Here is a 65,156-nt window from a genome sequence, read left to right on the forward strand (position 1 = left end):
GAAGGGGCTAATACCATTACTCAGTTCTGTCCTAACTATTGTCCCGGTGAGTATTCATGGCCTCGACTACTCTTTAGAGAAAAACGGAACGAGAGATTACATCACGTTGCTTCATCAATGTTACCTTGATAACATAGTATCACCAGATAACAGCAGAAAAAGCGTTGGGTGTGAATGGGGGAAAAGAAAACATTTCTATGCACAACCATGAGCATGGGACGAACAAGAATTTAATTCACTTCTCGAGGATTCGAACCCAACTCCCAATTCTTTGGAGCTCAAGATTTCTTTCTTAAATATGAAACTAACCCACGATGTTTTCTTCATAGTTGATGGTCAGTGGTCCGCATGGGGTGCGTGGTATCCCTGCTCTAAAACATGTGGTCAAGGAACGAAATTCAGAGCACGTGATTGCGTTAACCCACCTCCATCCAATGGTGGAGCATTCTGTGTTGGTCAAGGATATCAATCTTACCCCTGCAATAACGGCCCATGTCCAGGTAGGCTTGTATCATGTAAGATCATGGACTATTTTTCGATTGATGCTCTGAAAACCACACCCAAAGTTCTTACACTGGCCATTCAAAACAAACTTAGATACGAGGAGGAGCCCATGAAAACTATAAATAAGAAAAAATAAATAAAAACAAACATCTGATTGATTGAGATGGTAGCTTAAGTTTTAGCAAGCTAATCACAGAGTGAAATGAAGAAAACTCAATCAGATCCTCGATTACTTTTGACACTCAATTAAAACTTGCCAACTCCAACCATTGATTGTGCATTCTTAAAGACTCTAAATTAAAGTTATCTTGCTTTTTTTTCAGATCCTACAACAGTCCCACCACCAACAACTCAGCCAGGTAACCTGCTTAAGTTTCTTCCCTGCACGATATTTCCTCATCGGTTTCATATCATAGTTAATTAGAACACGCTGTGATTGAAGGGTTTGACTGCGATGGTAGCTTATTGGTTAACATATTTACTACTATATCTACAGCTACCACCACAGAGGCTACCACTACTACTGCAGCAACGACAACAGAAGCAACTACAACTGCAGCTACGACTACAGAAGCTACCACTACCGAAGCAACTACAACTAAGGCTGCTACCACCACTGCAGCTACCACAACGGAGACTGTCACCACAACTGAGGCTTCTACTACGACTAAGGCTGCCACCACAACTGAGGCTGCTACTACAACTGAGGTTGCTACTACAACTGAGGCTGCTACCACAACTGAGGCTACTACCACAACTGAGGCTGCTACCACAACCGAGGCTGCTACCACAACAGAAGCTGCTACCACAACTGAGGCTGCTACCACAACTGAGGCTGCAACCACAACTAAGGCTACTACCACAACGGAGGCTGCTACCACAACTGAGACTGCTACCACAACTGAAGCTACTACCACAACTGAAGCTACTACCACAACTGAAGCTACTACCACTGAAGCAACTACCACAGAGGCTCCAACCACCACGGCTGCCCCTACCACAGCTACACCTACAGGTTTGTAAACATGTGTTGCAGAGGTATTTATCCTTGTACCGAAATATTGTATACCATTTTGAATCCATGAACGCGGAGAAGATTAGTTGACAAAATTTGAACAAACATTTCATCCGTGCACCTTTAGGTTATTAATACAACGATTTATAATCTCCAGAGTTTGTTTGTGTAGTTCATATTTGTATCATCTTGGAATCCTGTCACCGATGCGAATAATGAAAATAGGTCAACAGATTTTCCATCTATTAATAGTTGTTTCCTTTAATTTTCGGCTACCATTTCGTTCTCTTTCACGTAGAGTGCTTCGCTCTCTCTTCTTTCCGACATCACCCTTTTTTCACATCTTTTTAGTCGTATCTTGTCCTGAAATTTTTTTTTGCTTCTCAAACTAAAGGAATACCTGGCCTCTCGGATATCGATATCACATTTGCCTTGAGTGCGACATCAGCCAACTCCAACGCCACTTACACATTCATGCAGAACACACTTAAAACATTCATCGACAAGTACGGTGCCAACCAAATCCAATACAGTATCATTGTATATGGCGACCGCGTCGAACGTGTGGTGACCTTCAATAGCTCCTTTCCCCCAACTGACAATCAACTGAAATCAGCCATCGACGCGCAGTCAGCATTGGCGGGAGGTCCTGTCCTAGAAGATGCATTGCAGGAAACTTTTAAAATCTTCAACGAGTCAAAAGGAAGACCTGCTGCCAAGAAGGCTCTGGTAGTTGTCACAGATAACAACTCTGGAACAGATAAGGGAAAGCTCTCAGCTGCTGTCAAAACGGTAGAAGAACAAGAAGTTTTAGTTATTTCTGTGGCTGTTGGAGGCGTCGTGGATACAAATGAGTTGGCGATCATCTCACCCAATCCCCTAGATGTTATATCGACAAATGTGAATGAAATTCCGGAGAAAGTGGGTGACCGCGTCATCGACAGAATATTGAGACGTAAGGAACTATTTTGCCTATTATCCACTGAACATAACTGGTAGTCCAGTCTCCGTAGCTTATTTTTTTATGAACGTAAATCGTTGAAAATCATACCACTCATTGGTGGAAGGCACCAGTAATAAACTTGGATTACCTTGAAAATGCATTTGAGTGAAAGGGTAGGGGCTTGAAACCAGGACCTTGCGACTAGGGCCATATAGTCTCAAAAATAATTTGAGAATTAAAAGTAACGACTGTTTTTTCCTGTTAACCAGGTACTATCCCAGATATAAACGTGGGTTTTGCCATCCGAGACGAAGAAGTAGAATCTCTAGGTCTCTTCACGTTGATGCAAGACACTATTAATACAATTAACCATCGGTATGGAACAGAAAGAGTCAAATACACAGTCATTTTATACGGCAACATCAATTCTACGAGTGTGGACTTCTCCAACCGGAATGTCAATCACAGGGAGCTCATATCGATTGTGACGAGTTTAGAGAGAGTTCCTGGGGCTATTGATCTTCAAGCAAAGCTAACAGACGCAGAAGCTTTATTCCGATCTTTACCAAGTATACAAGGGAGTAAGAAAGTGTTCATTGTACTCACAGATGTGACTGCGGGTGGAAATGAAAGTGCAATTACTTCAGCGGGTGCTTCATTGGTAAGGGAAGGAATCCTTGTCTTCTCAGTGAATCGTAGTGAAGATGGAACTAACGTGGTGACGGTAACACAAATTGACTACCTTGATATTCCAACCTTCACTACGGATCGGTCAGTTGTCATTGCAGAGACCATCATAAGGAAAGCATCGTCAGGTAAAATAGCAGCTTTTTCTGTTAGGACACGATTCATGATGCCCCTAACACCAGCTAAAATATGTCTCATTCATCAACCGTTTCTCGGTAGGAAGTCCCTTTTCCCATACATGGCATCCTCCACAAGCTTTGCCTCTAATCCTTAGGCAGGTTAGATGTTTTCCTGCAAAGTTCGCCACCGTTTTCGCCAGTCGTCTATTCCATTCGCCCTTCGACTTAATCATCTCTTAAGCTTGATGAAAAAATCATCTCTTCATTTCTCAGGCACCATATGCATGGCTGCCTCACGCATGACTTTTTTTAAAAACATTGGCGTTTTTTGTATAATTTATTTCTTGGCGTACATTTTCTTTATTTCAGCGAATATCCCTCTGATCGATCTGACCTTCGCACTCAGCGCGACCTCAGCCTCGTCTGACTTGACTTTCTTCCTGATGCGAAATGCAGTCACTGCGATCATAGACAAATACGGTATTGACAGAATCCACTACAGCGTGATCATCTTCGGCTCTACTGTCATCAAACGCGTGACCTTCGACGATCAATTTCCGGAAAAGAATGCATTAAATAGGATTGTGGGCAGATCTCAAAAAGTTGTCGGCGAGCCAAACCTATTGGCAGCTCTGGAAGAGGCGAAGAGCCTTTACGAACTACAATCGGTCAGGTCAAATGCCAGGAAAGTTCTCGTCGTCATTCTGGACGCCCCATCAGCCAGTAATGCTACGGTAGTGAGGCAAGCTGTCACTGACCTTGATAACAAAGATGTTCTCGTCATCGGGGTTGGAATGGGAAGTTCGGCGAATGAAAATGATTTGATTGGAATTACGAAGGACGATCGACACCTGATCAATGCACCTCTAAACAAGTCACCCCGAGAAGTAGCCCAAGAAATTATCGAGGCCATATTTTATGGCATTAATAGTACGTATCTATGCTTCATTATTTTCCTCTGTTTTCCCCTACTTTTTTTGTCTTTTGTCTTTTACTATTTGAGCCGGGGTAAAAACGTTATCTCGATTGGCATCTCTGACTTTTTTTATCACTTTTCATCAAAAGCTACTAAAAAATTGGCATGCAAGGTTTGTTCTATGGGAGAAACTCAGTTCACAGTTAATTCTTTTTCGCTGGTTCACATTTTGATTAGCAAGATAATCTGGGACTAGTTGCTTCATGAGCGGATAGAGCTATTTAACGAATTGATGGTTACCACTGTATACAGATTCGCTCAGTGAAGGGTGATTTCCACTCTTCCAAAACCCGTGCTTATATCCACTTCCTTTCGAATATCTATCGCTTTGATGATCTTGTCCTTCTCTATTGATCTTCCTTTGAGAAGTTCTTTCGTTGCTGAGGATGTATGAAAAACACCGCAAAGAAAACAGCTGATGAATCGAACGATTCTGCTGTGAGAATACGTGTATGCATGTTGATAAACCTTTCAACAAAGCTGAAATTTGTATTTCAGCTGCCGGATTCAGTCAATGGGGAGATTGGAGCACATGCTCAGAGCCGTGTCGTTCTGGTGGTGTTGCTGGCACTCAACAGCGCAGGCGTATTTGCGAAATTCCCAGACGAGGATGCTTCGGTCCCACGGTGGAAACAAGAGAATGCAACACTCAAAACTGTCAAGGTTAGGAGACTGTTTTCAAAATAAGGTTTTCTGTGTGTTGTTTCGATACAATTCATTGTTCGAGAACATTCATAGAATATGTTAAAACTTTTTTGCAGTTTGCGGGGAAATAGGTCCATTGGAAGATAGTTCTTATCAAGCTTCGAGTTCTGTACAGTTACCACGATTCGCTAAACTAAACACGACTGATCCTGGTGTTAACAGGCGAGGCTGGTGCCCATCTCCCGATGATAGTGACCCGTATCTCCAGATTGATTTAGGTAAAAAAAAAATTAAAAAAGGAAATGATGAATCTGTCTTAAAATTTTTAATTTAACAGTGATGTAGTTTTAAATGATACAAATAAACTGCACCGATTTGAAGCAGAAGTCAACTAAATCTGCCTATGGTCTGCGCCGTAGGTCGTCCCAATGGCAGGTGAATCTGAGATCTCAGGATTTCATGTTGGAATTCATTTTACATTCTCTTTTTTTATGTTTACACCTTACCTTTACGGTTAAAACAGAAAAACGATATTCCAGACGGATAAATCTAACTGTTTCCAACAGCAGGCATTTGAATGGTTGTTCCTATCTTCCTCTGAGTCGCCATGGTTTCTTCCCATAATAGTATAAGCCACTTTTTGGCATTTGAAAGCTCTTTCTTAATTTATCTGTCCCTTTTTGTGATCAATCATTTATCAGCTCATCTTCCTCTTACAGTTGATAGTGTCGATATCAGTGGTCTTGCCACAAAGGGGCAAGATTTTTCTGGACTTGAACGCTGGGTAACAAGTTACTATATCTCATACAGTGAGGATGGATTCAAATACATTGAGTATGAAGAAGGAGGCCAGAGGAAGGTAAGCTGAATGCAGATATGAATGCAGATATGATTTATTTTGACACTGAGTTGTAAAGGGAGAAGCATATCACACTGATCATAGACATCCAGGTGGTTTATTTAACGACGAAAGGACCAGAACTATCTTTAATAATTCATTGTTTACTTGAACTCTCACAGGAGAGCGTTTTGGAGCATTATGATTAACGAAAGAATATACTTTTCTGGGTTGTCAGTCAGTGGAGAGGAGCACGATAAATTGCGGACGACGTTCTGCGGATTTTAGGACAACCAGCAATTTTCCTCTCCAACCCTCTAACTCTCTCTTTTCGCTCTTCGCTTATTCACTTGCCTTTTCTAACCAAAAACCTATACCTATATCACATAACTGAATTTTTTCCCACACGCTGAAGTTGTTACAAAAAGCTTTTCAGGATCGTAAAAGCAAGTACTTTAAATCAAAAGTTTTCCCTGACGGTGAAATGATTATATTTTAGGGTTTCCTTATCCTGTTTGATTTCTATGTGAACAAAGAAACAGAACGCGACAAAAATCGAGAACACACGCTATTTCTAGAAGGCAGAAATCTAAGGGTCGGTTTCTTCTATATCATTTACCTTTTCAGAATTTCACTGGCAACACAGATCCAACGAATATTGTCATTAACGAGATCAATATAACGACAGCAGCCAAAAAAATCCGATTCCATCCTTTGACGTTCGTTGAGCAGGCGTGCATGCGAGCCTCAGTGTTTGGGTGCCCTCCGCCAGGTAAATACAGTTGGAATACGGTGAAAATCATTCCTTTGAAAGAACATGAGACACACGATGCCCTGGGTACCTGTGGACTACGGATCGTTAGATCTGTTTACGAGCCGTAGCTGGCTTATTTTGTTGTGTTTTTGAACAAGACAATATACTCAACGAGTACCCCTACCCTTTCCACCCAAGAATATAAATAATGTGTAACGGCTACCCGTCGGGTGACCAGAAAAAATATGGGGTGGGGGGCAAAACATTGCAATCCGGGGGAAGTAGCAACACTATGCTCCTTTTTTATTCCGCCTATGAAGACAATTACCATTGCGGTCACGTAATATGACTTGTAGACTTTGAAGAAAGACTAAACTAAACCGTGTAGATCATGCTAAGCAAGCAACAAATAATGCACCTCTATACTGGAATCCTTAAACGATAAACTTGATGGAATTCTCCTTTTCTTGTAGAGGTCGGAAGTATCGGTAGCCCAATAGCACAAACTGGAATCTGTAAGTAACTGGTTTTTGTTTCCACTTTTGGAGTTATTGGTCTGAAATTCATTTTGAAAAAATTTTTTCCTACTTTTTCAGCTGTAGTTACAACTCCAACAAGATATAAATGCTGGAGTTAAATGCCATAGAGTGAAAGTAGAGATTACTTGATTAAATTCCTTGTTTCGTCTTACAGTGATCGCGTTATGGATCTTGGCCGGAATTCTGTCATTCCTCCTACTCATGGCCTGTTGTTATTATTGTTGTTGGCATGTCTGCTGCGGAAGGTAAAAATGAATTGATTATAAAACATGACTTCTCTTTGCTATATCAATACGTAATCAAGCAAAGCAGGTGTCGAGAATAGACACATCAGTTAGCTGGAGAGTTTTGTCTTGCTATGGTTCCATTTAAAACGAAACATAGAACAGTTAAAAACTAAAATATGGATTAGATACTGTGAGTTTAAGGGGAATTGACCACCTTTTACAACGCTGTCAGAATATTGAATCTGTGAGATGACAAAACTGAAAAAGTCAAGTGTTTTTTCAGCCGCGAAAATATGTTTGAATTTAAAAGAATTCAAACCGTTTTTAAATGATGCAAAGCTTGAAGAGCTTTTGGAGCTTTTCTCGGGTGAATGTCAACAAGTAACCGGTATCAAATTGTTTGGATCAATATCAGTATCTGAGCCAACTGCCCACTTACCCCTCCCCTAACCCAACAACAGTCTATTGATAACAAGTTAGGGTTAATGTTGGGTTAGGGGAGGGATAGGTGGGCAGTTGCCTAGATACTGATATTGATCCAATTGTTTTCGTTCAAACGGCTTTAGAGATCGGTCCAGAAAATTCATGCTATCACAACCAATCAAATACAAAATTAAAACCGAATTGGCTTCTTGCCTTTTCCCGCCTATAGTTTTTCCTTCAAGTTCTGATTTGCTCTGATCGTATTCGGAAAGCGCCCGAAGCATTAACGCTTTATCTTATTTGCTTTGCAGAGGTAAAAAGAGGCGGGGTTTGACGGCCTTTAGACACACATGGATGGACGACCCAGATGGATATCTTATCGAAAGTTTAGAGAAGAGATGGAGGCTTCCGTCAGCGGATATAATGACTGCAGCTAAATCTGTTCCTCAAGATGAAATTCAAGAAGTCATTGTGGATATGCAGGACGAGAATTTTAAGCCATCAGGTAAATTGGTTCATTTCTGAAATTTCTTACAACTGAGTGGCACAAATCACTCACAAAAGAATTAGAATAATCTGACCTTAAATTTATCATTCGCGAGCTTTAAATGAAATTTAGTCTTGCTAAACTGTAATTTGTCATGCATCGTTTGCCAGGAAAGGTAAATTTTATACTCTATGTCTGTTTGCTGGGCGTTTTCGTTTGCAATTCTGTGTCCCTCAAACGTATACGCACCTGACGGAGCTCTTTAGTTTTACATCAATGGTGCAAAGGTGGAATATATTTGAATTCAGTCTTACTTTTGTCATTTTGTCGCTGACACTAGGGTTGCTTAAAAGAAGCATTCACCAGCGTTCGATTTTATCCAAGTTATTGACTGTACAGGGAATTATTACATTTATCTGTGTCGTCCAACGCTGCAAACTCGTGGAATTCTCTCACTCTTTCTTCTTGCCTTAATTCTTCTATTTCAATTTTTACGTTATTCATTTTGATTCCTCTCTCTTGGACTTTTAGGAGTAATACAGTTCGGTATTGAGGCCGAAGCAAGCAAAGAAGCTCCCGTCACTGCCGACACCGTACACTCGGAGACACCAACGTACTCGGAAGATGCCGTCGATGATGTGAAAAATGGCGCCAGTATGATAAGTCTAAGTTCGGATACTGCACGGTACGCCTCCATTAACAGAAGAAAGCGAATCAAAAGTGACCCATCTGCAGTTGGGCCGAATCTTGGGGCAGCTTCTTTGGAACGAAACAGCACAAAAGGGCAGAGACGAGGCTCTGGTGTCACAAATGAAGGATTTACCAGGTTAGCTAATGCATATTTGGGTCAAACAAATGAGTAATTTGTTCTTGGCCTCAAGGCAAGGGAATCGAAAGTAAACCGTAATTGCATTGGTTTTGGTTTAAGCTGTGTGACTGTACAAGAAAACGTACGAGTTATGATTGGCTTCTTATTACATTTTCCTTTGATCTTATAAAGCATTATAATAACTAAACTCTTTATTTAGATCCAAGGAGTGGTTACTTGACGATTCGCCCCAGGCCCGTCCTTTGGCACCAGAAATGAGGCGTGCCGTAAGTGCAGACGAACTCGCTGTGGTTGACTATGACATGTTCGCTCCACCAAGTGGTCAGCCTGCTTTCAGAGGGGAGCTGGGTCGGGATGGTTACATGAGAATGAAGCAAACTAACCCGGATCATACATATGAAGCACTTCCAATCGGAAACGCTGACGTTACCATGGGAGCCGAACAAGTGAGGGAGGCAGTTGTTATGGAAAACGAAGACCCGTTATACGCTGAAATACGTTTCAATGATGAGGTTGGTGAGACCTTGGTTAAATTTTATTTTAAGTATAAAAAAACACCATAGAGCTTGCACCTTAAAAACTAGAATAAGCGTCAGTTTATAGAAGGGTGTAACTTCTACCCCTTCTCTACCTTAGTGCCCTTGATTCAACTTTGGCCTTTGAACTTTATCTGTCTAATAACCGAAATACTACGAGCGCCCTGATTGGTCAAAAAATTGCACCGGTAAACGCTCAGAAAAAAAAGTCTCTTTTATGAAAAAGAACTTTTCTCGCGTCCTCCCAACATCGCAAGTGAGTTACTACGCTGGTAAACCAATATAACGTGCTGTCTATTGCTTAAATATTCTAACAGTCTTTGACTCATTTCGGGGGGGCTGAATCTTATTGTCAATTACTTTTTTTTCAACGGTATCTCGATTAGAGGCTTAATTCTAAATCCCTCATTGTTAAGGATAACTGAAAGCCTGAAGTCATTATTGTTTCCTTTTCTATGGCTACAGGGAGAAATGGTGGAGATCAAGTGAGACTATAGCGTTTAAGGACGGCATACAGCAAACCATGAACAAGGAAGGAACCCAATTTAGTGAAGTTGGAAAATCGTGAAAATATCCAAGATCTTTCCATAACGTTCGAGTTTAAAAGAGATGTCCAGCTTTTATTTTGTTTACAGTGTCTTTTAGGAAAATGCACCGTAAGTGTTTGAGAATGTGTACTTCGTGCAGTCGTAGGGAATACTTAGATTCGTTTAGAATGGCAATTATTATGAAGATGTTATGTGTTAAAGGAGATTTAATTAGTTATAAAAGCAGTTTTAAGTCACATAAGTTACCAACTCGATCGAGTTTCATGGCCGAGAGGGCCTTGGAACAGTTTGACCAGCGAGCTACCAGAAGCAAGCGGATAGTTCTGTATTCAAATATCAAAAATGTAATAATATAATGAGGAAAAAAACAATGCTTATTGTAGCTTTGATCTGTTTGATTTGTGGGTAGATAGTTATTGCTGCACAATAATTATGACCGTACAGCATCCAAATTTGTATTTATCAAGTGTAATTCCCATTTTCTCAGTCGATGCTTTACGGAATATCTAAAACTTCAAGGTGGAAAGAATGCAGCTTTCTTATATTCTGATAACTTTATTTTTAATATTCTCTAATTACGCATAAAAGGTTAAGTATTCTTTGGGTGTTGTTTCTACTTGTGACTCAATAAATAAAAGGTTAAAATTAAAAGAAGTACAATTTTAGTAGATGTGTATTGTGTATAAAGAAGAGTTGATGTTTGAGGCAGGAATATGAGGTCATATGTATGAATACGGCAGAATCCGAAGGTCAGAGTTTTGATTGGTCGCGAAGATTTTGTCCCCGCTCGTGACAAGACGAAAAAACATATTTTCATTCAGCCAAGTTGTGGGCAAACCCACCTTCATCACGGTGGGCTCGCTTTGGTTATCCGTCTGTTCACCCAAGTTGAAAGCAAACTCATTTAAGTTGCCATCCTACTTAGTTATTTTGAAAGTTGTTCAGGATCATATTGAACAGTTTTATCTGCTGTGGATCGTAGGGTCAGATACCGGTATATTTTTGGACATACTGCTATGATCAAAGCATAGAGCATAATTCCAGCATAATGACAAATTCCAGAAAAAAAAACTCTGTAGCCTGAGTGCTTCCAACAGCAAGCCTGTTTTTCTTGCTCGTGCTTCAGAAATTTGAGTCGATAAAATGTTGCGCTCTGAACCCCGGTAAAGGCTCTCAAATTCTATTACTTTGAATTATTTCATTATGTGAGCATAATGAAAAAAATAGCATTATGAAAAAAGTTCCATAGTTTGCGCCTGATACTACAGTCACAGGGGTGACGCTCAAGAGCATAATGCTTAAATTTTCGAGCATGGTTTACCCTTTGTCTTTCTCGATTTCCATAGTAAAACGAGTGTAAAAAGCCATTGACATGGTCTCGGTCTATGACTGGGAAGTGTCATCTACATATCGCTTCCAGATTTTAGGTTTGCAAGTCGCACTTGCTATTGCCTGTTCCTCAGATTCTTCTATGTAGATGTTAGCTATGACCGCGGATACAGGGCTTCCCATAGCTGCTCCGTCTTGTTGTTCATAAATCGACCCGTTGTATTGGAAATATATTGATCTTAGGACGCAATTCGAGAGGTCGGAAAATCGAGAAAGTTAACACCATTTCTTTTCTCGACACATCTGTCACAAGGGACTCAGACCGTCTTGTCACTACCACTTTCTGCAGAAAGCCCACACGCACTGACCAGTTCCTAGCCCATGATTCACACCATCCTATGTCAGTGAAGTGTGGTATTGTTAAGTGTCCATACGACCGAGCCCAACATCTCACAACAAAACCATCAGTTATCTCTGAGGAAAAGAAACACCTGTCATCAGTACTTGTTTCTAATGGTTATCATTCTTCGTTCGTACAAAAACTCGCAAAGACAACAAGTGTAACTGCCAACAAAGAAGGAATTTAAATCTACTGCCGTTCTCTCTTACATACAGGGTGTATCAGAGGTTCTTCGCCCCTGCCTACAACATCAAGGCATACGGACTGTTTTCAAGGATGACACAGCGCTTAGATCTCACTTGGTAAGACCTAAAGATGCCCTACAACCAACAAAACAAAACGGTGTCGTTTTCAAGATCCCATGTGAATGCAGCAAAGTGTATATCGGTGAAACAGGGATATCAGTGCGAGAAAGTATAAAAAAAAAAATATGACAGAGACATACGGTTTGCTCGTACTCAGACCTCTGCGGTTTCGGAGCACACTAACGTAACGAAACGGGGTCTATTCCTATTTGGAACAAGGTTAAGTTTATTGATCGTGACCCTCACTGGTACACACGTAAGGTCACCTAGCTAGGCTATTCATGTGAGACTTCATCTCAACGACATCAATAGGGATAGCGGAATCGAAATTCCGAGGCTTGGATACCCACGATCAAACAACTGACAGCAGCAGATCAATACAGATCTATAAAGGAACAACATCTAACAACCGGAATAATAATGAGAATCGAAATGCACCAACTGCAGCGAAACAACGTGCTACAAATAGCGACACGTAACCAATCGACCTCATCGCCTGATGAAGATTTACAGTATTGCAGTCGAAACGTCGCGATCAACATCGCAAGTGACTTCATCGTGAGACAAACGAATAAAGTTTATCTCTAAATCTTTACTTGTAACAATTCTTATCCCAATCCTAGGTTATATTGTAAGAAAAATATCACTGTTTTCCGAATCACTTATTCTCTCGGTCAAAAGGTTGGAATTTGAACCCTGTTTTTTGTTCCTTAAAATATATTTGACTCCCATAATGCCTCGCTCGGATCAAGAGTGAGAATGAGTACCAGCCAACTGACAGGATAATCTGATGAGATATAACCCTTTGATGTACCAGCTACTGTCCCATCTAATGTAACTGTTACAACACCACAACATTTCTTGCTACTAAAGCCACAATTAATCTCTGTAAGATGGGTCCTCTAAATCAAGAGATAACTTTACCTTTACCCTTCTTAGTATCACGAGGATCCAGTGTGAAATTAATGTTATGACATGGTGAATATTCTACTTTAAATAACCGAGGGAAAGAGGAATGTTTGAGAGTCTGGAAGAAGAGAGGGAAAGAAAAAGGGAGAGGGAGAAATGGGAAGGAAAAATAGGGAGGGAGGCTGAAGAGGAGAATGAAGGATAAGGAAGGGGATGGGAGATAGAAAGTGGGGAGGGGGGGAGGGGAGAGATGAAGAGAAATTTAAGGGAGGAGGTAAAATGGAAGAAAGAAGTGAAAAATAAACGAAAGAATGGGAACCTCCTAGTTTTCAAACACACATTAACACTTTATTAAAACACCATATTTTTATTTCAAGGAATGCCTCCAGCTAATACAATTAAAATAAGAATTTAATCGATTAAATTCAATAATTTAAACTACAGCAAGATAGCAATGTACTGTAACTCCTGTACTGTAACTCGACAAACAAAGTAAACATTTTTCAACTGTACAAAAATGCTTGTAAATTTCCTAATAAGATTCTCTAGAAAAGAACTGCCCACTATGTTTTTATCTTATAGTTACAAAGTAGAGCAAATGGGCTAGTAAATTATTTCACCTATACAGAGATACCCAAGCAAAATGTTTCTCAACTGCAGGTTTAGGTGACAAGGCCTTCTCTCTTGAATGGAAAAACTTTATAATAGCCTGCGCGCAAACGTGCGAATTTCTTTAATTCTACGGGCAAAAAGGAATTGGAAATATACAGAGAGATAATTTCTAATATAAAAAAATAATAATACACACTAATAATCACACATTTGTTATTATTTTTTATTATTTTTTTTTTCTTTTTTGGTAGGAAGAAATATTATCGCCGTCAATATTGTCCCTAAGTAATAAATTTGCTCCAATTTCTTATTTATTCATTAATGCATTTTAATTCATTGAACGCCTTTCGGTCAAAAGAAGAAGAGAGAATTTTCTATTTCCTTCGCCTCTGACCTGGAGAAGAGCAAAACGAGAGATCTGCACCTTAATTCATACCTACAGCTGTATCTCCACGCACAATGAGAATTTTCTAATGTTATCTTATTAAATCTATCCCACCTACACCGCCAGTGAGTGGGTTTCACAGAAAAACCTGACTGCAATCAATTTAACTAAAATTTTTTGGACTTCAGAAAAAGTGGTCCACCTCTAAAGTTAGACCTTTAAACCCATCGAGTTAGACTAATCGGTTTTCGAAGAATTTCACTAAATTTTCGTTGAAAAGATTGTAATCCTCCTTCGTCTTCTTTGTATGGAAGGACTTAGTTTCGACTTCGCAGTTGTTCCTATTAGACAAGTCGGCTGTGCCTGAAGCCCTAAGAAATAAAAAAAAACATAAATTTAATTGGAATGATTAGATAAAACAATGAAAGTTTGATACAATTTGTCATAACGATGATGACAGCACCAAAAGTAAGCAAAAACAACATCCAAACAGGAGTTTAACAAACTGAACGATAAAAACAGGGCTATATTTCTTAATTTCAGGTTTAAAAATAGTAGGTAGATAGATAGATAGATAGATAGATAGATAGATAGATAGATAGATAGCTAGCTAGATAGATAGATAGATAGTTTATTAAAACTACATCGCAGCCGAAGGCTGAATTACGCAATTATTACAAAAACTTTACAATACTTGAAAATTACAAATGAATCCTAGAAAATAAATCGAAAACTGTTTTTTAAGATAATATTAAAAAATTCAATATAACAAATTCATATTGAAATATGTTAAAATATAAAGCATGGATATAAGTGGGATAAAAATACGGCCCGGACTGTTTCGACATCGCATATGTAACCGTATATTACTTCTTCTATTCGTGCAAAGCTTTGGTTATACCTTAAACTCAGACTAAAAGTGGTAAACACACTTAGATCCGATTTTCTCCATGATACTGATATCAGTTAGAATTCTCCAACAAATTTATCATATTTCACGTATGAATAACAAACACGTTCCTCACTAACCTTGTTATCATGTTCTATTTCGTGGTAGATAGGTTGATGTTCCACATGGATCTCCCTAAATCCTTCATCCCTCAACCGACCGGGTTCATGTCCCCCACGAGCATACCACTCTTCCGTACGGTATCCCCCGTCTTCCAATTCATAATAATGACGTCCACCATTATCTGCCGAGAATGTCATCTCCTGTTCCTCCATTCCATAGAACTGGCTCGATCCCCGTTGGACATTCGGTGCCTCGATACCTCCGATGGCCAAATCTACAGTCCCCATTTGGAAGCCCCGGTCCGTTTCATCGACTGAAGAACCTCGGCTGCTTTGTTTCATCCTCATGTAACCATCACGACTCATTTCTCCTTTCAAGGCGCTCTGAGCCGACTCGCGTCGTTGTTCGAACATGTCGTAGTCGATGGCGGACAGTTCATCTGCGCTTTGAGCGCGTCTTAATTCCTGAGTTCGGGTACGAACTTGAGTAGGTGCGATTGACTCTTGAGATCTAAATAAGAGGATGGGATAAGGGTAAGTAGGATCAGTTTTGATCGAGACTCTGTTCCGTGAAACAGAGGCGTTTACTGGACTGTCTTCTTTTCCATGAAGCGGATAAACTTCATTTTCTTGTTGCTTACTAAAGATGTTCGGTGGAATTGTCTTGAACGAGTGCGTGACCCTCTTGACCAATTAAAATATAAAACTGAAATTATTCTCTGATTATTCTTTCGCAAATTTGCCCTGTTTTCTTTGAATTTGAATGGGCTCCTTCTGATACTAACTTTTATTTTAATTGGAAGTTGTGATTACTTTACTTTTGCTTGCCTGACACTTAATCTGAATACTCCGTGATACTGAGAAAGAAATATACCTCATGTAACCTTCATTAGCAAAAGCAGAGCTCTGCCTCTGTTCTGTCTGGTACGACCATTGTTTGGAAGTAGCCTCGGCCTCCTCAAGAGTTGCAGCAGCAGATTCGCTCTGAGCGCGTTTCCTTTTCTGGGTGTCAGTGGAACTCATGGTCATCTTTGTAGCGCCTTTTTTTACTGTTCCAGTGTTGACCTCTTGGGAATACAATGGAGTCTGTGAGTGGACAGTTTCAGCCGTTACGTGTTGGTCTTTTGTGTTATCGGCTTCGATGCCGAATTGGATGACACCTGGAAAACAATTAGTAGGAGGTTTAGTTATTCCATGGGTAATTGAGTTGTTATAGCTCGATCGTACATGCATTGTGCATGCAGAAGATTGATGAATTAATTTCGAGTTTATAAGAATACACGAAGGTCTTCTTATCCAAAAAAAAGGAAGCGAAGTACTCACCAAGTTGGGGACTGTCTTCTTTCATCTCAATGCTAACCTCTTGCACCTCGTCTTCGGGAACCTTGTCGACCTTTGGTGCTCTTGCCACCATGGGAACCGCACGAGGATTCCATCTCTTGCTTTCACCGTCTTCTATAAGATACCCGCCATCTTCTTCCGTGTATGTTTCGCTAAAAGTTGTCAGACCTTTACTTTTCTTCCCTCTAAGAGCCAACGAAAGAAATTAAGGGAGTTAGTAAGCCCTCAGGAATACTTCAACCCTTTCACTCCCAAGATCTCATGAGTAATTCTCCTCACTATTGCGCATACCTTTCTTATGATGTTATTTAAGGAAATTTAGTCTTAGATCAACCAATAATCCCCTAGCTGATATTTTTCTTTATTCTCGTCACTAGTCTGCTTGATATTGTATTGATAACGTAAGGAGGAATTCTGTCTTGATCACTCACGGGAGTGAAAGGGTTACATAGTGATTACAAGTTAAAAGCAAGCCATCCATTGTTCTCGAGAATTTCTCCAACACTTCGCCTGAAATGATGGGTACTTTCTCAAGGAGAGTGGAAAAAGTCCTTCTTGTTCAAAATTACGTAGAATCTTCTCCTACAACGCTGATCCCTTAAAGAAAAGACAAGCATATAAGTTTCGCCTCTATTTTTCTTCCCAATACGGCACATGCAACATCGCCTGGTTGTGGCGAAGATACCCACGAATTTTCGTTGCAGGCATAATTTCTAAAAGTACAGCTGAGTATGTTGGATGCACAAACTCCAGGTTCACATATATGTAAGACATGCTCAATGGTAAAATAGAAATGACTTATTATGTGCTCTTTACCTCTTGCAGCAAACATGCCAGCAACAATAGTACAAACAGGCCAGGAGAAGAAGGAAAGTTAAGATGCCAGCCAATATCCACAACGCGATCACTAAAAATATGAAAAAGTTGCAGGATTAGTTTGTTTAACCCTTTACACCCCAACATCAGTATTCCTACTCTCCATCCTGTTCTCTGTACATTTACTAAGGTGCTGACAAGGAGAATTCGTCCAACAATCAAGAGTTTCTTCAGTTGGTGATCATTTCCTTTATTCTCATGACACTGATGTGTGATTCAGTGGTGATATTGTGAGGAGAAATTAGATGCTAGTCACTGTTAGGGGTTAAAGGGTTAATGGAAATGAGATTGAACTATACTCGCGATAAGGTCACTTTCCTTTTCCCGCGCATCGCAAAGACTGCCGGGTGGTTATTGTGTCTTCTCATATGATTGCTCGTCGTAGTTGCTTTGGGTTTGGCTTTACTTAGCTCAAACAAATGCACTTACATTGACAATTCCAAAGTGGTAAGGATCACAATGTAAAGAAAAATCCCACAAAAAAAAGACAAGAAATGTTACAACAACTTACAAATTCCATTTCCTGCATCCTCTGAAATTCGAGCTGGATTTGCTGTTGGGTCTATTATTTCTAGACACAGAAAATAAAAGAAACATATTATATATCTGATTGGACTGCAGGAGTTAAGATAACCATGAAACTGAGAAAAAGTAAATAATCGACCTGTTTCCGTGGAATTCACCTCAGTTACCCTCAACTCTAGTAACTTTAACCTGATATTACATTGCTGCAGTTAAATAACATTAAGTTGATAACAAACTTAGAAAAGTGAAAATCATTGTTAAATGAATCGAATTCTGTTTAATAGGAATTCTTTGAAGTATAAAATAGCAGATGTGACTCACCAGTGCAGGCAAACACCGACGCCTGCATACATGGTTGCTGGTTAAATGTGATTGGATAAAAACGGACATATCGAACGGCTTGTGTGGCGTTGAGGTTGTTAAAAACAACGGATCTTGAATCCCGATTGCCAGAGAATACCTACAGTTATTTGCGAGATAATAGACAAAATTTAAGATCTTATAATGAATTACTTTTTATTAAGATTTCCATCATTAACCCAGTTAAAGGTCTTACAATTTGAGCTACTTAGCACTACTCTCTTGATCAATTGTTAACTATTCCTGTGCGAGCGGGTTCTGTTCATCGTGCTGTTGATGGTTGTTCATTTGTAAGCCTCTGAGCAGTACTTTCGTGTCGTTCGGTTTGCTATGTTATACAAGTTTATTGAGTCTATAATGAAGCCCTTGTCTGTCATTTGCGAACTTCCGAATACAAACTGTCCACAGGTAAGAACATTTTCAAATGCTTTAAACTAAAGAATAAAGAGAAGACCAACCTTAGTTCTTCCGCCTTGGGTATAGTTAAAGAAGGAGTTGCCATCTGAGCTCAGCGTTATGTAATAACTTCTAACCCATCGATCGTTTTGTTCCTGACCTTTTGTGGCCACCTGGTAAACATCAGCAGTTTCCCCTGAGGTGATAAAGAACAAGAATTGTTTTGTTTTCTTCAAATTGATGAAGTCTTAAGATTCCGTGAACCAGGATCAGCATTGAAAGGTCACGCAGTAACAGAATGGCTTTTATTATCTAAAGGGAACTTATGGTTTTCTCAAGAAATCAATTGCCTTTAAGGAATGTCGTATCCTTGTTACGCAATTTTGATATTTTGCAAACCCTGGTATGAAAAATATACCGTGCGGTCCTTGTATAAATGGAGATAAAGAATAAATTAACGCAAATTGGACCATTAAGCAAAACCCATGACTTAGCTCCTTTAAACCTTAATATTATCTTTAAAAGGTTTTTTACCTAAGTCTATCTGCAAATAGCCACCAACGTCGTTGATGTCTCTGCACCAGGCTCTTTGCGATGCACTCGGGTCAGAAGTGTCCAGCTTGGCAAACTGAGCCGGTTGTTCAACAGTCGAGGCACTGTAATTTGTGTCATTGAGTGAGGTCCTTTCCGCACAGCCTAACAAATATAATTAATATGGGTTTTTTCAGTGTTTGCAAACCCAGGACTACATTAAATTTACGTACGTATTTAATTTACTGAGAGTAGGTGTGTCATATGTTAATTTTTTATTCTGCTTTATGCTGCCTCGCCACTTATCGTGTTTCCTCTGCATTTCTTACTTTGTCTATGTATGAAGAGTTTTCTTTCCTTAGGATTTAGATGGTTTCCTACAGTTTTCGTTTTTTATCGGAGTTTTAGTCCGCGATAATTCCTTAGGTACTTTGAACAATATTTATCAGTTACCAACAAGATTCAAGAGTTGTTGAACTAAAAATCAAGTGTAATGACCTTCACAGTCTATTTTGTTGCATTCTTCAAATTGCTCACTAGGGCCATCACATCCTAGCTCACGAATATCACAATTGCGCGTGCGTTGTCTGGTCCCGGCAACGCCCCTCTGGCGACAGGTTCTTGAGCATGCGCTCCATTCCGACCACTGTGAATAACCGGAAGCTGCAATTGATTAAAATTTTCGTTAAAATTTGCGAACATTTATGCGGACAGCAATGACATAGGAAAAAATGGATGATGTGCAGAATTGTTCGATAACTTGACCAAGTGTCCAGAGTTGATAGTTATCAATTTTCTGCTAGTTTTCTTTTTTTTCCTTTTTTTCTTTCATAGGCTATAGCAACCTTGTGCAAAGGATCGGAAGTCAGCAGCAGTCAAAAGCACAAAGGATCTCCCTATGCCTGAATATCTGGATGATCAATAAAACTAGGAAACAATACGAAGTAGTTCAATAAATCTCACTTCTTAAAATGATCTTCATAATTTCCCTTGCCACTTCCTCTGGCCTCTCTGTTGGTTCTACTTCAATGATATTTCGGTTTTCTTCGGTAATGTAAATAAGCTCATTTCGATCCACTGATCTTCCAATACCGACTCCGATGATTAGAATACTCTTCTGGACCAAATCGGTTACAATCGTCTCTAACTGAACTTTGCTATTGTCCGTTTTTTTGTCCAAAATGACCACAAGCACTTTTTTCGCGTTAGGCCGGACCTCCCTCAACTCGTACGCTCTCTTGACCTCTTGGAGGGCCTTCGCCAGGTCTGGAGTGCCAGTCTCTCTCTGAAGACTCGTCACCAAACGAGTCAATGTTTCTTTGTCTGGCACGTTAGTAGAGAAGTCAACACTTGTTGTGAAGCCAGAGCCAAAAACAATTACGGTGTAATGGATTCGGCTGATTCCATATTTGTCAATTATGTTATTGATTGTGGACTTCATCAATGTGAATGTTCTATCGGTTGAAGCGGAAGTAGCACTGATGACAAAAGTCAGGTCGATCTCTGGAATATTAGCTGAATTTAGAAGGAAGGAAGAAATAAGTTATTATGATTACTGTACCAAATCAAGTTCTCAAAATTTAAAGGTTCGAACAAACCTCATCCCTTCTTTGAAACGCACTAACTCGCCGTTGCAAAAAAATCATTTCCAACAAATATCGCCATCTACTCAGTCCTAATACAAGTGTCAGTGCTTAATCTCTAGGCATAAGCGGCACACACTTAAAGTTATACTTACCTTGCAGTGCTTTAAACATGATGGTCTCTGCTATCACAACTGGTCTCTGTGTAGTAAAATCCGGCACACTAATGTAATCACTTTGAGCTATAACCACCTTTGTCATCTGGTTACTAATTGCGTTCACCTGTTGTCCAAATCCTACTGATAGAATAAGCACACCTCCCTTTCGTAATCTGGCAGAAGTGGCTATAAGCGAGTTATCATCTCCACTTCCGACGATATCCGAGAGCACAACAAACACTCTGGTAGCGTTAGGCCTGGATGTCTTTGTGAACAGCTTTTCTGCTTCCTCTAGAGCTTTTTCGAGGTCAGGGTCTCCAGTAACCTTCTCAGTTCCATTCACTGCCTTGATGAGTTCCTCCTGAGTTATTGGTGCATTGTCAAAGGTGAATCTAGTGGTTACCCTGCTTCCGTAAACAATGAAGCTAAACCGGACTTTATTAACTCCATAACGATCAACAATTGTGTTGATTATTTGTTTCATCAGACTGAAGATTTTATCTGAATCAGCTGACGCAGCACTGATGGCAAAACCAACGTCAACGTCTGGGAAATTAACTGGAAATTTGAATGAATGAAAAGATTCTATTAGAGACAGACTGACTGATCGGCCGACCGGTGGACTGAATGACTGACTGACAGACTGTAGACTTACTGACTCACACACTAACTGGTAAATAAATTGACTGACTGACTGACTGACGGACAAAATGATAGACTGACAGACTGGCAAAGTGACAAATTGACAGACTAACTGATTGAGACTGACAAACTGACTGACTGACTGACAGACTGACTATCAGACTAACTGGGTGACTGATAGAATGACTGGAATTCACAACAGAACACTTAGAGAACACATTAGATTCAAAGTGACTGGATACAGGGAAGACATCTTTTGACTTGCAACAACAACATTGATAGCAGCAATAGCAATGAAACAATATTGTCGAAGTAAAGCTGAGCGAAATGGCTTACGTCTGAGAATCCTTTCCATTATACGCACGGCCAATACTGATGGATTGATGTTCAAACGAGCGGATATGACGTCCAACGGGTTAGGTGAAATGATATTCAACTCGCTTCTGGAGACTTCATTTCCTACTCCTATCGAAATCACCAAGACCCCTAGATCTTCTAGCGGTCTCACTGCTTGGCTCAAGGAGTTTGTACTCGAACCAGAATTCCTATCTGTAATAACTACCAAGACCTTTTTAGCACCAGATCGTCCAACACTCTCTTTAAAGACCCGATAGGCTTCTTGTAATGCATTTGTCAGCACGGGGCCCCCGGGCAAAGCAGGTTGGCGATCAATGGCTGTTTTAAGCTCATTTGCGGAGAGAGGAAAGGTTCTGTTAAAATTGACCACTCGGATTACTTGATTGCCGTACACAATGACGCTGTAATGGATTTTGTTCACGCCGTATGTATCGATGAATTTCTTGACGGTGTTTTTCATTAGCTCATAAGATTGTTGAAATGATGCTGATGTGGCACTAATGGCAAACACCAGGTCAATTTTGGGGATATTCGGATCTAAAGAAATGGAGGAAGAGAATAAGTATTTTGGCTCTAAATAGACTATTTTTAGACTATTCATAACAAAAACCGACAGGTGTAATTAGATTTTATAGAGCTTCGACGAAAACTTGGTAAAAAGTGGTATGTTTCAACACAGCTGCCTCAATTTAGTGAAGCTGGGCAGGATTGTAAAATTTCATCGGGTACAGAAAGTTAGCACAGCAAAAATTGTTGCAATAGTGGCAGTGCCATTTACATAACGTGTACTCACCTATAGTAGGTGTAGGCAATGCAGTAGCCGTTGGCGCTGTAGTTGCTGTAAAAGTAGTATATCTATTAGTTTTTTTACTTCCAAAAGCAAACCCGGTAGATATTGCTCTGGAACCGATTTCACTCTTCATACATTATGTTGAATGATACTGAGGTGATCTGGTAAATGTAAGACTTTCCTTGCGACTGAAATTCTCGGAGACTAGAGAGCGTTTTTTCGCGAGAAGAATCAATCAGTTGTGGCCTTACTTGTGCTTTTCTTTCAGCTAATGATAACTAGTAATCTAAATTATGAAATAAGCTAATTTCATCACCTTTACAAGGTCCAGAGTTACAGTTCTCCGTTTCAAAGGCTGGCCCCATACAGACGTCACCGCCTCCCGAGGCGGGTGGGTTAGTGCACGTTCTTGTTCGGTTACGTTTTCCATCGCCACATAGAACATTGCATGGCCCTGTAGCCCAGTTAGTCCATCCTCCATCAACTGAAATTAAGAAACGATCATGAAGCTATCGATTTTAAGCGACAGAAACTATTTCTGTGCAAATGAGGTAAGTTTCCAAAGAAATTGTCGAGCTGCGTCGGTGGTAGGTATTACAAGTTTACTTGGTTTTATTATCAACTTAAAGTAAATTGGCCATCGGAAAGAGTTTCTAAAGCTGACGTTTCGAGCATCGGCCCCACGTCAGAGTCCTAACGAAGTGCTATAATTTATTCTCTCGGTGATACTTTCAGCCTGAAACTATTATCGGGTGCAGAGTGCCATCAGTTCTAATTGTACTCTAGAGCGTTGAATCGTTACTGTCCTTAAAAAGAAGGATTGCGGTGGCCGAGAAACGAATCGATGATGATTTTACCTGGACATGCCTGGGTCATGCATTCCCTTGTCTCTGTATGGTCGCCAGGACAAAACTTTCCTCCGTTGGACGGTTGCGGGCTGCCGCACTGACGGCTTCTTGACTGTGTTCCGCCACCGCATGTCCTGCTACAGGAGGTCCAACTTGCCCAATTTGACCAGCTACCATCAGCTGTGGAAAGAATGAAGTCGATTTCTCTTTGTAAATTACAGAGAAGAGCTAACTAGGCTTTTTGTCTTACTTTGTCTATGTCTATGGTTGATTGGTAAATCATTGTCACCGAAAACTTTCTCATTACTGCTGCGTGAATGGTAAAAAAGATGACCATTTCTTGCTCTTCAGATTTGACTTTGCCGTGTGTTTGAGTCGCCAAAAGACAACTCTACCTTCTTTTCTTTTAGTTGAAACTTTAACCATTACTTTTGCTGTGGAGTGAATCATTATCCGTTAATTTCTCGGTGGAAGGAAGGATCCCTCGGTATACCTTTCTTTTTTACTTATGAGTACCAATTTGGAAGCCGAAAACACTAATAGAACTCACCTGGACAGACGTTGGTGCTACACACTCGAGTCTGGAGGGTATCTCCAACACAGGGCTTCCCACCCTGGGAGGGAGGGGGACTATCACACTGCCGTGTCCGGGTTTGAGTTCCTCCTCCACACGTTTTACTGCATTGTTTCCATGGAGTCCACGGAGAAAATTTGCCATCCACTAGCAGCAATAAAGAAAAAGAAGCATGGTAGATTTTCAACATCTTTTGTCCTCACGGTTATCTTTACCTTTTTAAAAGATCAAATCTACGCATTCGGGTGCCAAGTTACTGTCAAGAAAAACGAAGTATTTAGCGTCGAAATTACAATTTCTGGGACAAAATGTTACAAATTCTCTGCTTTTATACAAAAAAATAAAAATCCAAACTCATCACCCCAAAAGGAATGTCGTACGTAACTCTTTGTTAACTTTCCAGGTTCTTCTTACTATGCCTCACCTGGACACGATTGTGTGTTGCACCTTTCAACCTCCACGTATCCGCCAGTACATCCTGATCCGTCATTGGACGGTGGTGGATTGGTACAGGCACGTCTTCTTGATCGTATTCCACCTCCGCATGTTGCACTGCATCCTGTCCATTGGGCCCACTCAGTCCACCCGCCGTCCACTGGAAACAAAAGGAACGAAGACATTCAATCTTTTTGTCTCACGAAACAGATATTTTGTAGATTCCTTCACTATGAGGGTAGTTTTATGCCTTCGATCCCCTCTTTCTTACCTGGACATGCTTGTTTGTTACACTGTTGAGACTCCTCTGAGTTTCCACTGCAGCTATTTCCACCGTGTGCAGGAGTAGGGTTAGTGCAAGATCTTGTCCTCTTTTGTGTTCCTCCACTACACGATTTTGTACAGGTCGACCATTGACTCCAGTCGCTCCAGCCGCCATGTACTGGGCCTATGCAGAGAAAATTTTGTATGAAACCTGCGTTTATGAACTAATGTTGGGTTTCCAAGGTTTCTTTGTTCTCCACTGGTCTCAAGTAAATTTCGTCAGTTTAAAGTATCGTTATTAATTCATCCGTTAACCAATTACTGATCATTTTGAGGTTCCTGAGCGACAATATTCTTGGTTGATTCTCGAGCTATTATGCACCTTTTGTTTCTTTACAGTGGAAAAATCAATCCTCCTGAGTATTTCACGTGATTTCCGATGAACAAGTGCGTTATAGTGCATGATTCGAATGAGGTATGTACGGTATTTTGGTTTTCCCTCTATAAATAGCTCACCTTAAGTCTGGTTTTTTTTTAGGTAAAAAGTTAAGCTATTCTTGCACTTACCTGGACACTTTCCCACATTGCACGCTTCAGATTGTACTCTTAACCCTGGGCAAGAGGTTCCTTGGTTGGATGGCGGAGGATTGGTGCACGAGCGCTGCCTCGTTCGCTGTCCGTCGCAGGATTTACTACAGCTCGACCACTGACCCCACGCACTCCAACCACCATTGACTATTTCAGATAAAACATCATTTTTAAACGCTCTGATTAACTCTTGCGAAGTCATTGATCATAAGTGGATACAATAAAATAGAAAATAGTGACGGAGATTGCTCCCAACGGAATAAAGCATGTCAAGAAGGCTCAATTCTAAATCACTCTCCAAAAATAGCCGAGATGAAGGAGCAGAACCAATAGAGTTGAAATATTGGAATCTTTGATTTAAATTCAGTAACTGAAAACGAACATGAACAATAAACGCCACTTTGAAACGGTTAAAGGAGAATGTTATTGTGTGGCTTCAAATGACTCAGAGTAACTCTCTTATCAAGATTTGAAATACTAAATACGAGGATATTACTAATCATGTGTTAACTCCTGCTAAAAATATCCATGGGAGTGAGATTCTTCCTTTTTAAATCTTTTTGAACTGATCATTGGTTTTGGAAGTTGTAATGGGCAAATACAATACGATAATAATTTAATCGAGTCATTGATTTGGACTTGATCTTGGTAAGTACCTGGGCATCCTTGCGAATTGCATTTCTGAACTTCGTAACCATTTCCAGGGCATGTTTTGCCACCGTTCTGAGGTGGTGGGCTGGTACATTGCCTTCGTCGATAGGAGCTGCCACCGCCACACGTTTTGTCACAGGCAGACCATTGTGTCCACTCAGTCCAGCCTCCATTAACTAAAATGGAAACATGATGATTCAAAAAGGAGTCGCCTCACCATATTTGGAGTCAATTCTGCGCTGCGTAAGACTATGTTTAGCATTAACGAAACAGGAAGATATTGTTTCGTCAAGAGTTACGGGCACAATAGAGGCCACATTTGTAATTTACTTCCTTCCCAAGGGGATTATATTGATTTTTTACGACATGGACATACCTCAACAAATTTTTTTCCGCTCTGTGAACGAATGTTCACACAATATGAAATGTAACTAATAGGTAAATTAGAACGAAAAAAAGCGTTTGAGTAAAAAAGGGAAAGGCTTAATTAACACATCTGGTTTCATTTACAAAACAAAAGTCAGATAAAATTGTTACAAAAACAGAATTTTTCCGTAGGATTAGCTTTTTAAACTTCAGTAGCCATTTGTAAAAGGTTCTACAGATATTATCTGCGAAATTTACTTACTGGGGCAATTTTCAGTGTTGCAAGATTGATGATCTGTATCGCTTCCTTTACAGTGAATGCCGCCATGTTGTGGTGGGGGATTGTTGCAAGAGCGCTTGCGCGTCTGTGAACCTCCTCCGCACGTCGCAGAGCAACCTGACCATGACTGCCAATTAGTCCAGCCGCCATTAACTGACCAATCAGAGAAAGGAATAAATCACAAATACTTGCAAATAAATTTTAAAAAAGTAGAGCTGTACATTGTATGGATGTTAAGAATCTATAATCTATAATCTAATCTGTTTGCACCAGTTCCGCGCGGACCAAGGGGATGGGAGTCGAGCTGTAATAAATAGTCTCCACTCCCCTCTCTACTTCACTGGTGGTTTCAGTACAAGGTTACTGGAAATAATCACCACAGCATTTTGTTTTCAGTTTGTCATCGTTTTAGAAGCGCGGAAAGGGTTCATCTTCTTGTGATTTGAGTCCCACTCTATAATTGATCCCTGGTACCAACTTGTACCTCAGGTATCTTTGTGATACGTACTTGGACATGGGTCAGAGTTACAGTTTCGATGATCGACATTACTCCCCGCACAGTCATGGCCACCATGCTGAGGATATGGGCTGTTACATGTCCTATACCGTGTCTGTTTCCCTCCTCCACAGCTCACCGAGCATCCTCCAAAGCTGGACCAGGGAGACCATCCACCATTAACTATGCATTTCAAGAGAAAAGGAGAAAAAGCAAGGTTTTGGGCATCAAGTATTTAGTCGATTTTCCAGCCCATGGTTTATGGGCAACAAAACAAGCGTGACTTAGATAAATGTGAATAAATAAACTATCGCTCGCCCAAAAATTTCGAAATTTTCCTCGTGCTGAAAAAAAAAGATTATCGCTCTAGTTTATAACGGCCAGAAATTGAGCAACACACAAAGTAAATTGGAGGAAAGTTAATACTGTATGATAAAAATTTCAGTAGTAGGAGATATTACCCTTATTCGGGAATAGCGAAGCAAGAAGTTTGATCAACAAGAGGGACTAAAATGTTCGATCTTGAAAATTAAAGGTTTCATGTTCATTCGTTTTGGCATAAAAAAATGAGATGAGCAGTAAATACTTGCATTTAGATTATCACCTACTTGGACAATGCAGACGATCACTACAATACTTCGTTTGTTTTGCGTCTCCAACACAAGAGGACCCGCCGCCAGAGGGAGGAGGACTATCACATTTCCTTGTCCGAGTCGCTGTCCCGTTACCGCAAGTTTTACTGCAGGCAGACCATTGTGACCAGTAACCCCAATTTCCATTCACTTGAGCTACAAGGAACCAGAAAAATTTGGTTGTTTTAATTTCTAAAGGCGTAGGCGTGTTAAAGGTGGGCCAAGAGTAAATGCGACCCCTTTGTTAGTTTTGGCGACGCTGGTAAAACTTTTTCATAAAGTTTCATAAAATTTGCATCGTGGGAAGAATCGTGGCTGTATGAAAACACTGTGAAATGAGAATACCATTACAAAATCGTGCCCCAAAGATTTATTTGTTTGGAAAATATATTGCTGGTTGGTGGTGCATCTAAAACATGATAGACAGAATAATTATAGCACTTACAAGAACAGCTGTTTAGGCAAAAGGCATCTTCTCCCGAATTCCCTTTGCATGCGGCTCCTTCGAACGTAGGAATGGGATTTGAACAAGTTCTATGCCGACTCTTGATGGCATATCCAGATCCTTGACCATAAATGTGGCACTGCTGAGAACATTCTGACCAGCTGGACCAACTCGTCCATCCGCCATTTATGGGTGTCAGTTCTGCAAATGCCACACAAATACTTTAGAAGCATAACATTACAAAATGTTTAAGCTTTTATCACATCGGCGTCACATAGGTCCTTGCCAAGCCACAAAAGGTGTTGTTCTCGAGAAAAATGTTGGAAATTTTCATGTTATAATAGCTGTAATCACATGAAAATCATGTGTGCACTGCGGTTGAAGAAACGAATATAGAAATGATCATCGCAGTTATGAGCACTACTGAACTAGTAGTTGAAATAAGGCCTGAAAAAAATTCAGGCCCGTACGGGATTTGAACCCATGGCCTCTGTGATACGGGCCTGAATTTTTTTTCAGGCCTTATTTCAGGATCGATTCTATATTCGTTATCATGTAATGTTACAATCGACAGACGCGTATCCTCTCCTAATTTCAGTTCCTTTTATACTTTCCTCTTTAAAGGAATTATCGATGTATATTGGAGAGAAGGCGGAGAAATCTGATGGAATTTCTTCTTTGTTTGGTATGTCCCTTTAATCAATTATTTTTACGCCTTCTCATGCGTCCTTAACCTTAAATTCAGATATTTACCGCCGTTGCATATATTAACGTCCACTCGCAGACAGAGACCATTTGCGTCTGTTTGTGGTTCTCTCGGATTAAACGATACATATCGAGCTTTGACAGGTTTCTTCAAGTTCGTTTTGGCCACAATATCACCATCATCTATTGCACCCCAAAATGCCTGAAAAAAGGAAACAAGTGAAAAATTATATTGCCGCGCCGGCTTAAAAAAAGCCGGAGAATAATCTTACAGTCAGCGCAAAATGAGGGTTTGGATTACGGTTCTATTAGTGTTAGCATGTCTGGTCTGGTCATGGGTAGACTATATTATCAAAGAATAAAATGCAAGCAATTGCGTTAAGATGAATTGGCACTTTGTTCACTCAATGATGTTTTACCTTGGGACGTGTTCCACTATCATCAAGAATGTAATTAAAAGTGCTCCCGTCTTTACTTGTTTTTACGTAATACATTGAAACTGATTGCTTTGTGCCTGCTTTTCCTTGTATAGCCACGTGGTCTATCTTGACAACCCCACCTTGAAAAGAAACGAAACAGTTAAAAATGTATGCCTAATCATTCTTTAGTTCCTCAACAACATTAATGCCTGAAAATAGGACTGACTATAGAAAGAAGTCATTCTCGTTGTATAATTTTCCTGATGTTTCATAAGAATAGATGACTTGGCATTGGAGTTGACCAAAGAAGTAGGCAAAACGAAGGCAATGGAAAACATTATCTATCTATACATATTTGAATTTTTCATGCTTAGTTAGCGGTTGCCAGCACTTCAAGCTGTTGCGCAAGATGTTATTCAACGCTATGATGGCATTCCGTTGCAATGGAAATTACTTTATGGTAAAGACCCACTTGCCGCTGAAATCTCTGGAGCACAAATGCCAGGCTTTCCCCAGAAATGATGAAGGACCATGCAAGAAGGCACAGAGGGACTGAGAAGTTCCTTGTTTTGTGATTTACCTTGCACATTTTTCTGTCATACTTCTCGTGAAATACCCTTTCGCACACAGACCTGATTTCCAAGTAATTATCGCTATCTTTTAAACTTTTTTCTTTAAGCTTTGTCTTTGATGGTATGCCGCTTCATGGAGTTCTGACAGTCCTATAACATATACACTTGAAATCTACGTCAACTACCCACCTAAATCGACAATGAGATGTTGTGCTTTGTCGATGGTTGCCGCGCACCATATTTCGTTTCCATTTATTATTGGGTGCCCAGGCCCCAGGCTGCTGGTCGAGGCGGTGAACTTTACATTATTGTTTGAGGTGATATATGACGGACATGCGGGCGATTGCGTAGTTGGTGCTAAGAAATAAAAGAAAAGACAAAACTCTAACGTTTGTGAAAGCAAGCTAACTGATCATTAATAAATGACGACTGTAGACGATACTTTCGAACAGCTTACGCTCGTTTCAGTTCAAACCTTAAAAAGTTCTAAAAATCTTAGGTTAAATCAATTGATCCTTGCAGTTACATGGGCTGAAATTTATGCAATTGCAGGAAGGAAGCCTGAAAAAAAATCCGTCTTCGACGGGATTCGAACCCAGTCCCCTTAAATACTAGTTGGACGCCTCTACCAACTGACCGACGAAATCCGAAGTCTTAGGTATAGCCCTGACTATGGGAAATGTGGTCCTGCAGTTATTAACATAAACTATTCAATGAGCCTTTATTTTAAGCCGACGTCACAGAGATAAATGAGAACAAATGGGAAAGAGCATTTCCTGTTGAAGAAGAAACTAACAGGGATTGTTGAAACAAAGCAATTCCTGACGAGAAAATCGAAGGGAATTAGATATGGGAAATGACGAAAGATAACAAAAAGAGAGAGATTATGCAATAGTCACTTAAGATTTAAAAAAAAAATGCACAGCCGGAAATCACGCAAAAATACTTTCGAGGTTAAATGATTAATGATTGACGCTGGTGACATTTCTTCCTTTCCTCAGTTCAAAGCTATTTTGGGAAAATTATCTCTAAAAGCGATTACCTACGTCGTTTCCTTCATTTACGCATATGCGATACTGGGTATTCAATTAACGATAAATGCTAAAAAAAAAACACGCTTATCTGGTATAAGAGGACCAGTGTAAAACCGGCATGACTACCCATAAAGTTTCCGCGAATGCAAGAGAAAAACATCAAAGTTCCGTTTGTTCCACATATCAGACAGAGCACAGCAGTTTGAATTGATTTATCGATTTCAGTTAGATTTTTGCTTGCTGTTCTTATAGCGAGTGGTTAAGTCAAGTTTTTTAATTTTTTTTTTTTTTTTTGCCTGTTGTGAATTAAGTTTCATTAGTTTAGGGAATTTGTTATTCTATGTAAAATTAAAGCGCTATTTGTTAGGCAGAGTGTAGCAGTTGTGGGAAAAAGTAACTTGTTTACCGTCCTGGGAGTTTTAGGGGTTTTTCTAATGGGTTAAGCTTGAATTATGAGGAAGAAAGGCATAATATCTGACTAAAAACAGCGATCTTTATTTCACTGGGTTAATTGCCCGGAGGTTTACCCCACCCTTGTCTATGTTCTGGCGTTACTCAATATTGAGTGGCCGCAAGCCTTTTGCCATTGATGGCTTGTAAAAGAGAAATGAAACGGATCAGTTCCTGTGTTAAGATTTACTGTTGAATCCTGTCTGCCGTCAAGGATTTGTCCTTGCTTGAAGAGGTTGTTGGAAAATTTCAAACGAATAGATTAAGTTGTCGTTAAGTTTGGTTTGTGGTCTAATTGCTCAACATAATGCTAAGAAAATTTTAATTTTTAAGAGCGTAGCTTGAAACTGATCGAAGATAAGAACAGGAGTACTAAGATCGTGTAAAAGAAACTTGCAGTTTTAATTTTTGCCAATTCTTTCTTAACTCTTGATAAAGAAACTGTTTTTATGTGGTTCAAATGCTCCCATGTCAAATACTTAAATGCGTAGTCCCTAATCTTGGGTAGACAACAAACACTGTATTGCGCCACAAAAAAATGGGATTGTTCAGAGTAAGATTGATATTTTTATGCCTTGGGTAAAGTTGGTAACATTATAATAACTTTGTGGCAAGAGAGCAGACATTACCTCAAAGTCGTTTTCAATTTTTTGACTATTGACATACACTGGATCTTGCCTTGGTGTACACCAGCAGTTATACAGCGTAAAAAAGAAAATAGATTTGGCACGTTTCCCTATAGAGACCAATATTTTTTAGTGACCCACTCGTTGAAAATCCATCACATATGAAATCAGCTAATTTTAAGCGGGAGTGTAAAGAACAGTCTTTCAGAAAGATTTAACACAATGCAATGCGCATTCTTTTAATGCATAAGGAATGTTCGCCCTATTGTTAGAAGGCAGGAGGTACCATAGTGAGAGGAATATGGATGAAAATCGTCAAGTGAGATGATATTATGACAAAAACGTTGTCTTAAAATGAACATTTTTTCCTGCTTGTATTCTTTTCAATTGTAATGAAAGGCTTTCTCATGGGAACGTTTAAATTACCTTAGGAAACGTAATTAGCTTCATGTAACAACTTGCTTGTCCTTTTTTGAGAGTTCGAGGAAATTAAACTTGTAACTTCATAATTAGGAATTGATGATTAGGGAAGGTGTTTGTTCAGAAAAATGTCAGAATCTTGCTTGAAAAGGTTTTCTTAATATAAAATTTCCCAAAATTTTTTAAGGGAAAATTATTTGAATTGTGGAATATGCACAGGTACTTCTGGGTAAAAGTTTACTTTTAAAAAGGTTTTTATGTAAAACAGCATGTCTCGGTTAAAGTGTGTGTGGTTTTCTTGAGGTAAACAACTTAAAAAAAGGTAGAATCATTTTGGATCGAAAAAAAAGTAACCACGAATAAAGGTATATCATCTTTGAAATTTTTACGATAAAGAATCTACTTAAAAATTGCGTTTGATTAAGAACCGTACTTTGTTTCACAACTGTTCTGTAAGAAAAGCCTTACTGATGTTATTATAACAAAAAGGAAAAAAAAAAAAAAAGGAAAAAAATGTAAAAAATTACCTGGGTAATATCCATGTCCGTAATAAGTGCCTCTTGCTTGTGAGAATACGATTGCAATTATGAACACAAACAGCCATTTCCACGAAGAACGCGACATCTTGATCGGCTAAAACTTGTTCTTCTGGCACTTTGAGGCTACTTCTGCAGCCGACGGAGACCTTTTCGTTATGTCTATGTTAGCCCGGGTAACCTTAAACGTAGAGCATTAAGACTTCTTTTGTTTAGCTAACCGCAATCCAACGCCCGCTTAAGTACAAAGTTAAGTGATGTTCGTATATACGACGTCATATCGTATTTAATTAGACTGAGAAAAAATAATGTTCCATCAAAGAGCAATGCCATTACTTTCAGGGTTAGATCGGGGTGTTTTAAGCGATGACTCAGAGAAAGATCTTATTTATTTCTTTTTTGCTAAATTCTTCATGTGAAATTATCAAGGTCAAGTGCTGCAGGGTTTTAATTTTGGTTAATTTTATGGTTCGTGACCTTTTCTTGTCAATTCAACTTTAGTCGTTTAAAGATAATTGACGAGAGTTTTACACAATACCCTCAATTAAATTATTGATTCCCGCAAAGGCAAGCGTCAGAGAGAATACACAGGGCGTACATATGTGAGATTTTAGAATGTAACTTGGCTTTAAGATGTTTTCATCTATATATTTTGCTGCGGTGAAACTGAAGAGATATAAGTTTCTGTGGCGCGTGCCTTAGTGAACTCCATACAAGAAATCATTTGCGTGAACTGAAAGTGATTGAGGCCAATATTAGACACCGTGTTCTCGTGGGAAGAAATTTTAACCCTTTGTTGAGATTTACTAGCTTTCATTGCAATGTAATGGCGTAAATCTTAAGTCTCAAACCGTCTTTGTGTAACAAATCTGGTTTTGTTGAGGTTGACGACAAACCGTGAGAACTTCTTGAAACAGAATGTTCTTGACTGCGATAGGAACACTTCACGGTTGGCTGACTATATTAGAATTTATGCCTCTTCAGCTTTTATCACTCTAAAATATATCGATAGAGGAATAAATATAACAAATCAAAGGGAAATTGTAGAACTTCCGAGTTTTATGCTGAGTTGCACCAACCCATAGTTCTCGTTTACTTCACCTTTTCATTGAAAAATTAAAAGAAAGGTTTTTTTTTTCCCTAGGACGCTAAGGTTTTCGAATTATTTGACGATTTTTTAATTTCTTGTCCGTTACCCTAGATGGGTATTTTATTGATGATAACTAAAAAGTCGGTATGATTTAGTGTAGAGTATTTTCCGTATAAGTACATCAAAGTGCAGACTCATGAGTGGCGACCTTACCGCAGTGGCCTTGGGCTGCAATTACCACTTGTCACTGATTCGTTTGGGGGGCAAGTGGTTTGATCTGTAATGAAGATATTGCTTTTACCCGATACAAGGGCGAACATAAAAGAAATAATCGATATTTGGCTACAATTTTTTTAGTAAATGTGTACTAAAATGCGATTCCCTATCTACATAGGTTTTGAACAATACACCAACGATTGAAGTTCATTTAAACTGGTTTCGTAAAATTGTGATGTTCCATAGTATTCCTAGAATTGTGTAAAATTAAGTTAACTAACGAAATATGCATCTTTCGGAGCAACCGAGGTTCATTCTTTAATAATGATAATGATTTCTTTTATGCCAATTTCCCCATAGGTGTATATTTATTGATCGTCTCAAATTCAATCAATTTTAGTCAAAATAACAATTGTAGCATTGTTGATGATTACTAGAAGCTAGTTCCGGAAAATGATTCACGTCTTTCTTTCCAAGTTTTTTCTATTCTTTGCATTGAATGGACGCCAAAATTCGTTCCTAGGCTCTTTTGATATAAAAAAAAGTCTCGTATCTGTCGCATAAACAATACCAACCCAACCGTAACCCTTGTTCAAATAAATTTCTCTCAAAACCACTTTTGACAAGAGTTCCGCCGGGACGTTTTTACAGCGTCTGCGTAAGCAGGGTGATTCAACTTGTTATGTGACAGTGCAGATTTTATCAGTATTTTCTTTCGGTCTTCATTGGCAAGATATTCCAGATACTTGTCGAAAATAGATCGTGAAGTTGCGTTCTTTCTTCTTTCCGTTCGACTCCTTTTGACGAAAAAAGAAAAGATTCGTTGGAATCTTCAAAACATACAGCCATTCAGCCAAAATTCATCTTGTAATCTTGCAAAAAAATTTTCTGAAAAAGTGTTATTTTAGCAGAAGAGATGTAATTATGAAAATGAGTGGAAAGAATTGTACATTTGTTTGTCGGTTACGCTTTCACAAATGTTAGAGTATCTTCGGTGATCTTTTTTCTTTTAGGTGTCCTGGATAGTAAGAAAATACTAGGGTTTCAGAAAATTTATGTACATTTCTAAGTGAAATAGACTATCATTATTTGGACTTATACTTTTTTACTGTGAGGTTCACTTTTCCTCACTCCTCAAAATTTTAATATCGCCGGTTTAGAAAATGGTTCTTTGAAACAATATTGTGCTAGTACTATTCGGGCGCATCCCCGCGGATGAATTCTAGCAAGGAACTCATTTGCTTTGTTACGTTGTGCAAACACTTTATTACGCAGTATTTAAGAAAATGCTAGTTTCATTTCGGAGACACAAGCACTATATCGATTATATTGATGTCGGAACGTCCTTCACAGACAGTTTTTTTTTAGTAACTCCGAACTTTGTAGGAAACCCTTCTGGACAGTTAGCATACGAAGCCAAACTTTCTTTAGTTACTTTAGTTACTAGTCAAAGAAAAAATGATGGCTGTTACTTAACTGAAGAATTCCAATTTGTATGAGAATAATTTCCCGAAAAAGCTCCTATTATTTCAAAGACAACTTTTTCCTCGTAATGTCTCACTTTTAAAGGAGGCATGTTCGTTTTTTTAAGAAAGCAAAATCTTTCCATTCTTAGCACTTGCTAGAGGAAAGTTGTCATTATGAAGAGATTTCAAGACGATGGCATATGCAGGGCCAAGCAGATATACTTATATGCAGAACTATAAACTCAAGGCTCTCAGTGATTTGAACTTCCTCATTGTATTTCACGAGAGAGGAGAGTATCATTCTTAACAAAATGATTTGTCATGCCAGAATAAAACTGTACCTTACAAAAGACATAAAACCGACAAGTCCTTTAATCAATGACTTTTTAACATGTTGTACAATGCAAAAAATGAGAAGATAGAGAGGCCGTCGGTGTCAAACTTGCCGTAATGTAACAGATCATTATTTTCATTCCTTATTGTCATGAATGTAAATGTGGGTTACAATATAACCAAATGAACTTTGGAACTTTCGATCCACACTTCGCACAATATCTAAGAACCGATTGAGAAACGCCATTTAAAACAAAACGGTAAATTCTAATCGTGCATTACAGATTTATCAAATTGATTTGCTGCAAGGAAAATTGAAACAAATAAACTAGATTTATTAAACAGAGCAAACAGCGATTACAGAAATCTCTAACTTTTTCCAGTTGTGTGCCGATAAAACACCTTTCATTCCCTTAAGAATAGCATAAACGTAAACAAAAAACTATATCTTTAAGATCGACAATGTAAGGGCAATGTGTATATTAACATGGAAGCGAGAATATTCTAGGATATTTTATTATAAAGAATGCCATGATATATTGAACAAGAAGGAGGGGAATGTGTCAATTTTAAAGTCTTGCAGTTTCCTTTGGTAACTTAACGTAGATAATAGTGATATTATACTTTAAAGTCCGCAAAAAATGATGCCTTTGTCCTGATTAAACTCCAGATTTAAAATGGATGAACTTCTTATCGAAATAGACATCGTTACAACACGAGGCCAGTACTTTGGAAAAAGGTATCCGCCTTTCTCTCATTCTAAACTAATTAAATCTAATTAATGAGTTTACTTTTTCTTTCAAAAACCAAAAGACTCTTGAGTTGTTTTACCTTCTTCGCATAGCTGTTAACTGGTGATCACGCGTTTGACCTGTTTCAACTCAACCTGAAAAATGGTGTCGTCATGATTTAATTCTCATTAGAAATAATTCTCTATGTTTAGATCGTCAAAGTATTGCAAAATGAAATAATTGTGGAAGCGTGCTCTAGAATGTCTAACATTCAAGATGATTCTTATCGAAGATATACACTGTATCACATTAAGGGTTTTTGATAGCGAGACACTTTACGAGAGAAATGTTTAAAGAGTTAATGTCATATTAAGAGAGTGCTAAAAAGCTTTGTAAAACGTTTGGCAAATTGTAAGAAAAAAATAGTCAAAAAGCTGTTTTGATTGCATAAATATTGTGTATTTTGTTTAGCATAAAGAATTCAGGCAACAATGAATTCTTCACCAAAGGTCTTAATGAGGTGTTAAAAGACTTAAAATAACTTAGTTGTTGTATAATCAAGTGGCACTCGTTTTTGTTGTTCTTGCCCAACATCTATTGTATTCTTTTGTCATAACCTTTCTTCCAAATAAAACTCCATACAATATTAACCGTCTAAGTTTGGAAAATTTTAGTGCAAGGAATTTTTTTACGTATTTCAATCAGATGAACAAAGTTTTGTGTTCTAAATGATCACAGATTTTCAGTTTTACGAAAGGTGTGCATTTCTAGTAAATTAGCCAAGACCAGCTTAGGTGTTTTACATGATTTACGAGGGCTAAGTACAAGTGTTCATGTCCTTTATATTAGCTACAAAGTAGAGTAAGCTTGAATGTTCCATATCATTCGTGCAGGCTTACGACCATTCTAGAAATTCCTTCATTTATTTTCAATTTTCTTTAACGAGTACTTAGCTTCTCCCATGTGCTACGTGACTCGTGTGTGGATAAAATATGTGAAACTTTGCAGTATGAGTTAACTTTGATCCTTTCTCCTTTTTTTTGAAGGTTTACAAGTCTTAAAAAAACACACACATACACACCATCAGGTTTTCTCTATAAAAAAAATTTGATTTTATTAAATAAATATTCTTTCCAGTCGTAGCTTTCGGCCCTCTTGACTTTACTCAAAAAAAGAATGTTCCTATAAATTGTTTTGGCTTAATTGAAGATGGATTACAACGTAGTTTTGTTCAAATAAAATACGACCTAACTACACTTTACACCCGGAATGCCAAAGAGTTCTCATTTACTGAAACGTATGTTGGTATTTTTACAGGCATTCACCGATAAAGTCGCACATAAAGTATAACTTTAGTACTTCCTGATAAAGACTAACGACTAGTACAAATGTAGCAGTCGAAATACCGCCATCTTCACTTGATAGCTTGACCGCACAATTGATGATTTTTTGCATTTATCCGCACTATCATAACTCTAATGAATAAACACATCTTTTATAATTCTTCCTTTCATCTGATATAAAGTACTAGTGAGAACTGATTGGGAGTAACGTTTTAACGCTTTCTTTTATGAAAATGCGCTTCGGTAAAGGTTGCTCTGAGCTTTTAGAACCATACATGGTTGTATTTCCCGTTCATATTTGGCTTTAAAACGTGGACACTTCGTATCGTCGTTTTAATCTGTTTTAGATACAGGTGGTTTTAATTAGCTAGCCATTATAGTTTGATCGACGGAACGTACAGAGTACGCCCCAAAACGTGGACATTCGGTGGCAGCTCAAACTCTTCACGAATATGCTCTGATATTGGTGCTCTAGACCTGTGTCTTTCAGAGCACGTCCTGGAGTATGCTGTGGACACTCAGAAATGCTATTTGCTGGATTACTTGATAAGCTTTCGAGAGCGACTCCTAAAGACAAACTAGCCATGAACGTAGCACCTCTCCCTCTCAATAGTTCACGCTATATTTCAGATAGTTGATTGGCGTGATAAAATCTTATTCACTGTCAAGCATATTCTTCTTCTATTTCTAACACACAGCGACTCGTAGCTCATTATTTTACTTAAACACCGATCACTTACAGTCTCTCTTGGTAGCATTCCTATAAATTAATAACTTTGCGGCGATTAGTTGTCGTCTGGAGAATATTCAAAACTCCTCTACCCCACCTCCGGCCAGTTGTAATCTCTTTCTCCTTCAGAATTCTCTACAATTTTACGGATCTATTTTACAGTGGGAATTTCAAATATTACTTTATTTTTAGCCCGAATGCCTTCGGGTCGAGCCAAAAACTCGGCTTCATGTTTTTTTAAGTTTTTTCTGCATTTCGACGACATTTAGAAGGGTTTTCCTCAAGGTCAGTTCAAAGAAAAGCAATAAAATTGTCTAAGCATGCTTTACACTCTATTAGACACCTGATAATTTTAAAGGACTTTATACGCCGTATTTTAATCATCTAGCGAGGTTCCATAGAAAGTTGAAAATATCAGTTCATTTTGATACCTCATGGTCGTACTTTGACATCTGACCCGACCGTAGCAACGTAAGAAAGCTTTTTTTTCTGATTTTATTTCAACAACAATTCACTTGACTGATTGATAAAATTCTAAAAAAACTCTTGTAGATATTTGTCTTTATCATTGGTTATTTTTAGCATCTTGCATCGCTTTTTATGCTGAAATGGTCTCTGAATTATAATAAGGTGGCATGAAAAATTTTCATGAGATCAGGTGACCCATTTTCTATTCAATGGCTTCGTACAGATGTTGGGATTGCGCGGTGTTGCGGCGATTCTGTGAACTGACTGAAGCCCCCCTGATTGGCTGGTTCTGAGAGCTCAGTGAGGCTCCTCGGCTTGGACCGTTTTTCGCCTGGTCTTGAATGATCGGCGGTAATTCCGCTTCATCCTCGTCAGTCACTGAAAAGTGAGTGACCCCATGTTTGTTGTCAAACCCATCGTCTGTGAAGTGGGCCACAACCTGAAAATCCATGAAAACATTCAAGAAGTTTGATGTAAAAATCCTTCTGCAAAAATCATGGAATGGCATTTCCTTTATTTCTTTAATAATGAAGCATACAATTTAGTTCATTTCAACGGTGATCCTCGAGGTATAATTGAGAGAACACAAGACAGGTGGGAAAAGCACCGATTTCCGGTTGATGTTAGCATTTCGTATCAGAGGAAGTACGAAGAATCATGAAAAGCTCTCGAAAACATAAAATGCCAGAAAATTTTTTGGTTAATGAATCTCTTTAGCCACGTGTAGCCATGTCTGGCCAGCTATGATCTGCCTAGTCACTCCTAGGTCCTAATACTCAAGGTACATCTGCTTTTGTGTGGGCTCTTACCTCTTGTACTTCGTCCTCAGCCTCTTCATAAGCGCCATCCTCCTGTGTCTCCATGATGTCTGCCATTTCAATGGTCAACGTACCGTTTCTCTGAGACTTTGACTGTGGGGAAAATGGATTTGTGTAGAGAGATGGATTCTTTTCCGTTCTAGTTGGCCTTGGTTTTAGAGCTGGTCTGTGTTAATGAAAGAAATTAAGATGATAGGTATAGATAGGTATTTTATTATAAGACTTTGCAGTCCCGCGGCTGAGTTATACATAACAATGATGCAATTAAATATTTACATAAATATACCTATCAAAACTAAGTACAAAGACAATTTCTAATAAAATGGCAATATAACCTAAAATTTTAAATAATTTACTGACCTCAATCGAAGAGGATATACAAAAACTATTCTTAACTCAGTTTTAACCGTTACTAAGGTAAGGTAGGTAAAGCCATAAATTAAACAGTCAAACATTCCTTCAAGCATTCGGAAGCATTGATAATACGTACTGTTTCCGGATTCGACGATAGAAAAAGCAAGCCAGGAAGATAAGGAAAAATAGCATGATTATTAAAACCCAAAGGAAAGGCCCTAGAAAAAAAGGGAGAAAAAAAATGATTTAAAGTTGAGAATTCTCATCGTTATCTCATTGTTACAAAAAAACAATGAACTGTTCTCTCTCGTGCCATAAGTAATATGATGGCTACTTACACCACCAATAGTGTCGAATCGCAATTTCACTTTTTGTGATTATGGTGTGCGCTGGAAAGTAAATAGATAAGTTCTATTAGCCAATATTTTACGCAAATCTATCCGGACGTGTAACTTCTTGTATAACTTTATTACTTTATATGATTTTCCTCGTAATCAAATCTATAACAAAATTCTCGAAGGCGATTGGTTATCACCAGCCCGATTTGAGCACCAATAGGACAGTGTGCGCGTCAAGCTTGTCATTGGAAAGTGTAACAACAGACCGAATTAGACTCCACTCGGTCCTATCACCAATAGTAAGCCAAGATCGACAGTTCAAGATCTTCTTTGAGTCGCACACAGTGGTTTTCACTCTAGCTAGCTCCTGCGAAATCAAATGTAAGCCTCTTCGATCGCAATTAACTTCTCACTTCTTTAGTAATGAATTTCTTCAGTTAGACGTCCAGCAAGATGTTGGAAATATATTGAAGGATTCCATCCAAAATGAACTTTGAAAAAAAACCAGTTACAAAAATTCTAAAGAAATTACACATTCTCTTCCTCTTCCGTAGTTTATCTATGATTGCAGCTATTATAATATCAACAAAGTCAATAATTAAAAGTATGTACCTGTTACGTTCCCTTTGCCAAAGACACCGACTCTCAAGCATATCTTTTTCTCCCACGACACAGGTTTGAACCGAATATATCTCACAACTAAAGGGTACGGAAGCTCACAGCAGGATACAGACCCGGCGTCTTTGTTCCCATCAAATATCTGTACCAACAAGAAAAAGAACCAATTTTATATGCTATCCTTATCATTTGACTATCAAATGGATTAATCATTTAGCAAAACTTATATGGAAAACGTTGACTATCGTGGTAAAGAAAATCTCCTTGGATTTTATCGGAGAATATTGAGTTCTAATTTCTCTACAGTAAAAGTTTGAAATATGTGGTAAAGCACTTATTAAACCTCCAAACGTTTCATGTCTGTAAATAGAATAAAGCCGGAATGATGATAAAATTTGACATTGGTGGTGAAAAAATATCTATTTCTTTATTTCTTCACCGAGCCCAAAATTTAGCATCTTTCTTATTTTATTTTCAAAAATGACTCTATCGTCATCACTGATCCTAGTGGTATGCAAAACGTGTGCTATACATAAACTTCGTAATGGCTTTCTTCACCATAGAGTCTCTGTGACTTAGCGGTAAAACACCGGAGAGTCGAATCGGAAAGTCTGAGGCTCGATTCCTCTTCTCAGATTTCTCAAAATTTTTTTCCCACGCTCTTGATCAGAAGAAAAACATATTCTCTAATTTATGTGTCTCTTACCTTTAATTTTTTATCGAAATAATACCCGTTGTAAGTTTCACCATCAGAGCTATACTGCAGTGTATATTCTTTAACCCAGCTGGTGATGTTAGGGCCATTAACAACCTCAGAAGGATCGTTCAATCCTTGGGTCGCGATATGAGTAACTTTTGACGTATATGCTGAAATAAAGGGTGATGTCCTAGTATTAATCATAACAAAAAATACAATTTCATTGTTGTAATTTTTTTATTAATTGGTAACAGGTTGTCATGTCGCTGCGCGGTCATCCGAGTTTGTTATCACTCTTGTGATTACAGATCGAACTGTACGCCACTTAGTCCTATTGCAATTCTAACCAATCAGCCTCATGATTATGCTCTATAAATGTTACTCAATCCATCCATCAATCGGGAGATGGATTTATTAGTTTATTAATTTATCAAACCATCCATTATTTACGCCGTCAATAATCAATCTATTCATTGGTACACATAAATTCTTCGGTTTTAGGAAGGTCACGTGACTTCTTTAGCTGATCCATAATGCTGAACAGAAGCACAGTACTTTTCTCAGTTTATAATTAAATTAACCCTTAAACTTACATAAGTGACCAAGACAGAGTTTCTCCTTACAATATCAATACAAGTAATGAGAATAAAGTAAACTATTAATTATTAGCTGATCCAATATCAAATTCTCCAGACTAACATAATGAGAATCGTATGGCAGACAGTAAGGACAATTACTAAAGAGATCTTGGGAGTTAAAGGGTTAAGTAAACACAGACACTACGATAAGTTTGTGAGGAAAGACAAACACCCAGGGCTGGGTTGTTCAGAGCTTGTTTGGGATAACCCAGGCTCAGTGTGAAATTTGATTACAAATCTGAAAGCTTTAAAAAATTCAGTTAAGTTCTCTTTGTCTACAGTTTTATTTCTGGATGCTCTAAAAAGGAAGGAAAAAATCTTCTGAAAAGGGCTCTAGAAAAGAGAAACTAAGAAACCTGAGCCGGGTTGTTCAAAGCTGGGTTAGGATAACCCAGGGCTAGTGTGAAATCTGATTTCAGATCTGATAGCTTTAAAAGAAAATTCGGCCGAATTCTTTTTGTCTATAACATGACTCTTTGATGCTCTAAAAAGAACACAGGGCATTATTCCAAAAAGACATTTGAATAAAGGAATAAAGAAACCCAGATTAAAATTCAACCTTGGTTTAGCACTAATCGGCCTTCGAACAACTAGATATTTGACTCCATGCTCGCCATAGCTGTGGAGATGACCATAATTACTCCAAGGCAGAGTCTTTGTCCTTCGATTGATCGATTTTTCTGTCTGCCTCTTGGTTATCAGCTAATTCTCAAAAATTTTGCTCCCCGTAATCTTCCGTCATGTCTCTAGCGTGCTAGTACGTATAAAGTATCGTTTGTGATCACATAACTTTAAAAATTTAAGAAAGTGGCACCTAAAGTAAATTCATCTGCATTACCTCCTTTTAAATATCCTGGCCCTTTTCAGGCAACAGAGATGTTTAGGGATGGAGGCCATATTTCACATTAAAAAAAAAAGAAAATTGGCAGCAAACTGATGCTCAACTTTTTGCAGATACTCTGTCTCTGACCCAGCTCCTTTCAGCTCGCTTTAGATTTTTACTCACCGAGATCCACCTGTAAATACTGATCAGTGTTTGATTCGTGAGCGCACCAGGCGGTGCCCTGGGAACCAGTTGGGCCCTGATTGAGCCTGCCTCGACCTGGCCCATGACTGGCATCAAGAGTAGACGATGCAGTCATGGCCTGATCTGGGATATGGCCATCCTCTACTCCTAGTTCCTTTAGCTTGGCTGTAGGGGAAGAATCGTTGTATCAGTAACTTTCTCTCTCTCTTGTGAACGCTCTAGAAATTTATGCTCGAAATTTTGTCAGTTTTCTTTTGTTTTGTTTTGTGTTATTGTGTTTTTCTTTTTCGATATATTTATTTTTTGGTCTCAAAAAGCTAAGCTCACCCTACTCTTCGTTTAGTATCTTAGCTTATTCGGTTAGGTGACATAAACCAAAGAAAAGAGGGTTTAGATTTGTTATTTGGTTTTGTTCTGATGTTTTCGTGAATATACCAAGAAAATATTTTTATTTTATTGACGTGACAGAGCAAAGCTAAGCACAGGGGTATGTGGAATGACAGAAAAAGAACAATTAGAAATGTTCTGGTTGGCGATCAGTGTACTATAAACATTACATTTCAGTCTTGCACAACATTGTGGTAAGTGTCCGTGAAGAAATATGCATGTGCCTTCAATTAATCACAAACGCATAACAACGCGAAATGCCATTGAAATGAAATCATTTAGGCGAATCTATCACTTAATATCACAAAAATTAGGATGAACAAACTTGAACCAACAAAGATGTTTAGTAGTTTGTGTAGTGTGATCGTCCGGGTGAGTGTAGTTCTGAAAAGAACTGTTGTTAGTGTTGTTGTTGTTGTTAGTGTTTATCAGAAATAAACGGTGGATCATGAATATATTTAGAAACTATTATTTTAACATGTACTTGAAAGTTCGTGTGTTCACCCGAGCATCACTCAAGCGTTTGGATGCGTTAAGTTCAGGTTATGCTAGGTTAAAAACTAGAGTTGAATAACGTAATTAACTAGCTAAGAATTGTTAAACTGCCACGGAACTACCAGGAAAGTCGTGATAAAACATGATTCCTAAAAGACAAGAAGTATTCTATGATAAATAACTAACAGCAGTAAACTTACCAACATCACAATTACAGGAGCGAACAACATCGATACACAAACCAAAGGTAATAATATACGTCAAAAATATCGCTTGTGGATATCTTACCAAACGCTTCATCGGAATACCGTGTTGTGGTGATCTCACAACGCTGAGTAAATACTCAAAGGCTCGAGAGAAGCAGCGAAAAGCTTCTAAGAACGACTGATATTACAAAAATGATCACAGCTTTTGTTATATGTTGACCAATCTAGAAAAAATGTTGAATAGTAAATTACGTGTTTTCCTGTGCTCATTTCATAGTCCACTTCACTTGCAAACCTATTCCTTAACATAAATCTTAGCTAGCAACGTTCAAAAACATCTCTGGTTATTTGGAAATTTTAGGTTTTCAAATAGCATCATTTATCTGGAAAAAAAAGACGGTCACTGATCGTCTAAGGTCATTTGGATCCTTTCGACAGTTTCAAACTTTTTTACGTTCTGTATCGACACTCAGTATTCTGAACAAAAGAACAAAAGATGGAATATTCAAAACATAGTTGTATAGCAGATATACATGTCATGAACTCGGATCATACCTCACGCGATGATTTAGTGGACCTTTATCCGAGGGTCTCAATTAAGTTAACCGTTAGCCGTAAAGTGGCACAAAAAATTAGCCGCTAAACGTAAAAACTGACAAGCTTTTAACTATTCGTCGTCAAAAAATTGAACCATAATTTTTTTTTTTAATAATCAGTGTTGATTTGAAAGTTTCATAATCTTAGACTGTCATGTGTCTTGTCTTGCTTGTGGCACATGCGGGAAAAAGAAAAGAAAGTTACTCTATATCGACCCATCGGTAACTCTATCGGAAATTACCCTCGTTGCTTTACTTTAATATTAAAAGCAAGCGATTAAACATGTTTTAGAAAAATTGAAATTAATTCATAATTTAACATTGCCGCTAACTGTAACAGAAATAGGTTTGCCGTTAGCCGTAAAGACCACCTTCTCCAAAACATTGAGGAGAGTAAGATGCATTAGATACTATTTTACCGAATTAATTTTTTTGGCAGTACTTGAAAAAACATCACTGACTGATTTCATCTATCTGAGTGACTATCGGCCGATAAAAAGTCATTCTAAAATTGAAAACATTAATGTACGTCAACATGGTTAGCGAGTTTACGTTGAAATCCATGGTTATTCCAACCTCAGTACATGTGGTCAAATTCAGACTTCGATGTTCGGAAATGCATTGATTTCAAATCACGACTTGTTATTTCCAACATTTTCTTTCCATCAGATTTTTTGCAATGGTAAATTTTCGATCTCTGTCGCCATTTAATATATAAGTTGTTAGTTTCTCTCTTTTAAGCAATTATGGTTTATTTCATTGGCAAAACCCGCGGAAGTTTTTACTTGGACTCCAGCAAACGTGCCTGTATCAAGGTCATCCTCAGAAAAATTTGATGGGTGAAATGGGACGAGACATGGATCGATAGGACACGGATACATGAAAAAAGAAAGAATAAATGAAAAAAAAAAACCAAAAGCATTTAGGAAACAAAGGATAGTAATTGCTGTATGAAAAGTTACATTCAGAACCATGTGAGAGTGTAATAAAAGTCGCAAACGTTTTTCTGTTGTTTGCCGACCTTTCTTCGGCGTGAGCTGATCCAATTCAAAAACTTCTAAAAATCAACTAGCGTGTGCTAATATTTGTCCCTTTTTCATTTTCTGTTTTCCGATTGCCAAACGTCTCTTTTTCATTCTTCTTTGCAAAATGAACGTCACTCCAAGTCTACAACAAGCATATAATTTTTAAAAGTACCAGAATTTATTAGGTGTCACCTTATGAGCTTCTGAATATTATCAGTATAATTCACACCTTACAGACCTGCTCTCATGAACATTCTGCTAATATAACAATAAAATAGCATATTTACTAGAACCATATAAAAGCTTATGCAAGAGTAGAAGACGGCGGAACCCCACTGACTCGAACTTCCGTTAACTCGAAACAGTTTTTGTTTCCCGTTAGCGGGTTCTACCTTATTTCCAAACACTGTAACACTGCTCGGCTAACTCGGTTTAATAATGAGACAAGGATAGTTCCCCCCCTCCCCCTCCTCCCTTATAACAAATATCCCAAGTCCAATAAGCATTTTGTGCTATGCTCTAACAAACTGATTATTAGTTGTAGTTTTAATGTTTATCGGTTGCTTTTTTCTGTTGTTTCACCTTTTTTATGCGATTATAGTATTAATACAAAAAAACAAAAGTGGTTAAATATCATCCAGTTTAACATTATAGTAAAAGAACATCATAGTAAAATAGGAGAGTCCCTTTAAGTAAGCGCTGTTTTCTTAAAGCGGCAATTTTGTCTCTGTTACAATTTTGATACCATTTGATACGTGTGGGGAAACGGTAACAAAATTCCATGTTTACTTAAAGTTCTTTTGTTTTCATTGTTGTTGCTGTTGCCGCTGTTAATGTAATATGATGTAAACTAAGTCATGATTGTGCTCTCGAGACGGACAATCAGCTGGTCAAAATTTGGTCTTGCGCTAGGATTTGGATTCCAACAATCTCCCATGGTCCGGTACCTAAAACAAAAACAAAAAAATGGTTACATAAAGCTGCGTATACTTAAGAACTCATAATTTTTTAATTTTGGTAATTTGGAAATGTTGTTGTCATTCCATAAACATTAAGAAATCATTAACTATATCAGGCCCTGAAGGGATGAGATAAAAATTTCCACCATTTGTTTGCTTTGGCTAAATTTGTTAAATATGGACTGCATACTGAGATAACTGAAGGCTTAGTTCAATCTCATTTAAGCACTGCCCATATCGTTTCCCATATCGTTGTGTTAAAATCAAGTCAACAAGTTTAGCGAGGTCGGTACTCTTATCGACCGCGATATCCGTCATCGAACTGTTGTGGACCACTCTGATGACGAATATTGTTGTCGATAACAGTCCAAACCATTCTGAACCACTGTCGATTTTTCAAACCGAATGGAACGATGTTTCTTCTATATTAACTTTTTTTTTGAGTACTCGGTATAGCATATGTTTAAAGTCAACGGGAAGTGAAAATTATGGCAAGCCTTTAAAAACAATTAAGAATATCTAACATTTCGTCCGAGCATCCGTTAGGTTTCTTCATTCTGTATCCCCTCTTTAGCTCCTGTATCAGTTCCGCGGTACTAAGGCCAGGGTAAGGTTTCAACCCTAAAAGCAGGGAATATTTCTTAGTTACATTAGCCGTCCTAGATATCGTTTTTAATACACATAACGCCAAGATTTCTACTCTGACTAATACGCAGAATCTTACCACCTTGTGCTCGATACTTCACCGTTTCAAAACTGACTATGAACATCAATCTATCCACCATCAACTTAGGTTCATACACGAAAAAACTGTCACGCAGCAGACTTCTTTTCCTTTTGCAAAACAGATATGCATTCAACGCAAACTTCTGACAGAAAGTAATTTTAAAAATGATATTGAACGTTGTGAATTCTTTTCAGAAAATGCATCACAATGTTGAATGACAAATGAAACTGCAACTAACTCGCTCAGACTCAGTTTAAACTCAACAGCAACAAATAATTTTTTCGCATCAGATGCAGTACTAGATGGAAACAGGACTTACCTCCTGATTCTATTTCCCAAAGCAGTACTCCGTAAGACCACCTGCGTTTGAACAAAAAAAAATTAAAGATTAAAAAGGGTCCAGAAAATAAGAATTAATATTTTGCTCATTAAAAATAGATTTAAGGAAAAATTAGTATTTGGAATTAGCGAGATATTTTGTTCTGTTTTAAATATCTTAGTTCGTCCTAAACTCACGACGTCTCACCCTCTGGCTAAATGTATAAATGGTGCTGATGAACTGTCAAGGAAAATTACGAAATTTTGGGGCTCACATTGATAGCTGAGCATTCAGTCAGGATTTTAGCCTCATACCTAGGCCATTTAAAGTGACTTACACGTCAGATTCCATCGTGAAAGTGTATGTCTCCAAGGACTCGATAGCCATCCATTTAACCGGAAGTTTGCCCTGAAAGAAGCAAACAAAAGAATTATGTATTGCATGAGTTTAAAATTCTTCGACGGAATGACCGCGTTTAGGTTGGCCTTGGGTTGTCGGATGATTTCATCCGATTGTGCCATATAAGACATTTTTGGGAAGAAGGATAACGTAGTGCTGAAGGTGCTCTTGAACTCTGCGTCATATAATGGTTGAGTTTTATTTTATGTTATTATTATTATGTCCTCTTTCCGAGTGTTTTTCTCTGGGTCATCCAGTTTCCCCCCCCCCCCCCCCCCTTCACAAAAACCAACTTTTCAAATTCCAATTGGAGCTGTAATGAGTGGACAAAAAGAGCCACCTCATGGAATATCTACCGGTAAATTCCCATTCTTCCATTTAAATAGATATTTTGAACACCAAACTTTCATAATGTAGTGCACAAGAGCATGGAGATCAGCTGTATGGAGGGAGTACGAATCAGATCTGAGAACTACAAAAATGATAATACTTTTAAATCTATATACTCCTTGCACTTTTAACACGTAAATTACCTGAGTTTCTTTCTTGTACATCAGCTGTTCATACACATCACGTGCCATACCATAATCGGAAACCTTAGCGACGTAGTCCTTCCCCAGTAAAACATTCCTTGCTGCGAGATCTCTGTGGATACACTGATACAAACAAAATTCCGAGTCATTTTTTATTGTTGCAGGTGTTTGTTAAAGTCACTTGACAAACATCAAATTTCTCAGCAGTTTGTGCCTTATCAAAATTTACTCTTTGTTTGAATGGTATCATAAAGGAATTCTGTCCACAGAATCAAAACTAAGATTGACGAGTTATCCTGCATTAAACGACTGTGAATATATAAAAAGTCATATATTTGAATTGCGGATAAAGATGTGAATATGAAAGCGATCTTCGCAGGAATGAACACCACTTGAGTAGCAGTGAAAATAAGGCCCGAAATAATTAAGGCCGGTACGGGATTTGAACCCATGACTTATGCGATACCGTGGCAGTGCTCAACCAACTGAGCTAACAAGCCAACTGGGAGCTGATCATTATGTTGGTTCCAAATAAACCCGTAAAGTAATGAATAAACGACTGAGAATATATGAAAGTCAAATATTTGAACTGCGAATAAAGACGTGAATGTGAAAGCGATCTTCGCAGCAATAAACTTATAGCCTTATTTTCACTACTGCCCAAGTAGTGTTTATCATTGCAAAGATCGCTTTTTCATTCACGTCATCTTACATTATTGCGTAACGTTCCCCAAACAAAAACTAAAACATTTTCAAGTAGAAAATGAGATGAAAAAGGAAAAATATCAATAATATTTGCATATTCCATCCCCAACTGTCAGAGGTTAAATTACAAAAAAAAAACTGAGTGGTAAACTCAGACAGTGCTGAGGATCGATGGGGTATGGTAGGAAGAAAATTGGGTACCCCTAAAATGTTTCAGCTACTACTTTGAACTCACCCTACAGCGTGCTAAATGTGCCATTCCTCGCGCCACATCGACGGCTATCGATGTTTTTATATGTTCTGTTAAGCCGCTTCTAGTGTTATTTCCATCTTGTTGTCTGTACCGTTTTAAGAAATCTAGCAGGCAACCGTTTTCTGCTAGCTCTATTATAACGAGTAGGTGGTCTAGAGATAAAGAAGTTAATGGAATGAAGACTTATGTACAAAAATTTCAAAGGTTAAGGGCGCCAAGTTGCAAAATTTTTAGTATTTCTGTTATGACATGTAAAAGTACGTTCCTTATAAGGAAAAACAGCAATTGTTAGGTTGGTGAGATCAAAAACATGAAAATGGGAAGAAAAGAACGAGGATAGCAAAGAATGAAAAAGATTGACTCTGACTGCAAATGACGAGCTTGGGAAATCAGACTGTTCTTTTGGATGAGCAATATTGCTTTTGACGTAAAATGAAAATAAAAAATATTAGTTTGGTGAAAAATAATCACAATAATATGATAAGAATGAATGAAGAAGCGACGGATGGTCAAAGGATGGAAGAAGCGAGGATGGTCAAAGATGGAAAAGATTTAAAAGGGTTGCAAACAAATTTTAAAAAAAATTGGGCTAAAAGTTTCAAGTCGCACTAAATGTGAATCGCTTCTTTAATCCCCACCAACTACCAAAGGTGATTGACGTGTAACTTCTTCTCACGATATTGAGACATTATCCACCAAATATGCGAAGAGCTTGAGGGTCAAAGCAGCACTAAATCATAACTAATTGAGTAATAAATGTGTGGTTACCAGTAGGGAGAACTGCATTTAATTTTTTTTTTTATAATAAAAGGGTTACTGTAGGGTTCTGAATGATAGTTCAAGTGTTTTACTGACCATCTTGTGTGCACGCTCCGATCAAATTCACAAGGTTGGGATGGTGTCCTACATTGACCATGATGTCCAACTCATTGAACAAGTCTTTCCTTTCCACCTCTGTGGCAGTTGCTGTTAAATAAAACAAGGGACTGACCACCAGGTAATAAGTAATAATTGACCAACTGAATGATTGCCTGACTGACTGACTGACAGGCTTACTGGCTAAGTGCTGACTGACTCACTGACTTACCGACTCACTGCCTCACTGACTGGCTGGTCAGCTGACTGGCTGACCGGCTGCCTGGCTGACTGGCTGGCTGACTGACTGGCTGGCTGGCTGGCTGACTGGCTGCCTAGCTGACTGGCTGGCTGGCTCACTGGCTGACTGCCTGACTGGCTGGCTGGCTGATTGGTTTACTGAATGACTGACTGACTGGCCGACTATTTGGCTAGCTGACTGACTGACTGACCAATTGACAGACTGATTGACCAACACACTGGTTGACTGACTAGGCTGGCTGGCTCGGTTAGCTGTCTAACTGGTTGTCTGGCTGGCTAATTGACAGACTGTCCTAACTACCAGTTGATTGGCTGACTAGTTCACCGACTGACTGGCTGTCAAACTGGCTAACCGACGGACTAACTAATTGCTGCCTGTCTGACTGATTAAAACTGACAAGCTGACTGCTTAACATGCAACGCGTGAACCTTGCATGCAAGACTTACGTTTTAAAGCTTTAACAGCGCAAGGAGTGATCCCGTTCCTTTTTAGCAGCTCTCCTTTATAAACGACACCAAAGGCTCCCGAGCCCAGTTCATTCAACAGTTTAATATTCTGGTAGGGAAACTCTTCCCAGTTCATCTCACCCGGCTTGTAAGCAACGTTTGAAAACGAGTATGTTAATCCTTTAACATCCTCATCATGGTAAACTGCTGCTTTGTTCTGGAAGAGAAAAATATGCGTTGACAGTGATTTCACATTAAGGATGGTGTTATTTTAGTCAAGCAGAAGGGATAGGTCGACAGAACCTTTCGTACTGTGCGCTATATTTCTGATGGAGAAATGCTTCGATTGTGTTTTCAGAGTAATTCGGGATTACTTTGGTTTCGCCTTGCTCTGCTGTGTGACTAATCCAGAAACTTGTACACGTTCTTAAAAGCGCTTAAAGAAGCTTGCCTGTTTTTTTACCTTAAGTTCACATCCTTCTGACATTTTTCTTTGTCGTGATAGGCTGCTGAAACTACTTTGGTTAAGATGGAATTCTCTTATTGAATTCAATTGGAGAACGGTATCTGGTTTATGCTTATACAGGATTGACGCAACAATTGTATCTGCTGTTATGGTACCTTTTGAGTTCGAAGCCGAGTCTCTCTTCTCTTTCTTTGCCGCGCTCTCTTGCATTTGCAAACAATAATGCCGATGATTATGCCAAGAATCAAGAGTGCACCTAACACGACCAAGAAAATAATCCACCAGGCCAAAGCTGTAATAAAAAATATGCATGATATCAGAATGAAAGCCACACATGACATTGTTGACCTTTTTCAAAGGCTTTTTATCAGTATTAAATTATCAGTATTAAAGGAATGGCCATAGGTAAGACGAAACGGGACTTATGGCGTAAGATTAAGATGTGAGTAGCAATAAAGTGTTAAAATGGCTTGTTAAAGCCTGACTCTAATTCAAAATTTCTCTCCCTGGTTTCGAAGCGAAGGGATCCATCGAAATTTTAAAACAGGAAGACGAAATTTCCAATATATGTTTGCCAGAGTATAACGACCTGCGTTTTGATGCTTACAAATTGCGAAGGTACGATAGTAATACGTAAACCTTAAGATTAAAAAACTAATAACACAAGTGACTTCACGAGTGAAGGTTAAAAAAAAAAGTGAAAAAACTTTAAATTCACCGAAAACCTGTAGATAACTTTGTTAATTTTACAAATTACTGTATATAACTAAAAATGGCTTACGTGCGGGTTCGGTTTCATGGCCAGTTTCTTCGTTGAAATTGGGTCCATACGAGTTAAAAGCACCGACCCGTATCATGTAGACAGTCTCAGGTTCGAGAGACTTAATCCTATAAGAGTAGCCTGTAGTTTCAGCGGTTGCTGTTTGATTATGCTCGCTGTAGGTCTTTTCACCATATGCTCTGTATTGCACCGAGTAAGTGCGAACGTCGAAAGTTTCAGCATCTTCCGACGGTTTCCATCGAATGCTCAGCTCATCAGATTTGATATCAAAGATCTCCACGCCACTAGGCTCTGGAGGTTCGGCTGAAAATAGAGAGGAAACGATCATAAGTTTTGAAACGAGCGGACAATCAAATCGATTATCTGAAGGCTAAAGGATAAAACAAGGTGCAAGTATCAAAGTTACAGAGACATTTGAAAATTACTCAAACAATAACGAGTGTTTTTGGATATTACAACTTGAGGGTTTTTGCCTCTGAGTGCGTCAGTGGCTTTAACCACTAATTTTCCACGTTATTTTGCTTTCCTTATATCCTTCCAATCACATGATGCAAGAAAAGCCTCCTTATGTAAAGTTTCTATTGACATTAATCCTTTCTTACCCGGCTGACTAAATCTTACGAAACAAGTGGTCCATTGACCATCAGTTTGTACATTCTCCACAACATTTTTTTTTTTTTATAAATATCTCATTTTCCCAACAGGAGTATTTGTTCAGCAATCAAAGCTATGGCAATCAATGATACTTTAAGAAGAAATTTGAAATTAGGAGTGTTGCCACTTCTTCTGGATTGGACACCACTCCATGGCAGGTAATTCATCTGCAATTTTGTTACGTTTCAGTAGCAGTGGCAGTTTGTTATCACCCACTCATACATATCCATGCTTCTGGGTGGAAAGAGGAATTGTAAGAGACTGGAGTCCCAGGATATATCGAATCCCGCTCAAAATTGTAAAAAGAACTTGTAAAGAACCAGTTTTACTAAGACAAACTTACTCTTTGGAATGACTTTGGACACTTTTAGCCGCTTTACAAACCCATCTTCGGCTTCTTTAATTGTCGTTTGGGCGACTGAGGCCTTTTTATCTACTATAGTTGTCTCATTTTTGGGATCAGTTGTTACAATTTGGATAATAACGTTGAAATCCACTACCACACTTCCTTTCCTAGAATATCAAGGGACAAAATTCGTTTTAGAAAATAGTCATACTGTAGCCACAATGATTAATCACACGGTAATTTATAGAAAGATGGAAAACAGGGGACAAGTTAGAGGGAAAACATTTCTTTTTTAATTTTACCGAGCGTGAAATAAGATTTTTCCTACTCTGGTTACTCAGCTGTAGATAATCGGAGCGTAAAATCGTTGGTCTGAGTATTGATTACTATAAAGGGACTCAGAGGGTTTACTTAGCCCCATGCAATAACGACTTACATTTCTTATTAATCATGGAATTGTTTGCTATTTATCTTTGATAAGCGAGAGCGATTCTTTGGATAAAATTTATGTGCCATGGAGATCATTGATATATGGTATTTATCCACGCTTAAATCAATACAGCACATGAAATAAGAGATATGCTATTACATACTATTGAGACTGTTTCACGCGAAAATGAAATATTCTGAGTTTTTAACCGTAGAGTTAAGAAGTAGGAATACGTTCTGGTACTCACGTCATTTTCAAAACCTCTGTTCTTATATATCCTGAAGTATTTCTGTAAACAATGTCCATCTGAAACATAACAATAGGTGTTGCTTTTATTTCATTTACTAGTACTCTTTAAACCCCTGCACTCAAAGCATTGAACCTATTGACGAGGGGACATATAGGGAGAAAGACGGTTGTTAAGACATTCGGTAGAATAAGTGGTACGAACAGACGGTGGGGAGGAAGGAAAGAATTCAGAGAAAGAGGAGGGAAGGAGGAAGGACTGAAGAGAGGGAGAGGGTGGGAGAAATGGTAAAGTGTTGGGAGGGGAAACGAAGTGAGGAGCGGAGGAGAAAAAAAAAGGAATGGGGAGAGAGAGAATGGAAAGATGGAAGGAGGAAAACAAATCATACCTCCTCGGTAAAGTTTTTCTCGATTGCCTTGTATTGTGGCGATGACTTATTCTCCAGCTCTTTAGTGTAGTTGTAATTTTCAACCTGCAGGGCCATTTCCACCTTAACTTCAACTGTAATAAAAAAAAGCATTACATGCCCATCTGTACAACGGACAAAATATAATACTTCTTCCTTCCACGCGACGGACTTCGCCGAAAAGGAGGGAATGCTTCTATGTATTAGGAAGTTATTAATTTATTTGCGACACGTAACAATAAACGACACTTGCCGTTCCCTTTGAATCTAAAGCAAAGTGTGTTTAGGCTGAAAGGCTTATCATCATCTACCTACCAATAACATGTAGCGTGATGGTGTGTGCCTTTTCGCCTGCTTTACAGGTGTAGGCACCAGAATCTGCGATGGCTGCGTCAGTAATTTCAAGCAGTCGTCCTCCTCCTTTAACCTGCAACAAAAACAGCAACAGCGTTAGGCTTATTTGCCACAAATTTTTGTTTAAAAGCCCTTAATAGCCCTTTATTAGCAAGGCTATTCGGGGCCAGCTTGTTAACCTAAGCAAGACTAATGATAGGTGATAAGATATTTAGAATGAAGATCTTTTTCTTCACGGCTTCTATTACAAGGTCACATTCACAATCCTTGGTACTCAATTGGCTCTTACTGGCACTAAGCTCCTTGGCACTTATTGGCTCGATTAAATCTACAGCCCTGATCTCTCCTCAGGAGACACTTTCTGAATTATGAAAAGTGTCCTCTGAGTTAAGTTTCCCTTGAATGAGGACAACTGGAAGTGCATTTTTCCTTGTCAGGACCACAGTTTGTGTCCTTAGAGTGTGGTGAAACCATTCCACACAGGCACAAAGGAGCTTTATTTTTAGCCGGCCGGGAACAAAGTTTGCTTCCCTGGAGTATAGGGATCCCTTGGTAGAGGTTTCCATACGTAGAAATTCCACTGTCGTTAGAAAAACTGATCGTTTTGTTTAGTGCCATTGGTTTATTTTGTGAAAATGACCCCTGAATAGAAACTTTGAAGAAAATTACCAAAAAAAGAAATGATGAATTCTAGAAATGTGGAGAAAGGCAAGCAGGAAGCTAGATGTGTTAAGTGAAAAGGGATTACAGGTGTTCTTTTCGATATTGGAAGTAATCGAGATATATACAACTCAGCTCGAAATGGGAAAGGCACACATTCTTAACAGTGCCACCGCGTTGTCTTCTGTAATTGGAACGGGAGACCTGCTGCACTCTATCAACAACTGTAGGTGCAGGGAGGAAATACGGTGGGATGGATGGGTGAAAACTATTTAGAAACCGTAAGAATGTGGAGTAAAAATATGACCTGATGGGTAGTATTAAAAAATGTTCAGCTTGCAGCGTGCAACCATCGAATTATGGATGCACGCGGGAGGCTGCTAAGCACAAAAGAAGCGTAAGAAGGGAGGTGCTAGTTTCTTGAGTGCTTAGTAAACCTCCCAAGTACATCCAAAACTCGATGGTTACTCGCTGCATGCTGATCGTATCTTTAAAACTTTGATACTTTCAAACATCTTTCGCTTAGTGTGGAAAATAAAAGAAAGTAGTAGATACAAATGTATAGAAAATAAGGAAGAAAGAGTCACCTTTCTTTTCGCATTTTCGATCTCGGTTCCATCTCGACGTTCCCAAGTATAACTTCCATCACCACTTATGGTGCAGTTCAGAGACACTGACTGTCCCTCGGTTACATTCACAACATCGGTGGCGGTTTTAACAATTACTACAACAACAAAATATGGAACCAAAGTTAGCTAATATATCGTAAACTAACCTCAGCATTATTTCTCATAGATTAGTTCATTTTGAACTTTGGTGAGTCAGATATATATATATTTTTTAACTTTATTTCATTTTTTATATTAACTTGAAGGACGAAATTATTTCGGGAGACACCGATTTAATTTGCCTGGAGGTAACAAGAAAAAAGACGGAATTTCCTGATTTTCATTAGAATCGGAATTCGCACGGAAATTCAAAACTTTTCAATAGCAGGAAAATGAAATTCAGAGAAGTTAAGCATCAGGTACTAGACAGCGAAAGTTACTTTAGCTTAAAAATTTTGACACTTGAACGCAATTTTTGCCCTTATGGTTTGACGGCCATCGAGCAATTTGGAAATATGTCTTGAAAGCGCTTGTTCTTTCAAGATTTGTGGCATAACATTTGTGGCAGTACATCTCGATGGTAACAAGGAAAATAGACAACACGTGGCTTGAAAGCGTTTCGTCTTCCAAACGTTTTTTCCCTGCTTTTCTCGTTATTTATTGCAGAATATGTTTTACTTGAGGGTGAGCTTTCAAGTTTGTCAGGTGGGGCTTGACATAATTCATAGTCTGCAAGTTGTTCCTTTAACAGCGAACTGAAACACGCAAGCTTCAATTAATGTTTTCACAAGTCTCTCCAAAGTGATCAAATACAATGCGTATTCGACTAGTCAATAATCTATTCTCTGATTACACGCGTAGGCTCACTTACTGCTATCACTTACCGAAAACTTACCTGGCTTGTAAGCGGAAATTTTATTGTTACTTCTACGCAATTAAAGTTCAGCAATGAGGTAAAGAGATCAGAAAATCGAAGTAAAAACAAGGATTGTACTTATCTGACTCAAGCAATTGCCGTAATCCAGCTTTTATGTTCTAGGAGAGAGAGAAAACTGCAGGTTAGATAGAATAAATAATGGCAATAAGCTCATTTTATCGTTGATTACTGATGATGTGAAAGGGAAGGCTAGTGTTCTTCACGTTTCTGGGCCGCGAACCGTTTTTGTTAACCGTGATTTCAAACTAACCTAGACCTAGCTTAGTGCCAACGTTTTAAAACTTGCGTGACATTTCAAACTTGCGTGACCTGCTGGACATGTCAAAACACGTTTTCCAATGCAGTGACACTTCGTAGGCAGTCCAGCTTGTACTTTGCCCTTATCACGAGGCTTGGGTGAATTATGAAGTGATGAGTTTCAGAATACTAATCTGTATCCAAAACATAATTTTTGAGAATCGTTTGGTTGGAAGACAGGTTTTTCAAAGTATACTGATCTCAGTAAGCGATCCGAAAAATCTCAGTGAGAGTGGCTAGACCTGGTTGGAAAAAAAGGAGTAACGTGTGACGTGATTTATCTAAGTGTTTTGTCAAGTTCATCCCGAACTTGAGAAAGTAGGACCGTTACCGAGGCTTTAATTAAAAGCTCCGGCAGAAATTAGAGTTATTCCAGTTGACAAGTGAAATGCTAAATAACATTTGTGTTCCTGAATACCGCAAATGTGTCTTTTTGTCTCCACAGTACTGTAAGATGAGCGCACGTTCCATAATTCTGAAGTCTTTTCGATCCTAAGAACTGTCGGTATTTACTTGTCAATCAATCGCAAAGGTTGCATTAAAAAAGAAAGTTTGAAAAATTCAGGTGACAGTTTTTTCCAAATGCATATCATCTTAGTTGATTTTAAGCCAAACTTTAATCTGTCTTAATTTATGGCTGGAATGTTGTTGTTTTGGGTTATTTTGCAATGGACAAATAAGATGTCGTTACAATTTCATTTGTTGCAGACTTAAAAGTTTCCTGCAGTGAAATATCTCTCGTTTTTGCTTATTTCAAATTCTCGCTTAACGTAATTACTATTTGGTAAACCCTAATATTGTTTATTTAATGTACCGCAGACAATAGAGAAAATTCTGAGATTGGTCTTCAGACACAAACTAAACAAAGAGTCACTAGAACCGTCGAACGAGTTTAGAGCTTTGTCTGCACATAAATACATCTTGGTGGAAAAAGCAAACATGAACAACGTTGAGGTGTTAACCATCTAGACGTCTTAAAAGCGACGAATAAATGCTCTTAACGAGTGTCCTTCGTAGAGTCATCCACACACTACTGAAAGAGCGCTGAAATGGTTCGATTTTAGAACAGTAGACAATGACGTGCACTGGAGCGTAGCACCACCCTGCTTTTGCCTAAATAGCTCAATAGGCGCGTGAAATATTTCGGGTCGCAATTTCACCACCTCATCTTTGATACTTATGGTGAATTGTCATATGTTTTCCGAGTGATGTTTTTCATCAAAAAACACGATATCTTAACCCTGATTCTATGACGCAGTCATAAGACAGGAAGTTGTAACAACGTCAATGAACCGTAAATCGGTGCGATAAAGATCCAATTAAGGGGATTTTAAAATCGACGCGTTTTCATCGAATTTGTTGATGTTATTCATTTTCTTTCGAGGAAAATGTACATATTTGAATAAATTGCAACATGATTTTGATTTTTGTAATGTTTCTCAACTTGTTTGTTTGTCTTTTTGTTGGCAGATTCTTATACGTATCTTTTTTCTCTGCGGGTGTAAGATAACTACAGTATCAACTGACATCACGCCATGTCTGTGACGAAAACTCTTGGGAATCTTGATTCCTTGTAAATGGAGACTCTCACATTTAAATTCTGACTGTAAAAATCTAGAGCGAACATTCTTCTTTTACTCGTCGCAAGATGCTTTCCTTAAGGACAAGCATTGTTAGGCTAAAAGCTTCTATTAATAATTGCCTCGAGGTCATTAAAGATATGAAACATAACAACACATCTACCATATTTTAATAATGTCGCTCTAAGGTACAACTGTTGTGGAGATACGCATTTTGTATAGCCCTGTGTTACTGATCTCCCCTATAGAGTAAGTTGAGTAATGTACGATAAAATAAAGAATTGAAGATAACAACATTCTTCCGCCCTAATCTTCTGAGAGACAAGTTTCTGCCAAGAAACGATTTATAAAGAAGCTACTCGTATGTTGGTTTCTGCACTCGACGTTTGTAATTCCCTAAATTAAGTGCAGTAACTCGATTCACCACCAACATGACAGTTCGAGCTGTCAGGTAGAAAACGGAAACGTATTTACGCATTTACAGAAAGCTGGCTCGCGAGGCTTTCCTCTTCGTCTGTTAACTACGCCGTAACTAAACAACTCCTGCTAGCCACGACATGAGCGAGAGAAATGATTCAATTTCCTTTGAAAGAAAGAGACCCTTTTAACCCTAACACTTACTGATAACGTCCTTACCTTTGTGATTCCTCGTGCAAAGGCGATGTGTATGCGTTGGTTTACAACGCGGTCTTTGAAGAACCTCAATCGTTTTAGAAGACTGCATCAAGGTATTTGTTATCCCGCAGTGTGGGCGTGCTTTTCATGAATATGTTAATTATTGCATTCTTCCGTAGTACCATGTTCAGGAAAGCGGGTTACAAACTAGTTTGTTTGCAGTCAAGAGTTTACACACCTCTGAACAAATTTCCTCAAACTCTCTTTCTCGTAACATGGGTGGATGAATTTCAAATATATTTCATCTACAAACCCAATTCCACCTCATTTCTTTGTTGATCAAAAGTTATTTTCTCATATTTGTCTAAGATTCAGTGGGCCACAGGCGGTGTGCGCACTCTGATTGCGTTGCATCATGGTCGTAAACCGAAAAATAAGTCATTTGCATCCTTTGCATCCTAATACACGAACTATTTTCCATGTCATACACTTAAGGTGTGAATATGGGATTCGCGAAAGGAGAAGCCTTACACCTCCTACACCAAATTCGTCACACTCAACGTTTATTAAAAAACGTACAGAGTTTCAAATATGCTTAAAGAATAGAGAATACCTAGAGTAAGGTTTTGAAAAACGTATCTCTGGAGTTATTTTCTGCGGGAGAGACTGATACTTAAAAAAAAAGAAAAAAACACACACAAATGAAAATATTACCTTTTGTAACACAATCTCATCCGGCTTTGCCAAGTGGAAATGACACCTTAAAACTAACCCTTAATTGCTGGTTTTCACGTGACGTCACTAAATTTCAGACTTCAGAACTATTGATCCTCCTGAGATTTTACTTTCATGATGTATTAGAGCAGCTAAAAACTAATATTCAGACAAATTTTCACTCCAAATGGGTTCTTGGTTTAGTGATAGACTACTCTTGAATTTCTAAGCTTTTGCGTGACGTGGCCTTTACATGACGAGCGAGAGAGCTGTTATGTTGGTTTAAAAGGTGACTTATTTAGGGAAATTCAGCTATCTGAACAGTTCTTGTATTAGAATAAAGTATTATTGTTACGTTTATGAGTTCTTAGAGAGATAAATTCACGCTTTTGTAGCAAAACTCAGTGACAGATGTTTCTGCTGGTTTCCGGCCGCCATGTTGGTGCCCATCTAGGTGGGCACCAGCATGGCGGCTCCATACAAATCTCTATAAATTTGGGAAAAACGTTTCTCCTCATATCTTCCGTAAGAAAAATTGCTGTGACCTGAATCTTGGCGAGAGTCTTTACATATCTAGCTTCTTTCTATTTCCAGATTCTAGACTAAATCGATTGAACGGTTTTTATTTTTTATTTTGATCTATTTTGAATGGCGTGACACTGAAAACCAGCAATATCACATCGTAAACGGAAGTCATGAAAGGATATCCTAACAACAGCTAAGCTTTCAGGTTAGAAGATTTAAAAGCGCAAGCGAATGGCAGGAGTCGCTCAAGCAATCAACACCTTTTAACGATCGACTACCTTTTGCTTTCCGATGTCCCAGCGGATTTGGACGCCCCGGTCCAAATTCGCTAACGGATATGGACCCCCCGGGCCTTTTTACTTTAATCCCGTCTGCAATTTCCTAGGATAAATTTACTCTGAGTCCTGAGTCGTTATTATCAGGGTCGTAACGAGGTATATTTTTTCGTCGCTGATCCCGTATTTTTACGCAAATTTTTAATCCCTGATCCCAAAAGTGATGAAAATTTTGATCCCTGATCCCACAAAATTTTGTTGATCCCAGTGTATTTTCTATCCATAACTTTGTCTGGTAATCATTTTTTACCAATTCGCCAATGCGACATTAGACTAAAATAAAAATGAGCTACTTCACATTTCTTTCACTATATTATGATGGTCCAAAGTATTAGAGTCCTACCTGAATTATCTCGGTTCCCACTTCTTTTGTTCGTTTTTATCATTGTAGAATATTACCTTTGGCAATCATCGTTGAAGGATCCGTCACTTCGTTGACACGTGTCAACAATCTTGATTTTTCTCAAATTTAACTATCAGGTGAATTTCACTTAATTCAAAACACACTAACTAGTGCAATACTATACAAATTCTAAACGTTTTATACGGGAAACACGAGGAAACAAATTTTTCCTAAAAATCTGATAACTTTCGAATCTGTCCGCTTGAAAAAGCAGACTGCTTGAAATTGACGTTGATATTAGCCTCATAAACTTTAATAAACTTTCTGTAACCAAAATTAGAATAAAACGTATTTATCGCAGCGACCTTCCTCGACATTCGTTTGAAAAAGAAAAACCGTTTGGTGATGCTATAAACTTTAAAATTTCATGAGCATGCGACCTAGTCAGTTTATGATACAAGTTTTTGTTATCATCTATTTGCAGTATCTGTGCTATTTGTTAATCCGTTTTCTAGACATCTGAAAAAAATCTATTGAAAAATATCTATCGAGAAAATGTACAACGTGTGTGAAAATTTGACTCCGGAAAGGCCCTGGAATTGTTCTGAGCTTGTTAAAGCACAAATCGTGTCACCCTCCTGCCAGATCTACTGCGTCCAGCTTCGAAACGAGTCGGTTGGTCATCATCGTCTTCACTTTTGTCGCCATCACTGTCGTCCTCACTACTGCTATCATAATCAGCCTCGTCAGAGCCGTTAGCCAAGTTTTTTAGGCGTTGCCCCTCGTTTCGGCATAGAATGAATTTCTCACCATCCTGAACCACCGTCACAATATCTAAAATACAATGAGGTGGGTTGTTGTTGTCTTCATTGCCTACAGTGTTTAATAGTGCATCTTCGTATCAAGAAATGGCCCATTGTTCCGGGTCAACTTTTCCAAACAAAAGTCCTGAGTAATTGGTAGTCCTGAGGTACTTTGGCCGAAGGGAGGCGGAAAAGCTGGTAACTGATCGAGAAAATTATAGGAGTGGTAATTTTGCTGCACTGGGGGAGTGGGTAGTGTAAATATGAACTAGTAAAATCAATCTCCATCGGTGTACCCAGGGGTAGACTTGACCCTCGTTTAGCGCATTGAGCCAAAGGTTCGCAAATTCAGAAATAATTAAATTTATCCGTATAGCAGTGACTCATTTAAACCACCTCTCTCTATATGTAAGTCAAGTCGCCTGGTTTTTACCAGTCAGTTTTTTCAACGTACAAATACATTTTTTGGTCTTACTACTGATGTTAAATGCAATCGAAAGTGACGGTTTTCTGTGGAGAGCCTCGAGGCGATTGAAGACCTTGTTTCTGGCGCACAGCTGTTTTCAAACGAGGCATTCATCGTTTTTAGAACCAGCATGTTTACCTAACACGAGGATCCTTCTTTGCAAAGGCGCCAAATTCGTGTAACTATGTTGATGATACAAGATATACTGATCAAAGCAATGATTTCTAGTTTTTGCGAGAGCATGTATTTGAGTTATTTTCGTTTTCAATCAAACGCGTGTCAAGATGAGGGTGTGATATTTTTTCTCTCACAAGTCTCACAATGAAGAAGGTGCGAGTTTTTTTATTTATCATTTACAAAAAAAGCAGGTCCTGCTTAAAAGTAAGTCTCTCTCATTACATTACTACCAGTTTTACAGCGGATTTTAACAATATTTGTTAAAAGTAAGGAGCTGTCAACAGCTTCTCCAAATTTTTCGCAGAGAGCAGGCGCTGGCGCACAGCTGTTTTCTAATGAGGTGCTGACTTTCTGGAACCAACAAGTCTACCTAAGAAGAGGATTCCTTCATTTAGGTACTTTGAGACTGCTTGAACCGTTCTACTTTTAAAAAAGGAAAAGCAGATCTTGCTCGTACAAGAATTTTCTAAAAACTGTCAAAACTGAATTCTAGAAATGTTTTTAGAATGAAATACTGCTAAAAGCAAGTTTTTCGAGGTTTTGGCAGAGCGCGTTTGTTATCACTTTTTATTTGTTCCTTTTGTCTTTTACCTTGGGCGTGGCATCCAACGAAGGTGTGATTTTTTTCATCGCTTTAAGATGTGGCGAAGAAGGGCTAACACTCGAAACGTCAGCTTTTTTACTCTTTACGGTGGCCAATTTACATTTTCAACTCAGTTGTTAATACTTAATTACCACCTGTTTTTAATTTTGTCTAGTATTTTCAAAGCGCCTCAACGTTAAATTATCACGATAGGATTTCAATTGAGTTTTTTCCTTTTTGCTTTAGGAAATGTTGCACTTGTTTGTGGTTTTGAAAGTTAGTTCTCTAATTTAAAAAGGACTTTCATCAACCTGTCACGTAATTTTAGTTTGAAAACTTGCTCTGGTCTCGAGGAAGTCTTTGAGCAAATACTGACGATTCGTGTCGGAATTTACTATGAATATTTGTACAGCTCCACCTTGCGCGAAAGCCACGATGACCATAATTCACGGACGTCAAGAAAACGCAATACAAACGATCTGCTCAAACCTCAAGGGCTTCAGAGCTACAATACAAATTTAAGTTGACAATGAGGACAAACAGATTAAACAAAATGCGATGTAAATTTACGCCGATATGCCAAATACTAAAAATTTGTTGATAAATATTTTTAACATGACAGTTTTTAATGAGTCGTCGACATTGTAGTTCAAATAAATGTATGTAAATTTATGACTATTTTTTTTTCGCCGTACACACTATCTTGAAATTTGCTTACGTCCTTTTCATATTACTCATAGTTTATTGAATTGTCGTCTGTCTTGTCTCACGCAACGTTAAATGAACACGTAATAATGGCTCGAAATTATTTGAAAAGTTGCTATTCTTGTAAAATCGTTCATTTTTCTTCCTACGGCTTTGTCACCACAAGTTA

At 38.5% G+C, this 65,156-nt stretch overlaps 5 protein-coding genes across 6 annotated transcripts in view; 1 reads left to right on the forward strand and 4 right to left on the reverse strand.

Moving 5' to 3' along the window:
* The window catches only part of LOC113673315 (coadhesin), a 16,299-nt gene extending 5,564 nt beyond the window's left edge, over positions 1-10,735 (forward strand). Inside the window, exons 5-21 of the mRNA XM_089206891.1 lie at positions 1-46; positions 330-500; positions 828-863; positions 1,001-1,519; positions 1,914-2,474; positions 2,732-3,277; positions 3,638-4,198; positions 4,743-4,907; positions 5,006-5,167; positions 5,609-5,748; positions 6,355-6,499; positions 6,955-6,996; positions 7,175-7,265; positions 7,982-8,175; positions 8,689-8,983; positions 9,186-9,498; positions 9,988-10,735. The exon at positions 1-46 is cut by the window's left edge and continues 128 nt beyond it. Coding sequence (XP_089063017.1) covers positions 1-46; positions 330-500; positions 828-863; positions 1,001-1,519; positions 1,914-2,474; positions 2,732-3,277; positions 3,638-4,198; positions 4,743-4,907; positions 5,006-5,167; positions 5,609-5,748; positions 6,355-6,499; positions 6,955-6,996; positions 7,175-7,265; positions 7,982-8,175; positions 8,689-8,983; positions 9,186-9,498; positions 9,988-10,011 — 4,011 coding nt within the window. The 3' untranslated portion in view covers positions 10,012-10,735. The remainder of the gene's footprint in view (positions 47-329; positions 501-827; positions 864-1,000; positions 1,520-1,913; positions 2,475-2,731; positions 3,278-3,637; positions 4,199-4,742; positions 4,908-5,005; positions 5,168-5,608; positions 5,749-6,354; positions 6,500-6,954; positions 6,997-7,174; positions 7,266-7,981; positions 8,176-8,688; positions 8,984-9,185; positions 9,499-9,987) is intronic.
* A 2,617-nt stretch (positions 10,736-13,352) lies between these two features.
* Positions 13,353-33,131, reverse strand: LOC113673343 (coadhesin). The gene is made up of 29 exons (XM_027189743.2): positions 32,913-33,131; positions 30,045-30,212; positions 29,284-29,423; positions 28,913-29,066; positions 28,160-28,360; positions 27,691-27,870; positions 27,095-27,265; positions 26,569-26,739; positions 25,946-26,116; positions 25,269-25,436; positions 24,709-24,885; positions 24,427-24,597; positions 23,979-24,149; positions 23,438-23,608; positions 22,897-23,064; positions 22,584-22,628; positions 21,770-22,327; positions 20,789-21,349; positions 20,014-20,565; positions 19,549-19,713; positions 19,054-19,215; positions 18,582-18,715; positions 18,085-18,223; positions 17,750-17,809; positions 17,179-17,269; positions 16,345-16,547; positions 15,896-16,181; positions 15,040-15,532; positions 13,353-14,381 (listed from the first exon to the last, which is right to left on the reverse strand). The coding sequence occupies exons 1-29, from the start codon at positions 33,007-33,009 to the stop codon at positions 14,355-14,357; spliced, it is 5,955 nt and encodes a 1,984-aa protein (XP_027045544.2). The 5' UTR covers positions 33,010-33,131; the 3' UTR covers positions 13,353-14,354.
* A 5,671-nt stretch (positions 33,132-38,802) lies between these two features.
* On the reverse strand, positions 38,803-45,369 carry LOC113673430 (uncharacterized). 2 transcript variants are annotated; one of them, XM_027189835.2, is made up of 8 exons: positions 44,871-45,369; positions 43,768-43,953; positions 42,133-42,293; positions 41,421-41,568; positions 40,809-40,859; positions 40,607-40,688; positions 40,108-40,282; positions 38,803-39,737 (listed from the first exon to the last, which is right to left on the reverse strand). In XM_027189835.2, exons 1-8 carry the CDS (start codon positions 44,968-44,970, stop codon positions 39,501-39,503), a joined length of 1,140 nt encoding a protein of 379 aa, XP_027045636.2. In that variant the 5' UTR covers positions 44,971-45,369; the 3' UTR covers positions 38,803-39,500. The 2 variants fall into 2 exon arrangements, with proteins under 2 accessions (XP_027045636.2, XP_027045646.2); XM_027189845.2 differs by having other exon boundaries at positions 44,959-45,280.
* A 1,284-nt stretch (positions 45,370-46,653) lies between these two features.
* On the reverse strand, positions 46,654-60,687 carry LOC113673325 (angiopoietin-1 receptor). Its single transcript, XM_089206850.1, has 16 exons — positions 60,358-60,687; positions 56,887-57,942; positions 55,601-55,712; positions 55,268-55,380; positions 54,880-54,938; positions 54,200-54,369; positions 53,203-53,505; positions 52,577-52,713; positions 51,956-52,172; positions 51,248-51,358; positions 50,375-50,544; positions 49,435-49,557; positions 48,840-48,910; positions 48,503-48,543; positions 47,981-48,077; positions 46,654-47,444 (listed from the first exon to the last, which is right to left on the reverse strand). Exons 4-16 carry the CDS (start codon positions 55,361-55,363, stop codon positions 47,348-47,350), a joined length of 1,692 nt encoding a protein of 563 aa, XP_089062976.1. The 5' UTR covers positions 55,364-55,380; positions 55,601-55,712; positions 56,887-57,942; positions 60,358-60,687; the 3' UTR covers positions 46,654-47,347.
* A 1,302-nt stretch (positions 60,688-61,989) lies between these two features.
* Positions 61,990-65,156, reverse strand: part of LOC149044909 (uncharacterized) — a 15,835-nt gene continuing 12,668 nt past the window's right edge. Inside the window, exon 2 of the mRNA XM_089206888.1 lies at positions 61,990-63,147. Coding sequence (XP_089063014.1) covers positions 62,867-63,147 — 281 coding nt within the window. The 3' untranslated portion in view covers positions 61,990-62,866. The remainder of the gene's footprint in view (positions 63,148-65,156) is intronic.

Source organism: Pocillopora damicornis, chromosome 5 (genome assembly GCF_964200805.1).
Source record: "Pocillopora damicornis chromosome 5, jaPocDami1.2, whole genome shotgun sequence".
Taxonomy (NCBI): Eukaryota; Metazoa; Cnidaria; class Anthozoa; order Scleractinia; family Pocilloporidae; genus Pocillopora; species Pocillopora damicornis.

Coding starts and splice junctions, on each gene's coding strand:
- LOC113673343 (XM_027189743.2), bottom strand. CDS start 33,009: ATGTCGCGTTCTTCGTGGAAATGGCTGTTTGTGTTCATAATTGCAATC. Junction 23,065..23,437: donor CATGACCCAGGCATGTCCAG/GTAAAATCATCA, acceptor TCTTAATTTCAG/TTGATGGAGGATGGACTAAC. Junction 15,533..15,895: donor GCTAATGAAGGTTACATGAG/GTATATTTCTTT, acceptor CCTCTTATTTAG/ATCTCAAGAGTCAATCGCAC.
- LOC113673430 (XM_027189835.2), bottom strand. CDS start 44,970: ATGAAGCGTTTGGTAAGATATCCACAAGCGATATTTTTGACGTATATT. Junction 40,689..40,808: donor GATTCGACACTATTGGTGGT/GTAAGTAGCCAT, acceptor CTTTTTTTCTAG/GGCCTTTCCTTTGGGTTTTA. Junction 40,283..40,606: donor TATCGTCGAATCCGGAAACA/GTACGTATTATC, acceptor TCATTAACACAG/ACCAGCTCTAAAACCAAGGC.
- LOC113673325 (XM_089206850.1), bottom strand. CDS start 55,363: ATGGCCCTGCAGGTTGAAAATTACAACTACACTAAAGAGCTGGAGAAT. Junction 54,370..54,879: donor ACAGAGGTTTTGAAAATGAC/GTGAGTACCAGA, acceptor TTGATATTCTAG/GAAAGGAAGTGTGGTAGTGG. Junction 48,911..49,434: donor TGTACAAGAAAGAAACTCAG/GTAATTTACGTG, acceptor TGCTTCTTTCAG/GGCAAACTTCCGGTTAAATG.